The sequence below is a fragment of the Dromiciops gliroides genome, chromosome 3, assembly GCF_019393635.1.
Source record: "Dromiciops gliroides isolate mDroGli1 chromosome 3, mDroGli1.pri, whole genome shotgun sequence".
NCBI lineage: Eukaryota > Metazoa > Chordata > Mammalia > Microbiotheria > Microbiotheriidae > Dromiciops > Dromiciops gliroides.
Genome location: NC_057863.1, coordinates 650898003 through 650970091, shown reverse-complemented (window position 1 = coordinate 650970091; position 72089 = coordinate 650898003). Strand labels below are relative to the sequence as shown.

Genomic DNA, 72089 nt, shown 5'->3' with positions numbered 1-72089 from the left:
ACTCATTCATTGTTTTACTATAGAAAACTCATTCCATACAATCTAGAATAATCACAGACTTGGTTCCAATTGGAAGTATTTCTTAGCTAAATTCATTGGTGACCTACCTACAAAGAGTGCTGTGAGCTATGTGCTTCTGTTTAGGCTTCAATATCTAGAATCTCACCCCCCTAAGGAGAGAACGAGCAACTGAAAGTAAATAACTTGAGCAAATATCAAAGTATTAAACATATACAATTTTCTTCCTTGAATGACCAGCTATACTGTAATGAGTAAGCCATTTTTGTCCTATGTAATAGATAAATACTTCTAGTCCAATTATGAATGAAACTCGTTTTCATGGACTGCTTCTTTGTGTCACACTGATTATAATAAGCTGCAGTCAAACCTGTTTCTGAATCATTTTGGCTTATTGGCATTAACTAATGAAATGGCTATGATATTCTGTTCCCTGTGACTACCCAGCAGCAATGTTTTTAAAACTGCAAAATAAGAGGTGTGGGTTGTGGAAATTTATTTTGATTTGGGGACCCTACCTTTAGGCAGAGATTAGAAAGCCTTAGGCCCTCAGGGTCTCCCCCCTCCTCCTCAGCTTCAGCTGAGTGAAAAAGCCCCATGGGCTATACAAGACGCCAGGTCAGACAGCTGGGGGGGGGGAAGCCCCCAGCGCCCTCTGACCTGAGCGGATTCAGGATAGCCTGTGCTGAGGCACGTGAAACTTGGAGCGCACCCCCTCCCCACCAGCCGCAGCTCTGGCTGGCAGATTAGCTTGGTCTGTGGGGGCGAAGGAAACCCCGAGATTTGAGTGGAGAGAAGAAAAGGTGTATATATAGACCTAGGAGACGGACTAGGGGGAGTTGGGCTGACTAGAGGAGGAAGGAGACGGACTAGAAAAAGAAGGAGCGAGGACAGACTAGATAGAGAGACAAGATTAAGAGGAGTAAGGCTCACTAGAGCAAGGGAAGGTGACTAGGAGAGATGGACTAGAGGAAGGAGACTTGAGGAAGGACTAGGAGAGAGGCTGCCTAGAGGGGAGCCTGGCCAAGGATGGAGCAGAATTCGACTCCGAAAAAGGAGAGATGGGTCTGACAAGGTTACAGGCCTTAATACAAACCAGGGAAAGTGTAAGGTGCCCTGAGGCCGGAGGCGGCCAAGGCCCTTATTGTATTCAAGAAGTTCAAGGCCCAGCAGGTGCCAATGAAGGAAAGCAGTCAGGTTGTACACTTTATTTCCCTGTATTTCTAATTTGAAATAGTATCTCATAAATAAACTCTGCTTTGATTATTTAGTTAGAGGCTTCTTAATCTTTAGTCTATCAGTTTGGGAGCAGTGTGGTGGAACTTTATCAACGGCCTACATTAAATTAAACGCGGTCAGATAGCCAAATAGTCACAAGTCCCAGATTAGTCCTCCAGTCAGATTAGCCCCCCAAAAGTAAGCTAGTCAATTTTAAAATATTTCACAGGGTGGAGGTTGAGTTGTCCTTTAAGGCAAACTCCCTCCCTCCTTCTCTCCCTCCCTCCCTCTGGATTCAGGGCTGGTGCTCTATCCACTGTGCCACCTAGCTTCCCCAAAGGCACACTTTAATAAAGGTTTCTCCATAGTGGCCTTACATGCAGTCAGGCTAGAATTTTAGCAATTGGTATTTAGAAATGAATGTTACCCTTGTAAAATTATGTGTTTGAAGAATACTGTAATGAATTGAAATGGAGAACTTTCTGTTCTTTTTTCTTTTTAATGGAGGAATGAGGGTTATGTGACTTGCCCAGGGTCACACAGCTAGTAAGTGTCAAGTGTCTGAGTTCAGCTTTGAACTCGGGTCCTCTTGAATTCAGGGCCGGTGCTTTATTCACTGCACCACCTAACTGCTCCCAACTATTAAAGTTTAAACCGGCCAACTAGAAATCAGGAGGGACACACCTACGAAGTTAGAGATTCAATTCTATAGCAGGAAAGACAGTTAGCTGTGGCTACTACCTATGCTGTGAGGCAGATGTCACTCCAAAGGTCAGGACTATTGTTCCAAAAGAAAAATCCCCCTGATTCTCAGAAATCTTTTCCCATCCCACCCCAAAAAGGAACTTTCCATTGTCAGGTGGTCACCCCATTTATCCTCTATAAAAGCTTTCACCTTTCTTCCATTGGAGGAGATAGATGTCGCTAAGCAATTTCCTCCTCTGGAGATGAAGTCTTTGACTTCCCTCTTGGTTACCTTCTCTAGCAGCCAAATAAAAAAATCATTTTATTCTAATTATACTTTGTGTGAGAGTGTAGTTCTTCACAGAGGAACTCCTAAGGATCCCTATGACATGTTTCTGGCACCCAACATGGGGCAAGGGATCTTCCTCTTTTCTTCTCACCACAGCACCCGGAGGCAAGAACTTCTCATTTATTCTCTCCCTCATGCCCTGACTCTATACCTTGCCTATGTAAGGGCTAAAATTCTAGCTGTACTGTCTAAAATATCTAATGAGTGGTTGCCAATAAAGTATCAGTTTTAGCAAGAATTAGGCTTTTAAGCATTTATTAAGGAGCATAAGAATTTAGTAAGGAGAGAGAGAGGCATAGATTCATCTCTCTATTAAAGGGAGAGAGCATTCCTAGCTCCCTTCTCCACTAGAGTCCTCAGGAAAGAGAATGAGCCAGCGTGCCAGCCTCTTCCTTCTTCCTCCCACAAGCAAAGGTCACTTCCTGACTCTAAAGAAAAGACACCTGGTCCTGCCCTCAGAGGCCCTCTCCTCATGTTGGAGCTTTCCTACAGTAAGTCTCCAGCAGGTGGCATCATTCCAGTCTTTACAGGACTGAGATGTCCATGGCATCAGGAATATAGGAGGGGGCATAGAAGCCAGGTGTAGAATGAGATGGGTGGGATCAAAACTTCTCGCCATCTATACAATATTGTGGGGAAAAAGAAAAAAAAAATTAAACCAAGAGAATCCAACCTCAACATTTGTCAAAAGCCATTCCCTTGGCAATACCTTGACTTCATGTATGTCTCCACTCATGGGACAGTTCAATGTCTGCTGTTGCAGGTATTCCTTTTGTGATTGGATGGCATCTTGGCCAACTGGCATCTGATAACTCAGACTAAAGGTGATTAATGTCTTAAATGATAAATTCCCATAATCCAAGTCTCATATGGATTTAAAAATTGAGGATAATAAATGATCACAAAAAATGTGAATACATCTTGACTTAGAAAATAATATATAATATGCAACAATTTCAGATAATACCTTTTTTTCTACTAAGTATACAATTACTTTTGTGAAAAATCAGAACATATTTAAATAGAAGTTAAAGCACAACACAATCTCAAAGAAAACCTTTTTTTTTTGAAAAAAGAAAAATTTTCCAAATGTACCCCTCTTTTATTTTTTGGAATATGCTAAGCAAAAATAATACTTCTAGAATCAATTTACACTTGCCATGGCAACCACTTTGCCAGGGAAATGATTTATAGAAGTCAATCAAATAATCATTTGAGAGAAAAAAATAACAACAAAAAAAGAGGGGAGCATTTGTAAAATTTTTCTTTAAAACCGAATGTTCGTCTTCTGATCTTCCAGTTGGGTAAGATGTCCCCTCCCCTGTACCCTTAAATTGGAAAGTGCTGCCAAGTATCAGCTGTTTTAAATTTCAAATGGATCTTTTAAACATTCTAAATACCCCTTTTCTAGCTTTACCTTCACTAATCAGAGATGTTGGCCAGTTTAAATTTAATGAATACTTTTTTATTCCTCTTTTTGGTTTTGTGGGGTTTTATGGTGTGGTATGGAGAATTTGGCATGTCCTGGATGATATTAAGATAAAGATGATTCCCCGGGCTTCCCCATTAGGAAAGCTACTCCTGGATTGCAATAAGGGAAAACTTAGACTAGATACAACCATGACCAGAGGAGAGCTTATCAGACTGTGTTTTATGTGGCATGAGGAATTACAGGAAGAATGGCCCAAATATGAGTTATGTGATCCCCAAACATTGAGGCATTTGCAAAGAACCCTAAGTAGATGTCCACCTGAACATTCACTTTATTGGGAAATCTGGGCCAGAGCAAGCAAAAATTATCATACTAAGAATATAAGATGAAGAAAATCCAGGCCCCAGCTTACATCTGAGTCTGCCTCCCAAACTGAAATAATAAATGATCTGACTCAATCCAGACCCCAAATTGAAGACAAGGACTCTCAAACTGAAACAATAAACTGACAGAAATTTCCAAGTCTACTTCAGGAGGCTAACAAAAGACCAAATAGATTTTACAATAGACTTTGTGAGGCTGTGAGACAGTACACCAAATTGGATCCAGTAGACTTAAGGGATTCTCATATTGTTCTCAACACATTTGTCTATAATTCACTGCCAGAAATCCATAGATACTTTTTACAGTGCCCAGACTGGAGGACTCTCACAGTAGATAGGATTAAGGAACTTGCAAATGATGTCTTTGATTCACTTGAGGAAAGTCCAGATGGCCCTAAACAGAGTATCCTGGCGCCTGCACTTCCTGGTCATGATTTGAATCATTCCAAGCCTAAGCTTGAAGACATGGCCTCCCAAACCAAAACACCCAATAATACAACTCAGTCCAAACCCAAGATTGAATGCAAGGCCGTTCAGACTAAAATTCTTAATGACCCAACTCCTATTCCCTCTCCCTCTATTTCCTCCATGCCAAACAAACAAATAAAGAAAGAAAGAAATGATTCCCCTGTAGAGGAGACAGAGAAAGTAAAAATTTTTCCCCTTCAAGAGATCCTCGCCCATGGTCAAAAAGGTACTATACGTAAGCTCAGACAATACATACCTTTTACACCCAAGAATTTGGTTTTATGGGGACAAAGTACTCCTAAATCTGATGAGGATCACACAGCAGTTATCAGGCAGTTTAGGGCAATTTTTAGAGCATATCAGCCCACTTGGAATGATGTTATTGACCTCATGGAAACAATATTGTCCCCTGGGGAAAGAGCAGATATAGTAGCTGCAGCAAATGGCCTGGAAGCCACGGGAAAGGTTGATATTGGGTGGCCTATTCAAGACCCTGACTGGGACCCCAATAACCCTAGGCATTTTGATATGTTGAAAGAGGCAAGAGAAACAGTGCTGAAGGCAATGGAATCCTGTATTAGAAAGACTGATAACTGGCAAAAATTTATAGATACAGTTCAGGGACCTGATGAGAGACCTAATAGATTCTATGACAGGTTGTGTAAGCATACCAGGCAATATGCTGGACTAGACCCATTAGATGGTAGAGACGCCCGTATTATCTGCTCTCATTTTGCAAACCAGTCCTTACCAGAAATTCGGAAATATTTTAAAAAGCAATGTACTGGCTGGAATAGTTTCAGTCCTGACAGACTTAAAGAAAGAGCAACATAAATTTATGAAGGAAATGAGAGAGAAGAAAGGAACAGAAAGGACATTTTAGCTCCAGTAGAGGAAACAACAAGGCAGCAAGACCGGACAGTTGAAAATCATTATCAACCCCTTAAACTTTGCGAGTACTACAAAAAACAAGGACACTTCTTGAGGGAATGTAGGACTAGAAAACAAGAACTTAAGAGGGCAGTGACAGAGAGCCTTGAAGAATTCTTTGGGGGGAATCGAAATAATTTCGAAAGATTTTTCAGAAAGGAAACAACGGAGGTAATTATAGGCCTTATTACAGGCAGAATCAAAATAGATATAAATCTCTTCAGGGGGATACCGAAAGACAGTATCAGAATAACCGTAGACCCCATCAGGGAGGTACAGAAGGACAGAACCAGAATCAGGGTAACCGTGGACTCCCTCAAAGTGGGGCAGAGGATTGACGAGATGAAGGGGAGGGATGGAAAATAGATACTGAAAGCTACATATTCCCAGATCCAGATTTTTTGAATGCCCTTGCGCCAGTCCATTCACCTCCCCAGAGTAATGAACGTCATGTGACACTCAAAGTGGAAGACACTTTAGGTTTGGAGAGGCAGCCTCCCAAAATACAGCCTTCTAAGAGGCCTCAACCCACCTCTCCTTGTCCAGTGCAGGGTGAGAGGGGGGCTCAGCCATCACCAGGCCTGCTGGAGCTGGCAGGTCAAGATTCTGTCTCTAGAACTGCCAACAGCTGTGCCCAGGGGCCAGCCACTCTCTGTTCCCAAAGACCCCATAGTGTTGTCCAGAAACCCATGCAGATGTTTGCATTGGACAAGGATACGTGTGCAAGCAATTGGGCCAAGTCAACAGCCCAGGTAAGCAGCAGAGATTCTCTGATTCCAGGCTAGCTTAAGTGAGCTCTGTGGGTGAGGGGGAGCGGAGGGGAAGCAGAGGGGAAGCGGAGAGGGGAAGCGGGGATGGGGGGAATTGGAGGAGAACTCAGCCCAGCTCAGCTCCTGTGGGAAAGACCTTGTATGCCCATCTCTGGACTGAGGAGAACATGGAGTCACTGGGGGAGGAAGGACCAATCCCTGACCTTCTGGCCCCTTCTCCTGCTCCCTACAGACAGTCCCCACTGGAGAGGAAGAGGAGAAGGGGTATAGAACTTCCCATGCTAGATGCTCTTCTCCTCACCTCATTCACAGGTTTCAGTCAATCAGCTTTTATCTAGAACCTACTAAGTGTCAGGCATCGTGTTGAGTTCCAGGGATGCCAAAAGAGGCAAAAGACACCCTGAGAATCTAGAGAGATGGGAGCATGTGCAAAGACTGGGGCGGGGATGACATTGGGTGCGGTGTAAGGGTATCCCACATCCACTTGGGAGATCTGGAAGCCACTTTGGAGAGGACTCTCCTTTCCCTGCAATAGCCACAGAGGACCCCAGGGGCCCGAGTGAAGTTACTAACAGTGTTTCCCTCTCTGATCCTCATGCAGGTGCTCCTGGATGCTGCCCAGCCCACAGTGCCTGCAAGGCTCAGTGTCCTGCATGAAGACCTCTTTGTTTCCAGTTCAGATGAAGAGGAGGAAGAAGAGAACGAGTAAAAGCAGATCACGAATGTGTGTCAGTCCTTATGGATAAGGGGGTTTAAGGTTCTTGAGCAGACACAAAGAGAAAGGACAAGAAAGAACTCTGGAGACTCAACATGATCAGGGATTTGCCATTCATAAATGTTGTATTTAGAATCCAAAGACCTGGCATTCGATTCTCCATCTTTCGATTATTAGAACATTGATATGGTGTTTACTATGGGTCAGGGATTTTACAGTGACTATGTCTTTTATCCTCACCACAACCGGGGATAGGGGGTGGGTGGGTGGGGTGCTGTTATTATCCCCATTTCACAGATGAGGAAACTGAGGGAAACAGAGCTATACTCCACAGTTCTTTTTTTTTTTCTTGGATTTGGCGATCCTCTTCCATCACGAGTTCCCTGGAACTCTTCTGTACCATTGCATTGGTGAGAAGAATCTGGTCCATCACAGTAGATCAACACTCAATGTTGATGATACTGTGTACAATGTTCTTCTGGTTCTGCTCATCTCACTCATCATCAGCTCATGCAAGACCCTCCAGGTTTCTCTGAACTCCTCCTGCTCATCATTTCTTACAGCACAATAGTATTCCATTATATTCATATACCAGAACTTGTCCAGCCATTCCCCAATTGATGGTCACCCCCTCAACTTCCAATTCCTTGCCACCATGTAAAGAGCAGCTATAAATATTTTTGTACATGTGGGTCCCTTTCCCCTTTCCATGCTTTCTTTGGGAAAAAGACCTAAAAGTGGTATTGCTGGGTCAAAGTGTATGCACAGCTTTATCGCCCTTTGGACATAATTCCAAATTGCTCTCCAGAATGGTTGTATCAGTTCACAGCTCCACCAACAATGGATTAGTGTTCCAATTTTCCCACAGCTTCTCCAACATTTATTATTTTCCTTTTTTGTCATTTTAGCCAATCTGATAGGTGTCAGGTGGTACCTCAGAGTTGTTTTAATTTGCATCTCTCTAATCATTAGAGATTTAGAGCATTTTTTCATATGGGAATAGATAGCTTTGGTTTCTTCATCAAAAAACTGCCTGTTCATATCCTTTGACCATTTCTCAATTGGGGGATGACTTGTATTCTTATAAATTTGATCTAGTTCCCTATATATTTTAGAGATGAGGCCTTTATCAGAAGTACTGGCCTCAAAAATTGTTTCCCAGCTTTCTGCCTCCCTTCTAATTTTGGATGCATTTCTTCTGTTTGTACAAAAAATTTTTAATTTAATGTAATCAAAATCATCCGTTTTGCATTTTATAATTTACTCTATCTCTTGTTTGGTCATAAACTGTTTTCCTTTCCAAAGATCTGATAGGTAGACTATTCCTTTCTCTCCTAATTTACCTATGGTATCACCTCTTATGTCTAAATCTTGTATCCATTTTGACCTTATTTTAGTATAAGGTGTAAGAAGTTGATCTATGCGTAATTTCTGCCATACTGTCTTCCAGTTTTCCCAGCAGTTTTTGTCAAATACTGAGTTCCTATCCCAGAAGCTGGAGTCTTTGAGTTTATCAAAAACTACATTACTAGTGTCATTTACTACTGCATTTCCTGAGCCTAGCCTATTCCATTGATCTACCACTCTATTTTTTAGCCAGTACCAGATAGTTTTGATGACTGCTGCTTTATAGTAAAGCTCCATGTTTGGTACTGCTAACCCACCTTCCTGTGAATTTTTTTTAATTATTTCCCTGGATATGCTTGATTTTTTGTTTTTCCAGATGAATTTTGTTATTATTTTTTTCTAGCTCTATAAAATAATTTTTAGGTAGTCTGATTGGTATGGCACTGAATAAGTAAATTAATTTAGGCAGTATTGTCATTTTTACTATTTTAGCTCTGCATATCCATGAGCAATTGATATCTTTCCAATTATTTAGATCTGATTTGATTTGTGTGAAGAGTGTTTGGTAGTTGTGTTCATAGAGTTCCTGGGTTTTTCTTGGCAAGTAGACTCCCAAGTATTTTATATTATCTACTGTTACTTTAAATGGAATTTCTCTTTCTATCTCTTGCTGCTGGACTTTGTTGGTCATGTATAGAAATGCAGAGCCAAGATGGCAAAGAGGAAGCAGCAAGCTGCCTGAGCTCTCCTTCTGTTCCCTCAAAAAGAACATTAAATCAAGCCTCTGGACAGATTCTGAAACTACAGAACCTGCAAAGGGAGAGAGAGACACAGTCTTCCAACCAAAGATAATTTAGAAGACTTCAGGAAAAGGTCGGTCTGACTCGGGCAAAAGGGAGGCACAGCACAGGGCAGCAGCCCAGCGCCGAGGGGGTCGGGGCAAGTCAGAAGGACAGTGGAAAAACCTACCTGCACCAGCCGAGAGGGCAAGTTTCCAGCGGTAGGGCCATGAACAAGATAGGCTCGACAAGGCACAGAGATTCAGCGCGCTTAGACAGGAAGTGCAGGGGGTGAACTGCACACACTATAAAGGCCTCAGAGTAAAAAGCCAGTCACATAGCACCTATACCCCCGCACAAGAACCCCAAAACAGGGACCCTGGTGGCCCCAGAGCAGACCTCAACTCAACTTAAAAAATAAATAAATAAGCTGCAATAATGAGTAAGAAGCAAAAAAGAGCCCTCACCATTGAGAGCTTCTGTATCAATAGGGAAGAAGCCAATGCAAACTCAGATGAGGACAATACCCTCAAATTGCCTACATGTGAAGCCTCCCGAGGGAAGGTGAATTGGTCTCAAGAACAAAAAGCCTTCCTGGAAGAGCTCAAAAAGGGTTTCAAAAATCAATTGAGAGAGGTAGAAGAAAAAATGGGGAGAGAAATGAAAGCAAAACAAGAAAACTATGAAAAAAGAATCAGCAGCTTGGAAAAGGGAGCACAAAGATTGACTGGCCAAATGGGAAAAAAAAGTGCATAATTTCACTGAAGAAAACAATGCCTTAAAAAATTCATTTGGCCAAATGGAAAAAAAGGTGCATAATCTTACTGAAGAAAACAATGCCTTAAAAATTAAAATTAGACACTTGGAAGATAAGGAATCCATGAGACACCAGGAATCAGTCATGCAGAATCAAAAGAATGAAAAAATAGAAGAAAATGTGAAATACCTCATTGGAAAGACAACTGATCTGGAAAACAGATCCAGGAGAGACAATTTGAGAATCATTGGACTGCCTGAAAGCCATGACCAGAAAAAGAATCTAGACACCATATTCCAGGAAATTATTAAGGAGAACTGCCCTGATATCATAGAATCAGAGGATAAAATCATCATTGAAAGAATCCACCCATCACCTCCTGAACGAGACCCCAAAAGGAAAACTGCAAGGAATATTGTAGCCAAATTCCAGAATTATCAGGTGAAGGAGAAAATACTCCAAGCAGCCAGAAAGAAGCAATTTAAAGATCATGGAGCCACAGTCAGGATTGCTCAGGACCTGGCAGCTTCAACATTAAAGGACCGCAAGGCTTGGAATATGATATTCCGGAAGGCAAAGGAGCTTGGATTGCAGCCAAGAATCTATTACCCAGCAAAAATTTGCATTTTCTTTCAGGGGAAAAGATGGACATTTAATGACATTGGGGACTTTCAATCTTTCCTGGTGAAAAGACCAGAACTGAATAGACAATTCAATCTCAACATACAAGACTCAAGAGAAGTTTAAAAAGGTAAACAGAGGGGGAAAAAAAAGGTTACCCTATTAGTTTAAACTGTTTATATCCCTACATGGGAAGATAATACTCATAACTCTTAAGAACTGTAAATGTATTTGGGCAGAGAGAAGGAGTGTACACAGAGGGTATAAATATAAATTGTCTTTGATGTGATGATACAAAAACAAATTAAGGGGTTAAAAAGGGAGTCTTTGGGGAGGAGAGGAAAGGGGAGGTGGAATGGGATGAATTATATCATATGAAGAAGTGAAAAAAAAACCTTTTACAATAGAGCTAAAGAAAGGAGGGGTGAACATTGTTTCAACCCTATTCTCATTATATTTGATTCAAAGAGGGAATAACATATCCGTTCATTGGGATAAAGAAACTTAACTCATTCTTTAGGGAAGCAAAAGGGGAAGGGAAAGGTGGGACTGATAGAAGGGAGGACAAAAGCAAGGGAGACAATGATAAAGAAAAGAGAGGGGGTGATAAAAAGGGAGGGCAGATAGGGGGAGGCAGGAGTAAGAACGTTGGTGAGTAGGAATAGGGTGAAAGAAGGGGGGAAAGTACAAAGGGGGTAAATAGAATGGAGGGGAATAGACAGTCAGTAATAATAACTGTGAATGTGAATGGGATGAACTCTGCTATAAAACAGAAGGGAATTGCAGAGTGGATTAAAAACCAGAATGCTACAATATGCTGTTTGCAAGAAACACATTTGAAGCAGAGAGATACACACAGAATAAAGGTAAAAGGCTGTAGCAGAATATATTATGCTTCAGCTAAAGTAAAAAAAGCAGGAGTAGCAACCCTTATCTCAGACAAAGTGCAAGCAAAAATAGATCTCATTAAAAGAGATAAGGAAGGAAATTACATCTTGCTTAAAGGTACTATAGATAATCAATATTAAATATGTATGTGCCAAGTGGTATAGCATCCAAGTTCTTAGAGGAGAAGTTAAATGAGTTACAAGAGGAATTAGACAGTAATACTATACTAGTGGGGGATCTGAATATCCCCCTCTCAGAATTAGATAAATCTATCCAAAAAATAAATAATAAAGAAGTGAAAGAGGTGAATAGATTACTAGAAAAGTTAGACATGATAGATGTCTGGAGAAAATTGAATGGGGGTAGAAAGGAATATACCTTTTTCTCAGCAGTACATGGCACATTTCCAAAAATTGACCATGTATTAGGGCACAAAAACATCATAGTTAAATGTAGAAAGGCAGAAATAGTAAATGCATCCTTTTCAGATCATGATGCAATAAAAATTACATGTAAGAAAGAGCCAGGGAAAAGTAGAATGAAAATCATTTGGAAACTAAATAATTTCATTCTAAAGAATGAATGGGCCAAACAACAAATCATAGAAACAATCAATGACTATATCCAAGAGAATGAAAATAATGAGACAACATACCAAAATCTATGGGATGCAGCCAAAGCAGTGCTTAGGGGAAAATTTATAGCTCTAAATGCTTACGTGAATAAAAAAGAGAAAGAGGAGATCAATGACTTGGGCATGCAACTTAAAATGCTAGAAAAAGAAAAAATTAGAAATCCCCAATTAGATACTAAACTAGAGATCCTGAAAATCAAAGGAGAAATTAATAAGATTGAAAGCAAAAAAACTATAGAATTAATCAATAAAACTAAGAGCTGGTTTTATGAAAAAACCAATAAAATAGATAAAATATTGGTTAATTTGATTTAAAAAAAAGAAAGAAGAAAACCAAGTTACCAGTATCAAAAATGAAAAAGGTGATGTTACCACCAATAAAGTGGAAATTGAATCAATAATTAGGAATTATTTGGCCCAACTTTATGCCAATAAATTTGACAATCTAAATGAAATGGATGAATATTTACAAAAATACAAACTGCTCCGGTTAGCTGAAGAGGAAATGAAATCCTTAAATATACCCATATTAGAAAAAGAAATTGAACAAGCCATTAATGAACTCCCTAAGAAAAAATCCCCAGGGCCAGATGGGTTTACAGGTGAATTTTACCAAACATTTAAAGAACAATGAATTCCAATATTATACAAATTATTTGGAAAAATAGGTGAAGAAGGAGTTCTACCGAATTCGTTTTATGACACAATTATGGTGGTGATAGCAAAACCAGGCAAAGCAAAAACAGAGAAAGAAAATTATAGACCAATTTCCCTAATGAATATTGATGCTAAAATCTTAAATAAGATATTACCAAGGAGATTACAGCAAGTGATCACCAGGATAATACACTATGACCAGGTGGGATTTATACCAGGAATGCAGGGCTGGTTCAACATTAGGAAAACTATTAACATAATCAATCACCTCAATAAGAAAATAACCAAAATCATATGATTATCTCAATAGATGCAGAGAAAGCTTTTGACAAAATACAACACCCATTCCTAATAAAAACACTGGAGAGTTTAGGAATAGGGGGAGCTTTCCTTAGAATAATAAACAGTATCTACCTAAAGCCATCAGCAAGTATTATATGCAATGGAGATAAATTAGAGGCCTTCCCAATAAGATCAGGGGTGAAACAGGGATGTCCATTATCACCCCTATTATTTAATATTGTACTAGAAATGTTAGCTTTAGCAATCAGAGAAGAGAAAGGAATTAGAATAGGCAAGGAGGAAATAAAACTATCACTCTTGCAAATGATATGATGGTATAATTAAGGAATCCTTGAGAATCAACTCAAAAATTTCTTAAAACAATCAACAACTTTAGCAAAGTAGCAGGATATAAAATATGTCCTGAGGCTATTAATCATATCAATGTTTTTGCTGTTTCTCTAAAGTTTTCTAAGGAATGTATCATGTCACTCGCAGATAGGAATTATTCCATGTCTTACTTTCTGAAGTATATGCCTTGAGTTTCTCTCTCCTATAGCTAGTCATTTTTAGAATTATGTCTAGTAAAAGTCAACATTTACAGTTTATTATAATTCTGTTTTGAATATTAGTAGAGTCCCTGGAACACCTGAGAATAGTATCTGTTTTGAGAAACATGGACAAATTTCCAGGAGCTGTCAGTTACCCCTTTGCCATGCTTGTTGGCTAAACCTGAATTTGCTTTCCCTGGGATTCTGTATGTATTGGGGAGAGAGTGTGTTTAATGTTAGAAAGCAGTTTTTTTCATCAAGTGTACCTACCCTATAAGCTCAATAAATATCCCTTTCTAAAAGCTAATTACCTCTGGCTGATTAATTGATAATCAACCTATAATCATGGAAGGGAAGCATACCAGTGTGGGCCCCTAGGTTATATAAAGCTAGAAAAATATCCCTAAGCCCTAAGAATTATCCCTGAAACTTTTAGGAGGGTTACAGAAACCTTGCTCTTGAGACTCAGCTTGTCAGTGTGAGGGGGAATCAGCATAACCATCTCAGAGTGTGAGCTTTGTCTATAATGAACACTGCAAGAGTCATAGCTAAATGCTTAGTCTCCAAATATCTAGTGTTTTCTCCACTACAAAAGGCAGCTGAAAAGTGGGTAGGGGTCAGCTAAGTGACACAGTGGATAAAACACCAGCCCTAGAGTCAGGAGGACCTGAGTTCAAATCTGGCCTCAGACACTTAACACTTACTAGCTGTGTGACCCTGGGCAAGTCACTTACCCTAAATTGCCTCACTAAAAAAAAGGATGGAATCCTTAAAGATTACCAACTGTGACTGAGCAATAAGTCCTGCCAGTGTGGGGTTAAATGGATGGTGGTTACTGTTGGGAAGATTATGAGTTAAGTGGATTGTTGGAACCATCAGGGGCCAGAAACTGACACATATCTTTTTTTTATTTTTATTTTTGTGAGGCAATTGGGGTTAAGTGACTTGCCCAGGGTCACACAGCTAGTAAGTGTTAAGTGTCTGAGGCCGGATTTGAACTCAGGTCCTCATGACTCCAGGGCTAGTGCTATATCCACTGCACCACCTAGCTGCCCCACACATATCTTTATTAGGTTGTGGCAAGCCAGAAACCAATTCTGTCTTGCTACTTTGACCATATCCTGCATATTTCTGTCTACTCCCCCTAGAAAACTTGTAGAAAAACCTATGATGAAAGCTATGTAGCGAACAAATCTCCTGCTGCTCAGTGCCTTCCTCTTACCTTACAACACCTGCACCAGAATCAGATACAATTCCAGGCTTTGGTGTCCCGTCACAGTCAGCAAGATTCCCAGGAAATGGACTGGGGAAGGAAGAAATGTTCCAAGTTGATGCCCAATGTTCAACATGGGCACCAGTCACATGAATGATAGATTAGGGTGGGCTACTTAGGGGGTGATGGGGAGAGAGAATGCTCCCAAGAAGAAATGGCCACAGGCTGGGAAAGAGGCTAGGCCAGCAATTACAAAGAAGCATGTTCATCGCTAATTGCTTTACATTGTATCACCAAGTGACAGCTGCTGAGGCACAGCAGAATGAGAGCAAGATTTACAATTAGAAAAAGACATGCAGAATACAACCTCCCAATAAAGAGTGGAAGAGGAGAAAAATACGTCTACTTTAGCATGTCAGTTTGCCAGGGTTAGAGGGTGTCAATTACCAAGAGTTAATAGTAGAGTTCTCTTAATAGCTATGTTTTGGGATCCTGGGACATGAACCCCCCCTGAGAAAATGTATTCAGATGAGGGTGGGCAGTAGAAAATACAGATAGATAATCTTAACTCTAAGGTTACCGTATGCAATCCCAGAGCCTTCCCAATTAAGCTAGTTCAAAGGAATTTAGGATTTTCCTTCATAAAACTCAGCAAACCCAGTCAGATAACAAGTGCCTGCACCAGGTGCAAGATCATGTTGCCTCAACCTAACCATGCCCACTTAGGGAGTTCATTTTCTGTGGTCTGAGAGCCCACCTCTGGGACTCAGGGTCTTCTGCTGGACAGGGAAAGTTAAGCATGGGCTCTAAGCAGAGGGGAGAAGACAGGTCAATTCTCCCACCATTGGTTGAAATATCTGTCATCTCTGAGAAGTCGTGTCTAAGGATAAAGAGGAAGCTGAAACACTCTTTCCATTCTACTAGATGGTTGGGGGTGGGAAAGGAATGCCAATAAGTTTTTCTCCTGGTAAAGGCTGGAACAGGGTAGAGGCCAGGAAACCCCTGCCTAAGATCTTTCTTTAATGCAGGATCCCAGATGGAGTGAAAAGACCCAGCCCTACCTTCCAGAAACACTGAAATCTCTTCCCCTGAGGACTCACCTGTGGATTCCAGATAAGGAGGATGAACAGCATCATGGGGATCCCTGAGGTGTCAGCCTGAGAGGCAGCAGCATGCCTACAGTCACACAGCTCTGGCCACCATTTAGGCATGGAAAGGTAGGTTGGGCCAAAGGCAAGGAATGGCAGGGGAACAGAAGGGAAGGGGGGCCGACATGCAAGCAGAAACCAACACACCCACATTGAGATGGACACAGACAGGAAGCCAGGGAAGCAGATGCCCCAGATAAGACAGACAGAAAATCTAATGTTGAGTGAGGACCTGAAATGGAGGCAGAGATAGGGGCAGAGATGCACTGACCTGAAGAGAGGATCAGCCTTCTGGAGGGACCACAGAAGGGCTTTGATGTCTTGGTGAACTTCTGCAGCAACAGGAGACACGGAGCATCTGAGCTGCCTTGCCTCTCCCCAGAGAACAGGCAGAATTTTACCTGATGAATGAACCAATAGGAAAGTGTAATTCTTGGGTTGTCCACCGGGGACAAGCTGTATTCAAAGAACTTGCTAATCTGCAGGTGAGATGCAGGGGAAGCTTGCAGACACAGCACCACTGAGTCCCTTGGAAAGTTTAAACCCATTCTGGCTGAGTTCTGAATTGAGAATAGACTTTCTTATTTTCAAAAAACATTTTTTATTTTATTCATGACACATATTAAAAAACAATAACCAAAAAACTCCTCCCACCCTTGGAAATACGTAAAAAACAAAGAAAATCCCCAAACCCTCCCTCCATTCCGTGTTCCCACTTCCTCCCGCTCCCTCCAAAACCAAATTAAAAGAAAAAAAAAAGAAAAAAAACACCTACCCCTATGCCCCCCAAACAAGATGGTGCATTTCCTCAGGGAGGAGGGGAGTTTACACTGCAGCCTCTGGGAGAGGGTCAGAGATCTTCCCGCTACAGATACCTGCAAAGAAAGACACTCAAAACAGAAACAGAAACACAAATGTAAACAAAATAGATCTCCAGGGAATCTCTGGAGGATCAGGAGAAGTTGTCCCAGGGATGAAGGACAGGGAGCCAGAGGGGAGGTGGGAGGGGGATAATTGGCAGGATAAGAGGCAGGCAGGAATGAGAACAAGGAAGAGATGGAGGGAGGGTAACAAGCAGAACAGCTTTGTGTCCTTACATACCCTTATGTAAAACCTTTCCCACCATCCTGCCCCCACCCCTGAACAGCCCCAGTGGGTGAAATGAGGAGAGGAGGCAGGGGGAGAGGGGTAGGGAACTGCTTGCAGAAGTCGAAGCTTGTCCATGTCGAACCCCCAGAGTGAATGTGCAGCCAGTCCCCTGTCCCATTCCCTAGGGAGCCCTTCCTCCTGACCAGACCCTCAGAAGCAGATTCCTCCTCAGCAGTTAGTTATGGGATTCTCCCCCCTTCCACAGTATATCTTTTTTTTTTAAGTTTTTTTTATTCCATCAATGTGATATTCTGGGGGATTTTTAAAATTCTTTTTTTTCTTCTTTCCTTTTCCCCCTCTCTCTCCTCCTATTACACACTTTTTTGTTTTGTTTTGTTTTGTTTTTTTAGTAAGGGGAATACCATGACGTCGCTCTAGCCCGGGCCCTGTAGACTCTTCCCCGGGGTCTGCTGTTGAAGCCACTATAGAATCCAGATCGTGAACTACTGTAGTTAGTAGCTCTAGCATGATGATAGCGAGCAGGCGGAAAACCCCGACCTGTGGTGCTGATCCCCGGCCGATTGGTCCGTTTTGGTGTCACTTTGATCTGTCGTCCTCTGAAAAGAGAATCGTCCAAGGCCATTGACGTCCTCACCGAAGCTTTATCTGAAAATTCTATATATGCAAACCCTTTAGGATGGCCACTGAACTTGTCCCAAAGGATGGTAACTCGATGAACTGAACCACAACCATGGAAGTGTGCCTCCAGCTCTTCTGCTGTGGCACCATAGTTAACACTGCCCACATAGATGGACCGGACATCAGGCTCCATCTTCTCCTCAATGGACATGATCCCGGGGCCAGCATTGCCTGGCGGTGGGCTCCTGTTCATCTGTTTCTCCACCTCCTTCTGAAGCTCCTTCAATTTCTCTGCCTCTTCCTCCATCTCCCTTACTCGGGCTTTGATGGCCTCCAGCTCCGGGTCCTCTATAGCGCCGTGCCCCGGGTCGCCCTGAAGCAGGCCTGGCTCTTCCTCCTCCTCTTGAATGCCGGGAACTCCTGGGGGAGCACGGGGCCGGGGCCGGGGCAGCGGCTCCGGCTCCGGCTCCGGCTCCGGCTCCGGCTCCGGCTCCGGCTCCGGCTCCGGCTCCGGCTCCGGCTCCGGGGCAGCGGCTCCGGCTCCGGCTCCGGCTCCGGCTCCGGCTCCGGCTCCGGCAGCCAGTCCTCGGGCTCCGGCAGCCAGTCCTCGGGCTCCGGCAGCCAGTCCTCGGGCTCCGGCAGCCAGTCCTCGGGCTCCGGCAGCCAGTCCTCGGGCTCCAGCTCCTCCGTCTCCAGCCCGTTCCCATAGTCCCCTGCGTCGGCCGGGGCCCCCTCCCCGGCTCCCCCCAGGTCCCGGGCACAACATGGGGCCAGCACCCTGGCCCGGAGCCTCGACCGCCCGCTGCGCCCGCTGCCATAGCCGCCTAGAATAGACTTTTAAAAATACATATGGGGGCTTGGGGCACCTAGGTAGCGCAGTGGATAAACCACTGGCCCTGGATTCAGGGGGACCTGAGCTCAAATTCGGCCTCAAACACTTGGCAACTACTACCTGTGTGACCCTGGGCAAGTCACTTAACACTCATTGCCCTGCAAAAAGAAAAAAAAATTACCGATGGTTTCAGGGAGTCAGAAACCATGTCTGTTGCTAAACAGTCAGAGAATATATACCTTTCAAACCCAGGGTTGACACCTCTTCCCAAAGGACATTCACACCTCAAGAAGGGTGTGAACTCCACACTTGATGGTTAGCTGACCTCTTTGAGACTGAGGCTTGTCCTAGGTCACTCAGACAATGATCGCAAGAGCAGAGTCTTCATCACATTTCTGAAGACTGCGACTTTTTCCAGGTTTTATCTGCATCTTTATCACAAAACCTTGCTAAGGTATTGAGAAAAAGGGATGCTGAATTCCTCAACTCATCTATCCCTCTGCTCTGAGTCTTGACTCTATGACTTCCAAATACTGCCTCCATACCAAGACCAAACAGTCAAAACCCTGAGAGAAAGCATACTATGTGACTATCTCCTTAAGGGACATTTTGGTGAAATTTTAAAATAAAATATAATCAAGCAAGCAATAGCAGCATGTAAAACATCATTTTCCTTTAGTTGGAGTACTTACTAGCTGTGTGGCCCTGGGCAAGTCACTTAACCCCCAATGACCCGAAAAACAACAACAACAAAAATGCACGACCTTCTCTTGGGGGCATGGGGGTTAGTGTTTTTTCCTTTTTCTTCTTTTAATTTGACTTTGGAGGGAGCAGGAGGAAGTGGGAACAGGGAATGGAGGGAGGGCTTTGGGATTTTGTTTATTTTTTTAATTTATTTGTGTGTGTGGGGGGGGGGTGAGGCAATTGGGGTTAAGTGACTTGCCCAGGGTCACACAGCTAGTAAGTGTTAAGTGCCTGAGGTTGGATTTGAACTCAGGTCCTCCTGAATCCAGGTCTGGTGCTCTATCCACTGTGCCACCTAGCTCCCCGATTTTGTTTATTTTTTTAGGTATTTCCAAGGGTGGGAGGAGTTTTTTGTTTTTTAATATGTGTCATGAATAAAATAAAAAAAAATGTTTTTTGAAAATAAAAAAGTCTATTCTAAATTCAGAACTCAGCCAGAATGGGTTTAAACTTTCCAAGGGACTCAGTGGTGCTGTGTCTGGGAGCTTCCCCTGCATCTCACCTGCAGATTAGCATGTTCTTTGAATACAGTTTGCACCTGGTGGACAACCCATGAACTACACTTTCATATTGGTTCATCCATCAGGTAAAGTTCTGCCTGTTGCCTGGGGAGAAGCAAGGCAGCTCAGATGCTCCCGTGTCTCCTGTTGCTGCAGAAGTTCACCAAGACATCAAAGCCCTTCTGTGGTCCCTCCAGAAGGCTGATCCTCAGCTTCAATTAGTCAGTTAGCATTTGTTTTGTTTCTACTGGATACCTTCACGATAGAAAAAATAGTTATTCAGCTTCCAAAATTTATAGGGGAAAGAGGGTGAAGGGAACACCTGTAGAAATGTTAGAGCTGGGATGGGAGCTCAGTTGAATGAATCAATCCAATCACCTGACTCTTTTAAAGGATGCCTTAGTGAGAAGAGAAGTCATTTCATACAACAAGAGATCAATCAAGTTTTCCTTCCCCAAAAAAGGGAGGTCCTTCAAAAGTTGCTCAGTAGCATGCACAATCTCAGGGTGGGCCATGTGTGGCCCTCCCAAATGATTCAGCTAAAACTTTCAATATTAATCTCTACCACAAATAATTTTAACCACAAATGTATATCATTTAATGTGCGGTTAACACTTGTATATAGAGCATGCTCTGGATTGCAGGCAAATTACATAAGGATCTGAAGAGAATTTGAGAGTAGTGGTGGTCTATGTAGATACAATAATTAGTTCATTTGAACAGGATTACTCATTCATTGTTTTACTATAGAAAACTCATTCCATACAATCTAGAATAATCACAGACTTGGTTCCAATTGGAAGTATTTCTTAGCTAAATTCATTGGTGACCTACCTACAAAGAGTGCTGTGAGCTATGTGCTTCTGTATAGGCTTCAATATCTAGAATCTCACCCCCCTAAGGAGAGAAGGAGCAACTGAAAGTAAATAACTTGAGCAAATATCAAAGTATTAAACATATACAATTTTCTTCCTTGAATGACCAGCTATACTGTAATGAGCAAGCCATTTTTGTCCTATGTAACAGATAAATACTTCTAGTCAAATTATGAATGAAACTCATTTTCATGGACTGCTTCTTTTTGTCACACTGATTATAATAAGCTGCAGTCAAACCTGTTTCTGAATCATTTTGGCTTATTGGCATTAACTAATGAAATTTATATGAAAAAATTCACACAAATTCCCTTGATCAACACTTGGACACACAAAGCTTCAGAAATAAAACAACTTTATTTAAACTTTAAAATATTTTATAGATACTAAGCCATCATACCTTTAGAGCCATTGTTGTTGTTTCACCTCCATTCTCAAAGAGGGCCAACTAGGGTGGTGTATTGACTTGTGAGTGAATTGGATTTAAGTGTGGCAGAGATGTGCAAAGTCACCAGCCCCACTCTCTCCTTCAGAGTCATTGGAGTCTAGTGACAAGACAGAGGTCGGGATGACTGGAGATGGCCCTAGATGCAGTGGGAGTCTTTCCCAGGTCTTAGTTTGTATGAGGCCATGCTCACTAAGTGATTAAGGTTAGATGAGAACTGAGGCAATAGATGGCCTACTTTGACTTCCCAGCAGAATCAACCTGGGAAAGAAGATCCCCAGAGTTTCTGGCCAGAACAAAAACAATTGCTATTTACACTCACTCTGAACCATCAAAACCAAATCAGCAAATAAAGTTTGGGTTGAGATCCATTATTGGCCAATTAATGAGAGCCAAAGTGATCTGGATTTAAAGACATAGTCAAGTAGCTTCATTTGGATCTCAGTGGGTGTTTTTCCCTTTTTTCGTTTGTTTGTTTGTTTTTTGTGAGGAGATTGGGGTTAAGTGACTTGCCCAGGGTCACACAGCTAGTAAGTGTCCAGTGTCTGAGACTGGATTTGAACTCAGATCCTCCTGACTCCAGGTGTGAGATTTAAAATTGGATTCTAGAGCATTAACCTCCCCTTTTTAACCTTTCCCTTATTTATCTCCCAGAATAGTAAATGGAAGAAGCCTCTGGTCTCTAGTTAGAGTTTTTATTGTTTGGAAATTACAAAGTGATATTGATTAGAGAGACAGGAAAGTAGAAATGCAAAACAAATAGTCTTAAGTCTAAGCTTAGTCTATATTACATATAAAACTCACCAAAAACCCAAGGCCACCTTTGAGGGGGAGAGCCGCGTCAAGCACATGATGTTACGGTGAGCCTGGCCGAGTCCAACCTCCATCAGCGTCTCTGTGTGCAGCGCCAGTCATCAGACAAGGAGAGCCGACCCAAAGACCTCACTTCCATTCTCTCCTTGCCTTTTAGGCTTGCACCCCGGAAGCGGAGTGCCTAACAGACGGACCTGGCTGTTTGTCATGGTCTCCTCCCTGAAAGGGTGGTCCTTCAAAAAAACTGGCGTCTTTCTGTTATCGCTAACTGACTGTTAAAAACTTACATTTTTTTACCACACAGGGCTGGTGCTCTATCCACTGCACCACCTAGCTGCACCCCCCCAGTGGGTTTTGTAAAAGCCTAGTGTCCCAGAGTTACATTTCAATAAATTATTAATAAAAACTACATGATACAAAAGATTTAATCATCTCACTTTGGGAGAAGAAAACGATCAAAGCCATGAAGCCATGAAGTAAGAAGGTGATACCTCCTCCCTGCTGCATGAACTCTTCCAGGAGAATATATGGGACTAAAGGCTGCTTCTGGTGCAGGTTCATATTCCATATAAATATTTTATTGTTTTCCAGTTACAATTATAGTTTTCAACACTTGTTTTCATAAGATTTGTAGTTTCAATTTTTTCTACCTTCTTCCCCTCCCTCTCCCTTCCCCAAGACAGCAAGTAATCTGATAAAAGTTATATATGTACAATCACATTAAACATATTTCTGCATTAGTCATGTTATGAGAGAAGAATCAGAGCAAAAAGGAAAAACCTCAAAATACAATAGAACAACAACAAAAAAATAGAAATAGTATGGTTCAATCTGCATCTAGATTCCACAGTTCTTTTTTTTTTTTTATTTGAAGAACATTTTCCATCATGAGTCCTTTGGAACTATCTTGGACCATTGCCTTGCTGAGAAGAATCGAGTCTATCACAGTTGATCAACACATAACATTGTTGATACTGTGTACAATGTTCTCCTGGTTCTGCTCATCTCACTCATCATCAGTTCATGAAAGTCTGTCCAGGATTCTCTGAAATCTGCCCGCTCATCTTTTCTTATAGCACAATAGTATTCCATTACATTCATATACCACAACTTGTTCAGACATTCCCCAATTTCCAATTCCTTGCCACCACAAAAAGAGCAGCTATAAATATTTTTGTACATGTGGGTCCTTTTCCCTTTTTATGATCTCTTTGGAAAAAAGACCTAATAGTGGTATTGCTGGGTCAAAGGGTATATACAGCTTTATAGCCCTTTGTGCATAGTTCCAGACTGCTCTCCATAATGACAGGTTCATCCTCTACATTAATTTCCCCTAAGCCCCAAGAAAAAGGTGACTGCTAACCAGAATTTGTATACAATTTAATTGAGTAGTGTTAAGAGCTGTTAAGGGGTTTCCTGAATTTAGCTGCCATATTTTTAAGAAGCACTGGCCCCAGAGCATACAGGAGGCCTTGAATGTGTCAAGGATGAAATTCTTCCTGAGCTGATGTGAAAATTTCTAGGTCCGATGAAGGAAAGAAACAACAAAATCTCTAAGATGAAGAAAATAGGTTTATTGAGAGAAGGCCGATCTCACAATAAAGCCGGTCTCAAGCAGGGATAGGTCCTGAGAGACCCAGAGCTTGGGGCTCACCAGGGTTTTATCATGGAATAACACGATCTGCAAACTGTGATATAATAGATGTTAGCTAGAAGCTACTTAGGATGGCTAATCAGAATCCCAATTTACCCACTAGAGTTACTGGACATCAAATGCTGAGGTGGAGAAGGTGATGTCTAGAAGCGACAGGTGATGGCTAGGGATAGTTTGTAGTGTGTTGTTTAAAGTCTAAATGTGGCTTCTAATCTGCCCCCCAGTTTTTTTGGGGGGAAGTTGGCTAAAATCACTTATAAATTCAGCAAGAGTATAGGCTTTTAAGGATTTATTAAAATATATTATAAGTAAGTGAAGAGAGAGAGATTGAGAACAGATTCCTTATAGCATGGAAAATCCTAGCTTGGATCTATTCGGTATAGCTAGAGAGAAAAAGCAAACTTCCTTTCCTAGCAGCCCACAAGAAATCTCTCACCATGCCAAAAGTCCTGGACAACCAGGGGGACCCTACTTTTTCTCCCATCTGCCACCACACTGGTTCCTCCACAAACAGAGACCACTTCAGAAAGCGAGCCTCCACTTCCTAGTTCCTGTCTCCCTCCCCAAAAGGGGAAGTCCTTCAAGCTGATTGGTTGAGAGTGGTCTCTTGCTGATGTCAGTAGTATGACACCTCTGAGAACAACATGTCACTCAGGGTCAACCAGGTGTAGTCTCTATCCAATCACCCTTAAGTAGGTACTTAGTTTCTCAGTCTCACCCAATTCAAACACTTCTAAATCAATCTTCAGGTGGGGCCCCTGGGCATCTGCCAAATCCCATTATTTTATCACACTAGCAAGACTTGATGATCATATGGCATTGCTAATCATCCAGCATTGAGATTAGCTCTATTATTCACTTAATCTACAAATAAAATAGAATAAAATATCTAGATATAGTAAATAACAATTTTTAGTTGATATACTAATTATTATCATAATTAAATCTCTTTAAATCTCTTATAACTAAGGGGTGGGGAAAATCTCACTCACACTGACATAATTTGTTGTTGCATCCCAAGCTGGATCTCTTGTGGGAGGAGGGACCCTAAGTCCCAAGGAATCCTTAACCTTTCCCAAGAGAAAAACAGCTCTGCCTCCCATCTTAGGAATGCAGTGTGGCCAAGCACAAAGACCCTAGTCTGCAAGGAACAAAGATGATATATTGACATATGGCTGCTATTCATACCCAGGCACTCCTAACCAGTTGTTTCCCTTCCAATTGCTTTGCCCCTCCCAGCTACTTTGCATACAGCTTTGTTTGTAAACATACAAAAGACCAGGTCTTCTCTAACCCACTGGGACAGTCTCCATAATGATTCTGTCCCCTACCCATATATTTGTCTCCCAATCTTTTTTTTTTTTATCTTACAAGATTCATGATGAGCCTCCAATTCTTTGGGTTAGCTATCCCCCCTGATCCAAGTCTCAAATCCCCCCTCCCAACAGACCCCTGTGTTACTCTGGGAGGCAAGACAGGTGCCAACCAGTCTGTACCAGTCTGGGATAATGCTTATGTAGTTGGGGTCCTTTGCAAATAAGCAAACCCTCCTATCTTCACAGTCTAGCAGGTCCCAAGGGAAAAGAATGAGGCTTTTGCTATCATCCTACTCCCCCCTGTGGGGAGTGGTCTTGTCCTTTGTCCCACCTTTGCTGCATCATTCCCCTTCCCATATTTTATCCCTTTGTGGTATTCCCTCCTCTCTTTGTCCTGCTTTTATAAAACTAAACATATGTAAAAATGGATTCCACATGCATGTTCATTTCCCTTGTAATAAACCTGGCTTTCATATAAGTTTCATGACATTGTGATTGCCAATTGACATTTTGGTGGCAGCAAGGGGGTTATGAAGAGAAAAGTGACTCAGACTGGCCCCAGGGTTCAGATACAGGGCTTCATGCCAGCATGGGTTTTCCTTCCCTATGTGAGATTTAAAGTTGGATATGCGGAGCATTAATCTCCCCCTTTAAACTTTCCCTTTTATATATATATATATATATATATATATATATATATATATATATATATATATATATATATAAATCTCCCAGACCAATGAGAAAAAGGAGCCTCTGAGCTTTAATCTGTGAGGGATTAGTTTTTATTGCTTGGGAATTAATTAGACAACAAAAGGTGAAACCAATTAGGGAAATAAAGAAGTAGAGATACAGATGAATGGTCTTAGATCTAAGCTTAGTCTATTCGATCCCAGAGATTAAGCTGGTTTAAAGGAATTTAGTATTTTCCTTTATAAAACTCACCAAATCTCAAACTGCCTGCCAGGCCGAGAACTAGCACACCCAAGGCCGAACACCAACCATTTGCTTCCAAACTCCCCTCACCTGAGCACCACCACTGCTAAATCAGCAGCCAGAGAGAGCAAACTTCCATTCCAGTCCTCACTTTCAAGTTGGCGTTCCAGAAGTTCCTCTAGTGTTCCTCCCCAAAAGGGGAGGTCCTTCAAAATTCGCTTCAGTAGCATGTGCAATCTCTCAAATGATTCAGCTAAAACTTCCAATATTAATCTTTACCACAAATAATTTTTACCACACCTATAAGATCTCAATTTGGGGGATTTTCACTTCTCCACTTATATTTCAGAATCCCCTCTCTTGTGACTGAGTTACTCATTGCAAGAGAAAGCAGGTTGTCCATGGTACAGGGCACAGAGGTAAGGCATTGTTTTGTTAAGGGTATCCCAGCCTGATGCAGGTTTTAGACTACCATTTGGATAAGTGGGCTGGATGTTTGGATGAAGGTTTTTCCTAGCTAAGGCAGAATTGAGTTTAGTTTTTCCTAGCTAGAAGACTCCACCAAAGAGAGCTTTGGGAGAAGTTCTGTCAGAGGTTATCCAGAATTTGAGGTGGCTGAAATAGTCTGGGTTTTTGGTCCCATTTACAGGGTGCTGACTGAGAGGTGTTGCAGTTGAAGAGGGTATATGAAAAGTGAGTGCCCTAGTTTTCCTAGTGGTCTACTGCCTGGCATAAATAAAGAAAATAAAATGTCTGTACCACATTAGAAATACAAAAGTTTAGGGTTATTTTGTTATTGTTGTTATTGTCTTTGTTTCTGTGTGTGTGTGTGTGTGTGTGTGTGTGTGTGTGTGTGTGTGAGAGAGAGAGAGAGAGAGAGAGAGAGAGGGAGAGAGTGAGAGTGAGAGTGAGAGTGAGAGTGAGAGTGAGAGTGAGAGTGAGAGTGAGACAGAGAGAGAGAGAGAGAGAGAGAGAGAGAGAGAGAGAGAGAGAGAGAGAGAGAGAGAGAGAGAGAGAGAGAATACTGGAATTTGGCAGATGACTAGGGGTCCCACCTGATTGATCTAGTATTGTTTGAGAAATCAACTAAGTACCTACTTGAGATGATTAGATATAGACCACACCTGGCCTGCCCTGAGTGATGTATACTACTGACATCACTATGGGGACCACTCTTGACCAAGCAACTTGAAGGACCTCCCTTTTTGGGGGAGGGAGAGATAAAGGAGAAAAGGGAACACTCACTCAGAGGAGCTCTCTTTTCCTGTTGGTGAGCTTCCGAGAGCAGACTGGAGAGGGACTGCACAGCGGAAACTATGGAGCCCAGGTGGTGAGTTAATAGAAATGAGGCAAGCTCTTCAAATTAGCTGAGCTGGAAGCAAGTTTGGGGATTGAGTCAGTCTTTGCTAGGGCCAGGGAGCTTACACATTTTTCTCTTCCCCTAGTCCCTTGTCACTGGCTTTATTAACTTCACCTTTGTTATATATTTTATTCCCATTAATAAAAACTGATTTGTTTGTGGAAAAGATGCTGTTAATCTCCTTTCTTATTGGCCTGGGAGAAATAACTAAAAAGGCAGTTTGGAAGGGAGGAAACTTTGGACCTAGAGGGTCCTCATTATTTTCTGAACCCCAATATTATGGTGAGCCACCCAATTAATTTTCCCCATATTAAATTTGGTCCCTACACCATGAATACTAATGTATCCAAAGATGGTTTTGGTTCCTGTAAGGGGACAGCCAAGGGTCAAATTTTATAGGCCATGAAATGTGAACATATTTATGTGATTGACAAAGATGGGCATTTTAACTTGATTTGTGGACCTAAAGCCTAGGTTAGCAAGGAATTTTCAGCACTTATAAGTTGCTGGTCTGGGGGCAGCTAGGTGGCGCAGTGGATAGAGCACCGCCCCTGGAGTCAGGAGTACCTGAGTTCAAATCCAGCCTCAGACACTTAACACTTAGTAGCTGTGTGACCCTGGGCAAGTCACTTAAACCCAATTGCCTCACTAAAAAAAACTTTAAAAAAAAGAAAAAAAGTTGCTGGTCTGTTTCTGTTTCTTTTATTTGTTCTTATATGTCTCTCCATGTCTTTGTAGCCATTTTATTTTTAGAAAGATTTGGTTCTCTTCTTTTGCATTTCTGAACTGTGGGAAAGTTCTTTCTATCACCTCTCTCTCTCTCTCTCTCTCTCTCTCTCTCTCTCTCTCTCTCTCTCTCTCTCTCTCTCTCATACACACACACACACACACACACACACACACAATCCTGGAATGAATGTTTTTTGTGTTACAGATAAAGTCGTTTCACTGATTATAGAAAGACAGGTTTGGGGGGCTGTTTCTGTGAAAGTTTCAAGGCTTGCACTTCAGAACTGGACTAACATTTAACCTTTTCCTGGCTCATGAAAGGGGGGAAAGTCTTTTTTGAACCAAGACATAACCAGAATGTAATTGAATTTGATTGGAGAGTCTAGTTTGGTATTTAGGGATCATACATCACTTCTCATTTCCACTCACTCCCTACCTCATTCACCAAACAAATGGGTATACTCATGTGAGAAAATAATGGGGTTTGGAATGCCCAAAGGCTCCAGCTTGAGGAAATTGATTGGATTCACTGACATCACTGATTACCAGTACCCACACTTGATGAGTAATGTATTCATAGAAATTATGTAATAATGAATAATGTCAGTCATTTACATTTATCATCTATTTTCTATGTGATGGTAATTATATATTTGTAGTTATTTGGAATGATTGCATATTGTATATTATATCCTGAGTCAAAGCAAATTCACATTTTTTGCTGTCATCATTATCCTCAGTTGTTAAATCCATATGAGCCTTGGATTATGGGAACTTACCATTTGAGACATTAATAATTGCCTTTATTCTGAGTTATCAGATTCAGAGCAACCAAGATACCAGCCATCCATGAGAGAAATACATACAAGAGCAAGCATTGAACTGTCACAGAAGGGGAGACGTGCACGAAGTCCAAATACTACACTGAATTGGGAAAGGCTGAGAGAACAGCCATTGGCAGGAGCTGAGGTTGGATTCTCTTGGTTTAATTTTCCCCCCACATAGCACCGGATGGCTGGGCTATGCCATCTCATTCTTTTGGTTTTTGTTTTTTTAATCAAAGCAATTAGATTTTTTTTGTCTGTGCCTTTAATGTAATTTTATTTTCCAAAATATATGTAAAAACAAATTTTAACATCAATATTTAAAACTTTGTGTTCCTGCCAGAAGCACAGGGAAGGGGAGTCACAGCTGTTTCCTGCTTCAACAGTTCTTGAAAAGAACCCGCTGCTCGATTCGCTGATGGAGCTGCCCTTAGCCACCTCTCCACCTTCACCTCCATTAACCAACACTTCTCCGTCCTACCATTCAAGCAGTAGCTGTCCGCCTCAGCCACCCTGGCTGTTGCTGCCGCCACTGCCCCAGCTTCAGCTGAAGCTGCCTCCTCCCTCCACCTCCTCTTCTAAGCCGCCTCCACCATCTCTGCCACCATGACTACCTCATCTCCCTCTCAGGTGTGACAGAACTACCACCAGGACTCTGAGGCCACCATCAACCAGAAGATCAGCCTGGAGCTCTATGCCTCCTACGTCTACCTGTCTATGTCTTACTACTTCGACTGAGATGACATGGCACTGAAGGACTTTGTCAAGTATTTCCTGCACCAGTCCCACAAAGAGTGGGAGCATGCTGAGAAGCTGATGAAACTGCAGAACCAATGCGGTGGCCACATCTTCCTGCAGGACATCAAGAAACCAGACTGCGATGACTGGGAGAGCAGACTGAATGCAATGGAGTGTGCTCTGCACTTGGAAAAAAATGTCAATCAGTTGTTACTGGAACTGTACAATCTGGCAGCTGACAAAAACGACCCCCATTTATGTGATTTCATCAAAACCCACTACCTCGAAGAACAGGTAAAATCCATCAAACAACTGGGTGATCGCGTAACCAACCTGGGCAAAATGGGGGCCTCGATTCTGGCATGGTGGAATATCTTTTTGACAAGTGCACCCTTGGAGACAGTGACAACAAGAGCTAAGCCACAAACCTGGCTTTCCCCACACCTGGGAACTGTGGGGTCCACTCCTCCTGTCTTTCTGTGCATGCATTTTTTGGTTATCTGACCTTTTCATAATCTGTACCAAAAAAGTGACTTGGTACTGATGAAAAAAAAAAAACTTTGTGTTCCAACATCTCTTCCTCATGCCATTCCCACCCCCACCCACAAGAACTCAAGCAATTCAAAATAAGTTATACATGAGTACTCATGGAAAACATCCCCACATTAGCTAGGTTGTGAGAGAAAACAGTCAAAAACACCCCAAAACTTCAGATTAAGGAATTGTCAAAGAGGAAAAAACAATTTTTTAAAATGTGTTTCCATCTGTTTTCAGATACTATCAGTTCTTTCTCTGTAGATAGGTTGCAATTTTCATAAATCCCTCAGGGTTATATTGGATCATTACCTTGCTGAAAATAACAACATGCTTCTCAGCAGATCATGTTACACTATTGCTGTTATTTTGTATACAATTCATTTCACTCTACTTCAGTTCATGTAGGTTTTTCCATGTTTTTCTGATAGTATCTTGTTCATCATAACCTGTATATAGTACCTTAAACGTGACAGAGAATTTTCTTCATAATAGCCCAGTAAAGTAGGTACCATATATTTTGCCATTATAATCAATCATCATAACTATTTCCCTCCATCCTATTCCCTTCCCATGATATTTACTCTATTTTCTATCTTTTTACCTATTCCTCCTCAAAAGTGTTTTACTTCTGACTATCGCCTCCCAGGCTCTGCACTCCCTTTTTTCACCCTTCCTTCCTTATCCTCTTCCCCTCCTATTTTCCTGTAGGGTTAAATAGATTACTCCTCCCAATTGGGTATGAATGTTATTCCCTCCATGAGCCCACTCTGATGAGATTAATGTCTTTGAGCTAATTATATGTTCTAAATTTTCTTCCTCCCTCCCTCCTCAACCCTCCCTATTAGATCAAGCAATTGAATATGTCATACTTGTACAATAATGCAGAACATCTTCACCTTCCTCAAAAGTGTTTTGTTTTTTACTGCTCTCTCCCCCAATCTGCCTTTCCCTCCTTCCCTTCTCCCTCCCCTTATGTCCATCCCCTCCCTCAGGGCAAAAATATATTACTATACCTATTCGAGTATGTATGTTAGTCCTTCTTTGAGCCAATTCTGATGATATTAAGGTTCACTCACCCCCCAACTCCTCCCCCCTCTTCCCCTCCCCTCCATAAGTTTTTTTCTTGTTTCTTTCATGTGAGCTACCTCTCCCCATTCCACCTCTCCCCTTTCCCCTCCCTAGTCTATTCCTCCTACACCTCAACCCTATTTTAAAGATGTCATCATGGGTTAATTAAGTTGCTCAGTGAAAAAATCATCAGCCCTGGACCCAGGAGGCCCCAAGCCCAAATCCAGCCCCAAACATAAGACACCCCACCCTGTCTGCCCCACAAAGAACAACACATAAATGCTTTACAGATATCATCCCTTCATATTCAGTTCAGACCTGTGTCTTCTGTGATTTCCTTACTGAGATAGTTCATATGAGTTTGAAGTATTATCTTCCCATGTAGGAATGTAAACAGTTTGATCTTTTAAAATACCTCATGAAATCTTTTTCCTGTTTACCTTTTTATGCTTCTCCAGGGTCTTGTATTTGAAAGTCAAATTTTCTATTTAGTTCAGGTCTTTTCATCACAAATGCCTGAAAAGTCCTCTTTTTCATTGAAGCCCCATTTTTTCCTCTGAAAGATTATACGCAATTTTGCTGAGTATGTGATTTTTGGCTATAGTCCCAGTTCCTTTGCCCTCTGGAATATTATATTCCATTCCTTCTGGTCCTTTAATGTAGAAGCTACTAGATCTTACTTTATCCTTGTTGGAGCTCCACAGTATTTGAATACCATTTTTAAGCTGCTTGGAATACTTTCTCCTTGACCTGGGAGTTCTGGAATTTGGCTATAATATTCCTGGAGGTTTTCCTTTTGGGATCTCTTTCAGGATGTTATTGGTAGATTCTTTCAATTTCTATTTTAGCTTCTGCTTCTAAAATATCAGGGCAATTTTCCCTCATAATCTCTTCGAAGATGGTGTCTAAGTTCTTGTTTTGGTCATGGTTTTCAGGTAGTCCAGTGATTTTAAAATTATCTCTCCTGGATATATTTTTCAGGTCAGCTGTTTTTCCAAGGAGATATTTCACATTGCCCTCTATTTTTTCATTCAATTGGATTTGCTTTACTGTGTCTTGGTTTCTCATAAGGTCACTAGCTTCCATTTGTTCAATCCTAATTCTTAGGCAGTTATTTTCATCAGATAGTTTTTTAATCTCCTTTTCCATTTGGCTTTCCAAACCATTGACTTTTTTCTCATGACTCTCCTGCATTGCTCTAATTTCTCTTTCCATTCTTTCCTCCCTCTCTCTACATCTTCCTTCTGTCTCTCCTACTTTCTCTTCAAAGTCCCTTTTGAGAGCTTCCAAGGCCTGAGATCAGTTTATATTTTTCTTGGAAGCTTTGGATGTTGGAGCTTTGACCCTGTTGTTATCTTCTTCTTCTGAGGTTGCATTTTGGTCTACCTTTCCCCCAAAGAAGTTTTTGATGGTCTTCTGATTTCTCTGCCTACTTATCCTGGCTTACTGTTTCTTGTCTTTTAACTCCTTCTTAAAGTGTAGCCCTGCTTCCAGAACACACTGTTCGAGCTACAGCATGGCTGGGGGGGGGGGGGTGATTGGGCTTCTTCTCAGCCTGCCTGGCCTCGATTTTATTTGATTTTAAACTCTCCACTTGGGGGGGGGGTGCTTCTCAGCTCCGCTCCTGTTCCCAGCTTCAGAGGGTCCTAGGCATTTTGGTTTGAAGGGGAGCAGGTTTTAATCTCACCTGGCCTGTTCTCTGGTCCAGAGATAACCTCAAGCCTACTTACTAAACAACCAATCAGCAAAGCTTTCTGTGGTGTGGTTCTTAGCTTCAACTAGCCTGCACCCCTCCCCTACCTGGGCCTCCTGTGGCTCAGGATTTCTTCCTGGTTCCCTGTTGGGGTGGGACAGTTGAATTCTTCCTCCCAGTCAACTGGTGCCCCTGCACTTACCACCCCTCACCCCGACCAGCCATTTAACCTGACCACGCACTCAGTTCCAGAATATGCTGGTTCATCAGCCCAATTGTGGGGTTAGGCTTTACTCATGACCCAGCACAGCACCCTGAAATGTATTTATAGCTGGAGAAGACCCTCAGCCCATATTTTTGTGTGGTTTTTGCTATTTTGGGGGTGATTGTATCAGGAGCTCTGTGTGTTTAATGTCTTTCCCCTGCCATCTTGACTCCACCTCCTAGTGACCTTATGAGAAACCAAGACACAGTAAAGCAAATCCAACTGAATGAAAAAATAGAGGGCAATGTGAAATATCTCCTTGGAAAAACAGCTGACCTGGAAAATAAATTCAGGAGAGATAATTTGAAAATCATTGGACTACCTGAAAACCATGACCAAAACAAGAGCTTAGACACCGTCCTCCAAGAGAGTGTGAGGGAAAATTGCCCTGATATTCTAGAAGTAGAAGCTAAAATAGAAATTGAAAGAATCTATCAATCACTTTCTGAAAGAGATCCCAAAAGGAAAACCTCCAGGAATATTATAGCCAAATTCCAGAACTCCCAGGTCAAGGATAAAGTATTGCAAGCAGCTAGAAAAATGGTGTTCAAATACCATGGAGCTCCAACAAGAATAAATCAAGATCTAGCATCTTCTACATTAAAGGACCAGAGGGCACAGGATATGATATTCCAGAGGGCAAAGGAACTGGGACTACAGCCAAAAATCACATACCCAGCAAAACTGTGTATAATCTTTCAAAGGAAAAATGGGACTTCAATGAAAAAGAGGACTTTTCAGGCATTTGTGATGAAAAGACCTGAACTGAATAGAAAATTTGACTTTCAAATACAAGATCCTGGAGAATGATAGAAAGGTACACAGGGAAAAGAAATCATGAGGGACATTAAAAGGTTAAATTGTTTATAGTCATACATGAGAAAATAATACTTGCAACTCATAAGAACTTTTTTTTAGTAAGGAATACACAGAGGACACAGGTCTGAACTGAATATAAAGGGATGATATCTATAAAGCATTTATTTTTTGTTTATCCTTGTTCTTTGTGGGGCAAACAGGGTGGGGTGTCCTTTGTCTATGGCCTGATTTGGGCTCAGGGCCTCCTGGGTCCAGGGCTGGTGCTTTGTTCACTGTGCCACCTAGCTAACCTATGATGACATCTTTAAAATAGGGTTGAGGGGTAGGAGGAATAGACTGGGGAAGGGGGAGAGGAGAGGTGGAATGGAGAGAGGTAGTTCACATGATGGAAACAAGAAAAAAGCCTATGGAGAGGAGGGGAAGAAGGGGAAGGAGAGGGAGAGGGGGAGTGAACCTTACTATTATCAGAATTGGCTCAAAGAGGGAATGACATATATACTCAAGTGGATATAGTAATATATTTTTGCCCTGAGGAAAAGTGGGAGGAGAAGGAAATGGGGTGGGGAGAAGAGGGGAAGGAGGGAAGGGAAGTTTGGGGGAGGGAGCTGTAAAAAGCAAAACACTTTCAAGGAAGGTGAAGATGTTCTGCATAATACCACATATATGACATATATTCAATTGCTTGATTTCATAGAGAGAGTTGAGGAGGGAGGGAGGAAGAACAATTTAGAAAACAGAATTAGCTCAAAGGCCTTAACCTCATCAGAGTGGGCTCAAGGAGGGAATAACACACACACAATTGGGAAGAGTAATCTATTTAACCCTACAAGGAAGTAGGAGGGGAAGAGGATAAGGAGGGAAGGGTGAATGAAGGGAGGGTAGAATGGGGAAGGGGGCAGTCAGTAGCAAAACACTATTGAGGAGGATTAGGGCAAAATAAAATAAACAGAGTAAATATCATTGGAAGGGAATGGGATGGAGGGAAATAGTTAAGATGATTGACTACAATGTCAAAACATATGGTACCTACTCTGCTGGGCTATTGTGAAGAAAATTCTCTGTCAAGTTCAAGGTACTATATAAAAATTATAATTTTCTGATGCTATCAGAAAAACCTGGAAAGACCCACATGAACTGAAGCAGACAGAAATGTACTGTATACAAAATAACAGCATTAGTGTAAGATGATCTTCTGGGAAGCACGTGGTTATTTTCAACAAGGCAATGATCCAATATATCTCTGAAGAACTTGTGAAAATTACACTCCATCTACAGAGAAAGAACTGATGGTATCTGAAAACAAACACATTTTTTGACAATTCCTTAATCTGAAGTTTTGTTTTTAACCTGTTTTCTCTTACAACCTAGATAATGTAGAATTGTTTTCCACGACTACTCATATATAATTTATGTTGAATTGTTTGAGTTCTCAGGGTGGGAGGGGATGGAGGAAGAGAAGTTGGAACTCAAAGCTTGTTTAAAAATTGATGTCAAAATTTGCTTTTACACGTAATTTGGAAAATAAAAGTCTAAAAAACATAAAGAAAACAAAAAAGAAAAGACTAAACAACAAACAACATTTCAGTTTCCATACTCCATCAACTGTGGCATCCAGTTGCCTATGTATGTGAAACTTCTAAAAAAACAGACTTTATGATTCCCTTTGTATATCCCAGCCATTCAGTGCTAGAAGAAAACATTTTCCAACTATAATGTCTTATGTAATGTTAAATTGAGTGGTATTTAATTTCCAACATCCTTTCTGTTATTTTTTTCCTTATCATCCTTGCTGAAAATCTAATCATAAAAATGTTAAAAATTCTATAATTTACAAAACTTTTCATTTAACTCAAATTGTTCTTGTTAGAAATAAAATTCTATATACTCAAAAAAGTGATGAAATCACTTGTCTACACCCCCTCTCTATTCCTCTGATTTAGAACTAGAAGACCATTAGAGATCATGTTGCCTAATACCCTTCTCTTGGAGATGGATAGGGAAACTAAAGATTAGAGCAATGAAAAGGCTGAAGACCACATGTGTGGAAGGTCAAGAACTTAAGTCAGGTCCTATGATCTCAAATAAAATGCTTTTTCAAGTACATCATCAGGGCCACAAGGTCTCTTCAGAATGGCATCTTGCCTGGCATCTACTTGCCAACATCTTTACACCTGTCTATCACAAAAGAGAAACCCTTACACTCTTTTTGTGTTTTATTCATCCATTCTATACTTCCACATCCACCTCCTCTTCACTCTCTTCTTCATCACTGTCAGAAACTTGAAGATCCTCATACAGAACACTGACTTGACCCTTCTGAGCCAGGCCCTTTGGAGTTCTATCCTGAGAAGGATCCTGGAGTACCTGAGTTGTTGGGAGGGGAAACAAAGGCTACTATTATTTAGGGACATGGTTTTGATTTCCACAACACCCCCTTTCCAGTTGTGTCCCACTATCTCCATTTCACACTGGAGACAAAACTAGGTCTTCCCTCTTCACCTCCTATCCCTTGGGGATTTTCCCCTTTAAGCCCATGACTCCCAGTCTCCATTTCCCTGACCCATGCTACTTACTCCTGCACCCGATTTCCATAGGAGGGCTGGCTGTGTGTCTTTGTCCAATGGGGGTCTCAGGAGTGACCTGTCTGGTACTCGTTTGGAAACATCCTTGGACTCCCAGGTTAATTCCTGGCCAGGTTGTTGGTGCACATTGTTGTGGGGTTCCTTGTACCAAAGGCCAGATGAATCATGCAAAAATGGCTTTGAACAAGTTGGGGGATCTTGAGGCCCTCTAGGAGGATGGGACCGGAGGCATGGAGGAATGGGGCCTGCCTTTGGTGGAGGGATCTTCGGTTTCTGAGTCTGGTTCTTGAAATCTGACCCTTTTTGGCAGGGATGAGTTAAACTTCTATCTTTCTGCTGGAGCCAATTTTGGAGACTCCAATCTTTACGCTGAGGATGTGAGGGTGCTTCAGGCTCAGCTTGAGCTAACTGGACTGGAGGGGGCAGAATCTTCTTGGGGGGGTTATCTCTGAACTTCACAGGGAGAGTATTCCCAGTCTTTTCCAAAGGAGCCTGAGGAGATGGCATTAGATTGGGAAGAAATTTTGCCTGTCTTCTGGAGGAAGAGTAAGGAAGAGCAGGTTGGCATGGATGCTGCACAGAAAAGAAAAAAAAAACATTGCTTGATTATTATATCTATGAGAGATGATCTGTGCTCTATTGGCCTCTCTCTTTCCTGGAGCATTTGACAGTTTAGGGGTGGGGAGAAAAGGTTCAGAGTTTGAAGCTTTGTACCAGGTCAGGAATGCAGGAAAGACTTTCTCACCCACCCCATGGAGTCGTAGAATCATTCAATATATTGAGCCACCCAGTACAATTACAAACTTTAACCTGGTTCAGCTTAATCTGGAACATCTGTTTTCAGCCCTGGGTAGGAGAACAGAGAAGAACCCTACACACACAAACACACACACACACACTTCCCAATGCTACTATTTTGTACATGAAGCAAATAAGATTCTGAGAGGGAGCAGCCGATGAATTAAAACATCTCTACAGAAACTTGTAAATCTCACATTTTGGATGTAAGACTTATTCCTAAACATGGGTTGGAAAGTGACAATCCAAAGTTTCCTATAACCAGCTGACATATGCATCTTAATGTTTATGCTGACATTTGTTCTGACGTGCCAAATATTTGACCACACTCAAGAGCTGAGGGCACTGCCGATGATGCCCCACGAGGGTGAAGGACCCAACCAGATGAAGGTGGCAGGTGGGTCAAAAAAGCTGGGATCCCAACAATGAGGAAGACCACACACCAGGAGAATTGCCCCACAATTCTCACTTAATTCTCAGGAATTCAATGAGTTTCCCAAGGAAACAGTGACAAGGAGCACAGGGGTAATAGGCAGTGTTTACATTTCTGTAGTTAGACTCAGGAATCTGAACCAGCATCCTGATTCTACCCCCTTGCACTTTTGGGGACGTTGGGTAAATCCCTTCCTTAGTTCTTCATCTGATAAGTCTTTTCAAGGCATTCCACACACAGCTGGCTTATGTTCAAAGGATCCTCCCAGTTCTCCAGCCACCCATTCGATGATCAGTCTTACCCGGATACAGTTTAAACCTTCAGAAGGGTCCACATGCACAGTTTGTCTCTTTCGGGCAGGGTTGGACTGGCTCTTCTGGGGCAAGTGCCATTTATCAACTGTCACCTTCAGCATCTCCCTTTTGACCTCATTCGTGCTGCAGAAAGGATAATGATCAGACAACCAGACAACCTTGAGCTCCTCTCTCGTTCCAACTTTTCCCACACCCCAATCTCGTTCCAAATCATCCCTCACTAAGTCACTTCTCCAAACTAATTCTGGGGCACTGAAGTTCTCCATTATGAACAGTCTGTCATTAAGTCTCTGGTGTGAAGGAGACTTACCTTCATATCCACATCCCACGTAACCCTACCCCTTCTCTCCCCTTCCAGGATCCTCTTCCCTATCATCTGCTGGCCCCTATTACCAAATGATTGGAGAGTTACTTAGAGTAGCCCTATTTCTTTCACAAAGACTCATGTCCCAGAATCCCATTTCCTTTGTTTGTATCCACACCCTCTTCTTGTGCCCCACGTTCTACCATGAGGTAACCATTAAGGAAGCCCATAAAAGGATTCTAGCCATTTCTCCCCTTCCCTCTCCCTTGTCCTCCTTACGTTTCCACTAGCTTTCTCTTCATGAAAATTTTGGTGTCTTGGACTTTGATAAGTGATTCCTGAGGAAGTCGTCTGGCCAGCTCCTTCTCCTCTTGCTCCTGGGTCATGAACTTGAGCCTGGGGGGCAGGTCCTTGGGCAGACAGTACATTGGACATGTCTTGTTTGTCTTAATGTGTCCATAGGATCCACAGGAACCACACATGAGCTGAAGAAGGAAGGTATCAAAGATTGAGCTACCTCACTCTTAGAGGTCACAGGTCAGATTAAAGTGTTTCTTCATCAGCATCTTCAATCACAGACATGAAATTTGAGCCAGTAGAAGTCAGGGTGCTACAGAGGAGAGCAAAGTTTAGGCTTGGGAAATGTGGGTCATACCAAAATGACAACTCCCAGGGTAAATCAGATTTTCTGGTACATGGCCAAGAGGAATGAGTATAGTCCAAGAGTTAGGAGACAGGCCTAGCTGCAGCTGGTCACATCAATCAGAGATGACATTCGTACTGCAATAGGGAGGTCCCATCCTTCCTCACAGCCCTTGGGACACCCTGGGGGGACCTCTTGAACCTTGGCCCCGATATCTGATTCTCACCCTTTCCAAGACGTCAGAATCTTCCCCAATCCCCACTTTCTTTACTTACATTCAATTTAGGGACTCCTGGCTTGGGAAGTTTCTTTGGGGAAAGGTGTCTCTTAAGGTCTTTCTTTTCCTTTGCTATGCGCATTCGGCGAAGCCTGTCTTGAAGTCTTTTCTTCTCCCTCCGCAATTCCTGCTTCTTCTGCTCATCTATCTGAAGGAACTGCCGGCTGTGCCAGCAAAGAGCCCAGGGAAGGCCCTTCAGAATCTACCTTCCAGGCTTAGCCTAGAGGCTTCTTTCTAGGACAAAGTACCCACCCATACCCATCTTCAGAATCCAGGGGGCATTCCATTGGGTATCCCAATCTCCATCAGGCCCATGTGCCTCACAGCCAGATATCTGCATGGAACCATAGCCCTCTTGGTCTCCCACCTATTTCCAAGACTGTCCCTTGCCTCAAGGCTCTGAACCTCCCCAGGATGAGTCTAGGGAGGCAGAGACTCTCATCCCCGCCCTTTTTTTTTTCTGGCCAGGCAATGAGGGTTAAGTGATTTGCCCAGGGTCACACAGCTAGTAAGTGTCAAGTATCTGAGGCAAGATTTGAACTCGGGGCCTTCTGAATCCAGGGCTGATGCTTTATCCACTGTGCCACCTAGCTGCCCCCTCTCATCCCCTTTTAAATATGAGAAATATAGGCACAAAGAATTGATGTGACTTGTACAATTGTGGTCACACTCCTAGCAAGTGAGTAGGACAGGGATGATTTTTTTGTGTGAGGCGATTGGGGTTAAGTGACATGGCCAGGGTCACACAGCTAGTAAGTGTTAAGTGTCTGAGGCTGGATTTGAACTCAGGTCCTCCTGAATCCAGGGCCAGTGCTTTATTCACTACACCACCTAGCTGCCTGACAGGGATGATTATTACCCCCAATAACGCCCCCCCCCAACATTTTTATTCAGTCATTTCAGTTATTTTCTACTCTTTGTGACCCCACTTGGGAACTTTCTTGGCCAAGAGTGATTTGCTATTTCCTTCTCCAGCTCATTTTACAGATGAAGAAGCTGAGTCAAACAGGGTGAAGTAACATATCCATGGTTACATAGCCAGTGTCTGAGGCTGGATTAGAACTCAGGTCTTCCTGACTCCAGACCCTGAGCTCTATCCACTGTGCCCCCTAGCTGCCCCGAATTTTACAGAGGCAGAAATTAAACATACAGAAGACCCTGGACTCAAAGTTAGCCCAGAAGTCCTTTCCCCTAGGGCTCTTTAGTAACTGAGGCTCTAACTCTCCTGGGTTAACCTGTTGGTCCCTTCCTCTTGATAAATCTTTTGCCCAACAAGATTCTTCTCCTGACCTCTCCCTCAACATTAGTCCAGTGCCCTCTCCCCACACAGACCCAGCCTACCAACACTCCCACCTCCACCATCCTCACCCCCCTCACTTACTCCCTTCATCTTACATGGCATTCTCATCTTTGGTGGTTCTCACATGGAGGTACGCTTTGATTACTGCTGGGTCCTGGACTATCTCAGTCCGCACATATTCCTTGCCATTCTCATCAACATATGTTCGATGGATAAGCAGATGTCCAGGAGGTGAGGTGCTTGAGCCTCCATCTGTGAATAAGATAGAAGAGAGAAGGAAAGTGGGGTGTGGGAATGTGTAGGAGATGAGGGACAATGAAGGAGAACAAGACAAAGAAGGTAGAGAAAAGAAAAGACTGAAAGGAATGACCTTTCAGAGGCACTTGGAAAATTGTGGAATGCTGAACTTTCTGTGTCCAAAGCTGGTCCTGCTGCAACTAAGGGCATTAGCCATCCCACTTCCCACTTACCCCATGGATATGACTTGCCAGACATCCTACTTCCCACCTCCCCTGTGGACATAATTTGTTAGCCATCCCACTTCCCACTTCTTCCATAGACATGATTTGCCAGCCCTCCCACTTCCTACTTTCCCCATGAACATGATTTGCCAGCCCTCCCACTTCCTGCTTCCCCAATGAACATGATTTGCCAGCCCTCCCACTTCCCACTTTCCCCATGAACATGATTTGCCAGCCCTCCCACTTCCTGTTTTCCCAATGAACATGATTTGCCAGCCATCCCATTTCCTGCTTCCCCAATGGACATGATTTGCCAGCCATCCCACTTCCTATTTCCCACATGGACATGATTTGTTAGTTATCCCACTTCCCACTTCCCCCATGTATATGCCCCCCCCCCCGAGATCCCAATTTTTCCTCTGTCACATACCCTGCTTCTTTGTCTTGCCTTCTTCTTGGAGACAAGCACCCCCAACTCCTCCAAGAATCATTTGCTGCAGCTCCTGATACTCTTGTTTTTCCTTCTCTCTCTGTAACTTCTGAGGATTGGTCTTACCCTCCAGGAGGTTCTCAACTTCATGGCACATTTTGTCTATCATGTCATCATTTTCTTCACCTGAAGTGCTACTATCTGTATCTGTGGAGAGCACATCAGTAGAAGCTAGGACCCTAAGAGGGAGAGAAGATGATCAGGTGGGCTTCAGAAAGTAGCTTGGGACTCATACCTTAAATCTGTCCTCTACCCAGAAGCCTTACACCTTCAGGCCAGATATTCTGAAAGTTTTTCACCCAGAGGGGAAGATGGAGCAGGCTACAACATTAGCCAGCAAATCATGGACACACCACAATAGCATTACAGACTCCATTTGGGTCCTGTGAGGGGCAAAGCCTAACTTCAAGTTAACTTGGTTCTAGGTGGCCTTGGGCCCCAGGACCAATCTCTCCCAGCAGGAACCAAAGGTACCTTAGGGCATGAAAGATCCAATAATACAGAGGGGGTATGAGAACACATAATAGAGAGGGAGAGACATGCTATCCACAGGGAAGCACATGTGCAGATGGGAGGGAGGAGAAGCTTTGTCACACACAGGCCTATCCAGAATCTCTGGAGACACTCAGAGAAACATGGTGATATCCAGAGAGACATTCAGATTCACAGACACACTCCAGGAGCCCCAGAGACCCAAGAACCCTCCCAAAAGGAAACAGAGTCACACTCAGTTATCCTCAGAGAGACAGAGAGACACACAGGAAGACACTGATGCATGGAGAGACAGCGAAGCCCTCTGAGACCCTCCTAGAGAGACAATGAGGTTTTTGGTGAGACGGACACACCCAGAGTCCTGAACACTCACAGACATTGAAAAACAGACTGGAAAACACACACCAGCATGGAGAGATACTTAGAAAGACACACAGAGACACACCCAGAGACCCTCCCAGATAATCACTGAGATATAACCACCTCCTCAAATGACTGAAACCAAAAGGTTTTTGTGTTTTTTGTGTTTTTGTTTTGTTCAATTCAAATTGAATTATTCACACCAAGGGAGCAGGGACATCTTGCTGTTCCCCAACTTCAGCCAGAACATAGAGAAATTCCATTAGGTCAAAGACCATGGACAGAAAGCTTACTGCAGTTCTTGGCAGCTTGGGTCATATTCAACCATAATTGCATAGAGGCAGGGCCCAGTAAGGGCTGCAAAGGAAACTCTCATCCAATCGCCTCTTTAATTAACACCGGATTGACATAAGGACAGAGCAGCTCCCAGAAATTCCAAGCTGCTCTGCACTGATACCCCTTGGGGAGGTGGACGCACCATGGAAAAGTTCTTTTTACTATCACCCAGCTTTTCTAATCGTTGAAGGACAAAGGATAAAATGGTATAATCCAAGCCCAAAACAATAGGTTAGAAAATTGCTATTCTAATGCTCCTCCCCTCCCCATCGCTGGACCCCACAATTTCTCCCCTTACAACCAATCCCCCATACCTGTTCTGGAGGTCAAAAATATTTTGGACTTCTTGTTGGAAGTGTCTCTGCTGCTCTGCTGCTGAGGACTGGGACACTCGTGCAAATTTGGTAAGGTCTCTGGGCTTGGCCCCTGAATGTAGTTCCTTGGTAGACAGGGCTCGGACAGCTGCAATCACCTCCCAGCGAGACAGCTTCTTGATCTAATGCAGACACATGGGAGGAGGCACTCAGTCTGAGGTTGTCCTGGGAGGGAACCAGCTTGGGGGGTTCCCAACCTTCCCTGAATGTCTCTAGAACTCTTTTATCTCCTTAACTTCATTAAGGATGCCTGCCCCTGCCCCTCTCATGACTGAAATGGAATCTGGGCACATCTCCACAAATGGGAACAATTCTCTTCCTTCCAGCAAGGCATCACCTCTCTAAAGTCTTCCTTCATCTCCTCACCATCTCCCACCTACCTCGCTTCCCCCAGCTAGTGGCAAGTCATCCCTGGGTCCCAAAATTCAACCATAGCACTTCCTTCTCACTCTCAATCTTTCTTAGAACCGATATTGATGAATGTCCTCTCTGCTATTAGAATGTCAGACACTGGACCTATAGGATGTGGTCATGCCCAAGCTGAGCTAGGAAGGCAGCTCCCTATGATAGCACAAGGGTTAGACAAGGCAGAAGGGCATTGCAGACCCTGGACAGTATTTGTTCCAAGGCACAGGGGAGGATCCTCTGGGGAAGGCTCTTTTGACAGGGATGGAGAGCAGAGGAAGGGCGAGTTAGGACATCAGCCCTGAAAGGTGGCTGGGGGCCTGATTGTGGAGACCTTTAAGTACATTATCTGAAACCCTTCAGTGTGGAGGAGTCTTTTCCTGGATTTGTGACCCAATTGTAAACACTACATGGCCTGGGTCAGTGGCCAGAGGAAAGGACTCCTTGCTACTTACCTCCCTAAGGAAGATCCATATCCCCCATGCCAATGCCTACCTGCCACCAGAAATACCCACTCACCTCCTCGTCTGAGATCCCAAATTTCCTTAGTAACTTCTGGGCTTTCTTCATGGTGAGACGTCGAAGGTCCGAGTCAGTACCCATAAGCCTCCCACTTTCCATGCGGGTTTTGTTCTCCTGCTGCAATATCATATCAAACAGTGAGATCCAGACATTATGGCTATGTCTCAAGCACCTGAGGTACCTAGACATCCCCACCAAGTCTCCTTGCATCCTCCTCCAACTTACACTCTGCCACACTCACCAGCACAATATCCCTCTTTTCCATAACCCTACGTAGGCACCATATCCCCATGTCTCTCTATTATTTATTTATATGTTTGTTTGTTTTTGGTGAGGCAACTGGGGTTAAGTGACTTGCCCAGGGTCATACAGCTAGTAAGTTGTCAAGTGTCTGAGGCCACATTTGAACTCAGGTCCTCCTGACTCCAGGGCCAGTGCTCTATCCACTGAACCACCTAGCTGCTCCTCTCTCTATTATTTATGCTTCAGTTGTACATTTCTGCATCCCTCACCCCCAAATCCCTTCATCCTTCACCCTCTAGGATTTCCTGTCTTTTATTTTCATTCCTCCACCACCTGCCCTCAATCAGTCCATCCTTGATCCCTAATACCTACCAGTAGACCAAGTGTCTTCATTGCATCTTCTCTACATACCATCCTTCCACATCTTCCTCAGCCCACCATCCCTCTATTCCAAGACATCTCCATCCACTGTGTCCCTTGCCCCCAATCCTATCACCTTTATTCTTCCTTCCCTCCACATCCTTTCGATCCCTTCTAATTTAGAATTCCCCCAGGGCCCATCCTTCCCGTCTAAGGCCCAGTCAGCTCACCTTGAGTTTGACATAGGAAATGCCCTCCCCACAGCCTGTGGGGTCAGCTGCTCCTCTCACCTCCAGCAGACACTGCCCCTTACTGGCTGCTAGGAAGGCCCGAGTTGTGTTCCATGGGGCAGCCTGGACCTAGTGTTCAAGGCAATTTAGCCATATTAGTCTGGGGGGAAGGCTCAGGATTGAGAGTCCCCCTTCCCCACCCTTCCCAATTCTCTGCTTCCTCCAAAATGGTGACTTTTCCCTACGTAAAGTCAGGGTGGCACCTGGCTTAATGCACACCAGACTCATTGAAAGTAGGGAGCAATATTTGATATGAAAGGAAACTTGGGAATCTAGTCTTTATCTTTTCATAGATTGAGCCTTCCCTTGGGAATCTCCTAGGCTAGAACCTGCTCTTTCCCTCTCAGACCAGAGACTCCAGACTTGGTGACCCATAGTTACCTCATCTTCTAGACACATGTCCTCATTGCTGGTCTCCTCTGCATCCAAGAGAGATGTCTCCCCATAGCCAGCATCCTGGAGAAGAAAATCTTGTCACAATTCAGTAATTCAATCATTCCAGCAGAATTTATTAAGCATCTATTATTAGTCAGGCAGCGTTTTTAGCACTGGCTCACAAGCACAAGATGGGGATGGCACACAGATGGTCCCAAAAGAAATGGGGGCTCTCCTCGGGGCAGGGCCATCTTCCTTCCTGCCCAAGATCATGGGCAACTCAGAGAATCTAAAATGATAGTCTCTCAGATTCAGGAAATGTCCCCAGAGGCCAACTAGTCCAACTTCTTTATAGATATGGGGAAACTGAGGCCTAGAGTGACCAAGTGATTTTCCCAAGATCCCAGAGTTATTAAGCAGTAGAATCGACCTTCAAACTTAGGGGCCCCAATGCCCTGATCAGCATTCATTCCATGACCCTACATCACTTCTCTTTTCATTTCCCCTCACTCCCCACCTCATTCACCAAACAAATGGGCATACTCACCTTGAGACGCTGCTGGGCAGCCAGCATGCTATATAAAGCACAACATTTCTCTGGGGTCATCATGACCCTCAGCTCCTCTTCACTTGGCAGGCGGAATCCAGTCTTCAGCACCCACCAATTAAAACACATCCCTTGAAAACACAACCAATTACCCTGGTGAGAGAGCAAGAACTGGGCCAAGCTTCCATCCTACCTTGATGCTTCATGCCCCCTTCTTCATCATGGCATCTGGGACCCATCAACATTTCCTCCCTTATCTTCCCATCTTACTTGACAGGCCATTTCTGAAGGCTGCCATCTTCACCTATCAGCCCTTCTTCCCTTTACCATTCTTGGCCCCTCCGTGTTTGGCCCCTCACCTGTCCGATGGAAATCTGAACACCTGGCAAGCCTCCTTCGAATGCTGCTCTCAGCAAGTCTGGGGAAGGCTCTGCGGATATCCTCCATGCGAATCCTCCGAGGCCTGTGAGGACTGTTCAAGAACTGTCTGTATATAAATACCTGGAGGAGAAAAGAGGAGGTGAAAGGTAAAAAGGGAGTGAGGGAAGGCTAGGGAACAAGATACCTGAGACCTCTAATTCTCTCTTGCCATATCCTGGAGCCCATCCCAAGGATTCTTAACCCCTTCCTTGCCTTCCCAGACTCTCTAATTTTTCCCCATTCACAGGAGCCCACCTCACACCCTGGCCTCAGTAGCCCAGTCCTGCACTTGTGTTCCCATGTCTTCCAGGCAAACCCCAAATCTTACAGCCTTTCCAATGTTGAACCCCGGATACTTCTTTGGGGTAACAGAACTACATCACACAAACCCCAGGGCCCTTGGCCTTCTTGACCCCAGCCCTGTAACTGAGACCTCCTTCCTTCTCCAGCTCCACAACACCTTTCCCCCCCCCAACCCACACCCACACCCATCTACACACATATTACCTGGAGGAAACCATGCATGTAATCCTTCGCCATTTTTGAGTTGGGGGCAGGAACTTCATGCAGTGGGCACTGCTGCCCAACAGTGAATATATCCTTCACTTCCCTCAGAAAGAAGCCTTCTTTGGTCCTCATGACCAGGAAGTCTGTGTCTGCCATCTGATGTGGGTAGATGGGAGCCCGAAAAAGTTTGTTTTCCAAAGCCTACTGAGAGAAGAGAAAGTGTCTTCCACCTACTTTTGAAGGTTGACTAAATGATACTCCCATTCACACACTCGACTTTGCTGCTGAACTGGTTACTTTACAAAAGTTACTTTCTCCCACTTCCATGTACTTGTGTTGTCTGTTGAAGATAGACACAAAGATAAATAGGGGCAAAGAAAGGGGAAAAGAATCAGAGGCAGCAGGGGAGAGAGAGAGAGAGAATAAAGAATAAAACAAAGGAAGAAGGAAGGAAAGGAAAGAGAAGGAAAGAGAAGGGAAGGAAAGGGAAGGAAAGGAAAGGAAAGGAAAGGAAAGGAAAGGAAAGGAAAGGAAAGGAAAGGAAAGGAAAGGAAAGGAAAGGAAAGGAAAGGAAAGGAAAGGAAAGGAAAGGAAAGGAAAGGAAAGGAAAGGAAAGGAAAGGAAAGGAAAGGAAAGGAAAGGAAAGGAAAGGAAAGGAAAGGAAAGGAAAGGAAAGGAAAGGAAAGGAAAGGAAAGGAAAGGAAAGGAAAGGAAAGGAAAGGAAAGGAAAGGAAAGGGAGGGGAGGGGAGGGGAGGGGAGGAGAGTGGAGGGGAGGGGAGGGGAGGGGAGGAGAGGAGAGGAGAGGAGAGGAGAGGAGAGGAAAGGAAGAAAAGGATAGAGAGATACTTTGAGAAATATATAATGAGGGGGGATAAGGAGAGAGGGGAGAGAAGTGAGGAAGGGAGAGGGAGAGAAAGGGAAAGAGGTAAAGATGATGATAGAATTACCAGGAGACAGAAAAGAGACAGGAGGATGGAGAATATGAGAGTTGTAATGCTCAGCTCATCTGGCTCCTGGAGCCCTGACTCAGATAGGTCTAGGATCAAAAGGAGAGAACATTTTACCTGCAAGAACTGTCCAGCATGGAGTTTCCCCAGGAAGGGTGAAGATGAACAGAACACAACATTCCCATATTTGTGGGCAGGAGGCCCAGTGTCCTTCCCAACTTTCTGCAAAAATCAAAGGAAAGAGCTTCAGCAGGGAACTATCTCCAGACACCAAGGTGGTGGATGTCCAACTTCCAGGATCTTCAGGCAGTCTCCTCAAGTATGCTCTATCCATGCTCCCCTCAACTCACGTGCCCATTTCTTGTTGTTCTTCAGTCACTTCAGTCATGTCCAACTCTTTGTGACCCTATTTGGGTTTTTCTTGCAAAGATACTGGAGTAGTTTTCCATTTCCTTCTCCAGCCCACTTTACAGATGAGAAAACCAAGGTAAAAAGGGTTAAGTGACTTACCCAGGGTCACACAGCTAGTAAGCTTCTAAGGCAAGATTTGAACTCAGAAAAATGAGTCTGACTTCAGTCTGACTTCTGGTACCACCTAACTGTCCCATGTGCATATTACTGGTTATAAAGATATCAGGAAGTGTATCCAGGAGGGGTGATCCTTGAAGAATGGAAAGGGAAATAAGAGATACTTGGGGCAGGGGCAGCTAGGTGGCACAGTGGATAGAGCACTGGCCCTGGATTCAGGAGGACCTGAGTTCAAATCTGGCCTCAGACACTTAACACTTACTAGCTGTGTGACCCTGGGGAAGTCACTTAACCCCAATTGCCTCACACACAAAAAAGAGATACTAGGGAAAAAGAGAAACCTGCTCAAGAAGCATTAGAGAAGATAATGATGTTGAGATGATGATGTTGGTCTGACTGACCCCATTGGACTCTTCTAGGAAGGTATGGTTAGGTACCTTGAAAGGAAAGTCAATGCTGATCTATGCAGTCCTTGAAGTCCAAGGTTGAATAATTGCTTTGTAATTCAGAGGAGAAGTAGTAAACCTTTCCTCAACAAAGGACCAGTGAGACACTGGGAAGAAATGCCTTGACAGTCACTACCAGGTTAAAAAAAAATAATAGAATAGGGGCAGCTAGGTGGTACAGTGGATAGAGCACCAACCCTTGATTCAGGAGGACCTGAGTTCAAATCCTGCCTCAGACACTTGACACTGACTAACTGTGTGACCCATGGCAAGTCACTTAATCCCAATTGCTTCACCAAAAAAATATATATATATATAATCAGTTTGGACATGGTTGCTGAAGAGGAAATTTCATCTACCTCCAACATTCAGAGCAGAAGAAATCCAGCTCCATTCAAGACTAAAGGTTTGGGATGAAAATTATGATAAAATTGTGACCAGTCATGGGAGAGAGGGACAAGGGAGGAAGGTGAGCTAAAGAAGATGAAGAAGAGTGAAAGAGACAGAGAAAAAGAGACACAGGGAGAGGAAGAAAGAGAGAGACAGAGAGACAGAAAGAGAGGGAAAGAGATGCAAAAAAGCAAAAAAAAAAAAGAGAGAGAGAGAGAGAGAGAAAAGGAGGCAGCTAGGTGGAGCAGTGCTTAAAGCATTGGTCCTGGATTCAGGAGGACCTGAGTTCAAATCCAGCCTCAGACACTAAACACTTACTAGCTGTGTGACCCTGGGCAAGTAACTTAACCTTCATTGCTCAGCAAAAAGAGAGAGTGAGAGAGGGAGGGAGGGAGACGGAGGGAGAGAGGGAGAAAGGGAGGGAGGTAGAGAAAGGGAAGAATGGGAGTAGACAGGGAGAGGACTTCAGATAGAGAAGAGTGAGTGGTTAAAGAGTTAACCAAGAAAAATAGAGGGAAAGAAAAGAAGAAACAGAAAAAGAATGGGAGAAATAACAAGAGGACACAAGGAAGAGAAAAAGCAGAGAAATTAGAGGTGGGTAGAGTCAAGACAGAGGGACAGAGGAAGGGACAAAGAGTAAAGGATTGAAATGCACACTGGGAGACCAATAAAAAAATGGGAGCAGATGAAGAGAAAGCCATATTTCCAGAGATGGCTAGATACACTCCCAGAAACACACACAGAGACAGAGAAACCTTTCGGGAATATCTACTGAATGTGGCTGCTGAAGTTGTCTGAAATCCGAAGCCATTTTTGCATCCCTGGGCAAAGAAGGGGCATCTCCTCCTCCTCTGCGCCTTGGGGGTAGTTGTGTGTGTTTTCTTCATGACCCAGCAGGAGGCAGACCCATCTTCCTAGCCCACCACCCTGGTTGGAAGCTTGGACTTACCCGTTTGTAATAGTTTTGGATCTGGGAGGCCATTCCAACCTGGTTCAAGAGTGGTGGATTCTCCTCACTCCACTCGACCAGAATAAGATCTCCATCTTTCCCACTCAGGTCTTTGATTGTCTTCATGAAAAACATGTGACCTCCCCCTGAAGCCTTCAGCTCCTGCTGCCGTTTCTGGTAGAAGAGGCAGGAACACATCAGTGTCAAGCAGGTGGCCCCACCTCAGGGTCCTTTCCATCTCTTAAATCTCAAAGCATGGAACCATACAAATTTATCTCTAAAACATTGCTTTGAGCCCATCGAGTCTCTGTCCTCCCCAACTTAATAAATGCTATTTTACATATGAGGGCCAGGGTGGCCCAGGGGAGTGGTCCCAAGTCCCATGACAAAGCAGGGACAGAGCTAAGTACCCTGACTCCCACCCCCCCGATTCCAGAGCATCTCCTCCACCTTTCTCCATAGCATTTCCGATCCCAAAATGAAGGGCACATCAGAGGACTAACAGAGCTTACCTGGGCTTTCTTTTGGATGTGATCAGTCAAGCTGTGGACAGGGTGGGGCCCTCTGCCCAGCCACCTTACTTGGGGTCGGTGAAACAAGCGGAGTTGCTCAACTCCCAGGTGGGTAGGAAAGAGGCTGGAGTGTAGCATCAGTGCTGGTATTGAATGCTGAGAAAGGAAATAACATAAGGGCTGTTCAGTCTGACAGAGAGTTTAGGGGGACTTCTCCATGACCACCAGGGTCACTTCCTCCTCAGAATGTCCAGCCTTGGGCTTGGAATCCAAGAATCCTGGCCACCACCCTCTATTTCTATTTCTCTATCTCCCTCCCCCTTCCCCTCTCCCTTTTCTTCTCCCTTTCTCTCCATTTCCCTCTCTCTCTCCCCCCTCTTCATCTCTTCCTCCCCTGCTCTCTTTCTCTCCCTCCCTTCCCTTTTTTCTCTATCTCTCTCCCTGTCTATATCTCTCTCCTTGTTCCTCCATCTCTCTCTCTCTCTCTCTCTCTCTCTCTCTCTCTCTCTCTCTCTCTCTCTCTCTCTCTCTCGGCGCGCGCGCGTGCGCGCTCACTCTCTGATTCTGGCTCTCTGATTTTGTCTTGTGTGTCTCCGTTTTTCCTCTGTCTACCTCTCAATCAGCCTAGCTGAGTCTGTTCTCTGTTTTGCCTCTGCTTCTATATTCCTGTCTTTATCAGTCCATTTTCTTTTGTTTCTGTTCCCATCCCTCTGTCTCTGGCTTTGTGTATTTCCCTCTCACTTCACTTATGTTTCTATCTTTGCCTTTCTCTCTATCATGCTCTGCCTTCCTTGTTTCTCTGACAATATATCTCCCTCTTTGTGTGTATATGTGAGAGGAATTCTTATATTCTTTCTCTCTTTTTTGGTCTTCAGGGAATCTGGGATTGGCCCTCGGATTCCCAGGTCTGTCTGCCTCACACCTGGGGACATAACTTGATGCAGCCCACCACACTCTGATAGTCTTCACTAGAAGTTCTTGGACCAATATAGGGAGGGAAATGGAAATCTCACCTGGATTATAGGCACTCTGAAGGAAACCTGGAGGCCATGCTGCTGGGGGAAATAAAATTCATCATTGGACAGGTTCCAGGGGTCCTTGGCTTTCAACTTGACTGGAGTCTGGGGAGAGAGAATGGCATGACAATAAAATAAGCAAGGGGGCAGCTAGGTGGCAGAGTGGATAAAGAACCAGCCCTGCATTCAGGAGGACCTGAGTCCAAATCTGGCCTCAGACACTTGACACTTACTAGCTATGGGACTCTGGGCAAGTCACTTAAACCTTGTTGCCCCACCAAAAAATTTTTTGAATTAAATTAAAAAAAAATAGAATAAGCAAAAAGGGCTTTGAGATGAATATGAACCCTTAGCATTGCAATGGTCAGTCTTGGCCTAGGATGAGAGAGGTAGAAATGCACTTCCTTCCTTCTTTGGAGAAGCAGGGTTCTATGGGCCCCTAAAGATGCATACACTGATGGATATAGTAGCTTTGCCACAGTATATCAGAGCTGCAAGAGACCTCAGACACCTTCAAGTCACAGAAACCCTTGAACAACGATCCCCTTTCCAAAATGCTCAACAAGAAGTCATCTGGCTTCTGCTGGAAAATTCTGCAATGATGATTAACCCATTCCACTTTGGGGTACAAAATTGCTAGGACACTTATTATTCCAAATCTTTCAAACCCTACATTTGTGTCTTTATACCTTATATCAATGGCTCCTATATCTGCCCTTTGTAGCAAAGCACAATGCTATTTTTAAAAATCATAAACATATCCTATTATTTTCTAGTTACATGTAAAGATAGTTTTCAACATTTGTTTTCATAAGATTTTAAGTTCCAAATTTTTCTCTCACCCTCCCTTCCCTCCCTCGTTCCCAAGATGGAAAACAATTTGATATAGATTTAATCTGCATTCAGAATCCACAATTCTTTTTTCTGGATGTGGAGAACATTTTCCATCATGAGTCCTTTGGAATAGTCTTGGATCATTGTATTGCTAAGAAGAGGAAGTCTATTACAATTGATCATCACACAATGTTGCTGTTACTATGTAGAATGTTCTCCTGGTTCTGCTCACTTTACTCAACCTCAATCCACATAAGTCTTTCCAGGTTTTTCTGAAATCTGCCTGCTCATCATTTCTTACAGCACAATAGTATTCCATTACATTCATATACCACAACTTATTCAGCCATTCCCCAATTAATGGGCATTGCCTCAATTTCCAATTCTTTACCACCACAAAGAGAGTTGCTATAAATATTTTTGCACTTGTGGGTCCCTTTAACTTTTTTATGATCTCTTTGGAATATAGACCTAGTAGTGGTATTACTGGATCAAAGGGTATGCACAGATTTATAGCCCTTTAGGTATAGTTCCAAATTGCTCTCCAGAATGGTTGGATCAATTCACAGCTCCACCAATGATGCATTAGTGTTCCAATTTTTCCACAGCTTCTCCAACATTTATTATTTTCCCTTTTTGTCATATTAGCCAATCTGATAGGTGTCAGATGGTACTTCAGAGTTGTTTAAATTTGCATCTCTCTAATCAATAGTTATTTAGAGCATTTTTTTCATATGACAATAGATAGCTTTGATTTCTTCATCAGAAAACTGCCTAAAACCTTTTTAATTTAATGTAATCAAAATCATCCATTTTGCATTTCATAATATTCTCTATCTCTTGTTTGGTCATAAATCCCTCTCCTCTCCATAGATCTGAGAGGTAAACTACTCCTTCATCTCCTAATTTACCTATGACATCACCCTTTATGTCTAAAACATGTACCCATTTTGACTTTATTTTGGTATATAGTATAAGATGTTGGTATATGCCTAATTTCTGCCACACTACTATCTTTCAGTTTTCTCAGTAGTTTTTGTCAAATACTGAGTTCCTATCTCAGAAAGCTGGAATCTTTGGGTATATCAAACAGTAAATTACTGTAGTCATTTACTACTGTCTCTCCTTTGACTAATCTATTACCCTGATCCACCACTCTATTTCTTAGCTAGTACCAAATAGTTTTGATGACTGCACTTTATAGTATAGCTTCAGATTTGGTACAGCTAGCCCACCTTCCTGTGCATATTTTTTCATTAGTTCCCTTGATATGCTTGACCTTTCATTCTTTCAGATGAATTTTGTTATTATTTTTCCTAGCTAAAATAATTTTAGATAATATGATTGGTATGGCACTGAATAAGTAAATTAATTTAGGTAGAATTGTCATTTTTATTATATTAGCTCAGCCTATCTATGAGCAATTGATATGTTTCCAATTATTTAGATCTGATTTGAAAAGTGTTTTGTGATTGTGTTCATAGAATTCCTGGGTTTGCCTTGGCAGGTAGACTCCCAAATATTTTATATCGTCTACAGTTATTTTAAATGGAATTTCTCTTTCTATCTCTTCCTGCTGAGCTTTGTTGGTCATGTATAGAAATGCTGATGATTTATGTGGATTTATTTTATATCTTGAAACTTGCTAAAGTTGTTGTTCAAGTAGTTTTTAGTTGATTCACTAGGATTCTCTAAGTATACCTTCACACCATCCGCAAAGAGTGACAGTTTTGTTTCCTCCTTGCCTATTCTAATTCCTTTAATTCCCTTTTCTTCTCTTATTGCTAAAGCTAACATTTCTAGTACAATATTAAATAACAGAGGTGATAATGGACATCCCTGTTTTACCCCTGATATTATTGGGAGTGCCTCTAACATCCCCATTACATATAATATATTTGCTGATGGTTTTAGGTAGATATTGCTTATCATTTTAAGGAAAGCTCCATTTATTCCTATGCTCTCTAGTGCGTGTTTTTCACTGATTTATTTATTTAGAATTCTTCCCCACCTTACATGGAAAAACAAATTGTAACATCAATTTTTAAAACTTTGTGTTCCAAATTCTCTTCCTCCCTCCATACCCCCCTTAAGAATTCAAGCAATTCAATATAAGTTATACATGTGCAGTCATGCAAAACATATCAGACAAAAAACCTTTAGAAAAAGGAACTAAGAACAACAAAAATTATACTTCCATCTATATTCAGGTACCATCAGTTCTTTCTCTGTAAATGGATTGCACTTTTCATAAGTCCTTCAGAGTTGTCTTGGATCATTACATTGCTGAAAATAAGTCATTCACAGCAGATTATCTTACAATATTGCTGTTATTTTGTATGTAGTAATTTAACGTTGCATCAGCTCATGTAAGTCTTTCCAGCTTTTTTCTGATAGCATCCTACTCACATTTTTTTAGTAGTAAACCACATTTATATACTACTTTAAAGGGAGATTTCCTTACAAAACACCCATGAGGTTGATTATTGCAACAACAATAATAGCTAACATTTATACGGTACCTTATACCTGACAAAGAATTTTCTTCACAATAACCCAGCAAAGTAAGTATCATCATCATCTTCATCCTCATCCTCCTCTGCCTCATCATTCTCATCTTACTTTGCCTGTGCTTCAAAGTTTTCCCGATTACTATTCCTAACTGTGTTTCCGTCCATCCTATTCCCTCCCCATGATATTTACTCTATTTTCTATCTTCTTTTACCCTATCCTTCCTCAAAAGTGTTTTGCTTCTGACTGCCCCTCCCTCAATCTGCCCTCCCTTCCTTCACCCCTCTCCCCTTGTCCCTTTCCCCTTCCACTTCTCCACAGGGCAAGATATATTACTATACCCACTTGAGTGTGTATGTTATTCCCTATTTGAGCCAATCCTGATGAGTGTAAGGATCGTTCACTCCCCTGCTCCTCCCCCATCTTTCCCTCCACTCCATAAGCTTTTGCTTGCTTCTTTTATGTGAGATATTTTACCCCCCTTTCAATCTCTCTTTCCCTTTCTCCCAGTGTAATCCTCTCACCCTTTAATTTTATTTCAAGGATATCATCATAGGGCAGCTAGGTGACACATTGGAAAAAGCATCCACCCTGGACCCAGGATGACCCAAGTCCAAATCTAGCCTCAGACACAAGACTCTCACCAGCTGCTTGAACCTAGGTATGCCACCCAACCCTGACTGCCCCACAAAAAAAAGATAAACAAAAAATAAATGCTTTACAGATATCATCCCTTCATAATCAATTCCCACCTGTGCCCGATGTCTAAATTTAATCCTATCATCTGCCCTAATACTGAGAAAGTTCTTATGAGTCAGAAGTATCATCTTCCCATGTAGGAATATAAACAATTTAACCTTTTAACATCCCTCATAATTTCTTTATCCTGTTTACCTTTTTATGCTTCTCTAGGGTCTTGTATTTGAAAGTCAAATTCTCTCTTCAGTTCAGGTATTTTCATCACAAATACCCAAAAGTCCTCTTTTTCATTGAAGTCCCATTTTTTGCCCTGAAAGATTATATTCTGTTTTGCTGGGTAGGTGATTCTTAGTTGTAATCCCAGTTCCTTTGCCATCCGGAATATAATATTCCATGCCCTCCAGTCCTTTAGTATAGAAGCTGCTAGATCTTGTGCTGTCCTGACTGTGGCTCCACAGTACTTGAATTGTTTCTTTCTGGCTGCTTGAAATATTTTCTCCTTGACTTGGGAGCTCTGGAATTTGGCTATAATATTCCTGGAGGTTTTCCTTTTGGGATCTCTTTCAGTAGGTGATTGGTAGATTCTTTCAATTTCTATTTTGCCTTCTGCTTCTAGAATATCAGGGCAATTTTCCCTGACAATCTCTTGGAAGATGATGTCTAAGCTCATTTTTTAATCATGGTTTTCAGGTAGTCTAATAATTTTCAGATTATCTCTCCCGGATCTACTTTCTAGGTCAGCTGTTTTTCCAAGGAGATATTTCACACTGCCCTCTATTTTTTCATTCATTTGGATTTGCTTTATTGTGTCTTGATTTCTCATAAAGTCAGCTTCTATTTGTTCATGCCTAATTCTTAAACAATTATTTTCTTCAGAGAACTTTTGTACCTCCTTTTCCATTTGACCAATTTAATTTTTTAAGCTGACTTTTTTTCATGATTTTCCTGCCTCACTCTCATTTCTCTTTCCATTTTTCCTCTACCTCTCTTACTTTATCTTCAAAGTCCTTTTTGAGTGCTTTTATGACCTGAAAACAATTCATTATTTTCTTGGAAGCTTTGGATGTAGGAGCCTTGACCTTGCTATCCTCTTCTGAGTGTGCACCTTGATCTTCCTTGTCACCAAAGAAACTTTCCATGGTCCACATATTTTTTGTCTGCTCATTTTGCCAGACTATTTCTTGACTTTTAACTCCTTGTTAAAGTGGGATACTGCTTCCAGGATTCACTGTTCCAAGCTTCAGGGGGTCCCAGGTGGTACGATTTAAGGAGAGGCAGGTTCTTCACTCACCTGGCCTGGTCTGTAAATAATCCCTAACCCTAAATAAACCCTAAGCCTCCTGAGCACAGGAGGGGCATGTGCTCTTTAAGCTGGAAATGAAATTCTGTTTCACTGTGGTTGCTAGCTCTGGTGAACCTATGCCCTTCCCCCACCTGGGCAGACACCATTCAAGACTGCTTTCTGGTTCCCAGCATAGGTAAAACAACCAAGTTCCACCTCAGCAATAGAAGAGACCTTTGTAATCTCCCCCAGCCAACTGCTCAGCCCTCTCACTAGACCATGAGCTTAGTTCCAGAAGACACTGGCACTACAGGTGATGGGGGTGGAGGGTGGGGTGGAGGGTAGGGTTCTCTTTCTCTGCTGCAGCCATCCTGGGGCTAGATCTGCACATGCAGCTGTGCTTCTCTCCCACCCAGTACAACAGACCTTTCCTGTCAACCTTCTAAGCTGTTTTTGGCTGGAAAATGATTTCGTTCCATCCTTTCGTGGGTTCTGCTGCTCCACAAATTGTCTTATAGCATTATTTGGTGGTTTTCAGGATGATCTTGTGGAGAGCTCCAAGAGGTTCTATTTATCTCGGTCCTTAAGTAGGTTAGTACATTGGTTGTCATCCACCATACAGTTGAGGGTCTTCTGCTCTGTGATGCTTGGAGAACAGATGGCCCTGCTTTGGAACTCCAGGTTCTGCCACAAGTTAGTTTTAACTTCTCTTTCTCCTTTAACTGGTAGCTCTAGGACTGCTAGTTCTTGGAATACCTTGGTTTAATCCCTCTTCTTTCTCTCTGTTCCTAGGTCTTTGGTATCTCTGTAGTGCTTTGGCTTTTTTGTTTGTTTGGTTTGGTTTGGTTTTGGGTTTTTTGTGAGGCAATTGGGGTTAAGTGACTTGCCCAGGGTCATACAGCTAGTAATTGTTAAGTGTCTGAGGCTGGATTTGAACTCAGGTCCTCCTGACTCCAGGGCCAGTGCTCTATCCACTGCGCCACCTAGCTGCCCCTGTAGTGTTTTTAATAGGCATGAATGCTGTATTTTGTCAAAAGCTTTCTCTGCATCTATTGAGATATTCATATGATTTGGGTTAGTTTTGTTATTGATGTGGTTGATTATGTTGATAGTTTTCCTAATGTTGAAACATCCCTCCATGCCTGGTATATAAATCTCACCTGACCATAGTGTATTATATTGGTGATGAATTGCTGAATTATCCTTACTAATATTTTAAGATTTTTGCCTCGATATTCATTAGGGAAATTGGTCTATAATTTCCTTTCTCTGTTTTGGCTCTGCCTGGTTTAGGTATCAACACCATATTTGTGTCATAAAAGGAATTTTGCAGAACTCCTTCACCTATTTTTTTTTTTACAAATAATTTGTATAGTATTGGAATTAATTGTTCTTTAGAAGATGGAGGAAAGGCAGTGAGCTCCCGAACTCATGACACGATCACTCCAAAAAACATCCAAATAAGGCCATAGGAAAATGCCTGGAGCAGCAAAACTCACAGAAGAATGTGCTGAAATCATCTTCTAACCAAGAACGGCTTGGAAGGTCAGAAGGAGGAAGCTGCTGTGCTGATACAGGAGTCAGGCCCAACCCCACAGTCACCCTGACACAGATCCAGTCCCAGGAAGGCCTCACCAGAGAAACAGACCCCCAGAGCCTCTGAATCAGCTGAAGCACCAGTGTCGTCTGGAACTAAGCTCACAGTCTGGTGAGAGGGCTGAGCCTTGGGCAGGGGGGAGACTACAGGGGTCTATGTGGGTGCTAAGGCAGAACTTGGATTTTACACCCCTGCTGAGAACCAGGAGGTAGGCTTGAGTAGCAGTGGCCCAGGTGGGGGAGGGGCACAGGCTCGTCGGAGCTAACAACCACAACACGCAAAGCTGGTTGATTAGCAAGTTGGTCTGGGGTCATCTAAGGACTAGAGAATAGGCCGGGTGAGTGAAGAACCTGATTCTCCTTAAATCATACCACCTGGGACTTCTTAAGCTTGGGATACTGCAGCCTGGAAACAGTGCCCCACTTTAAGGAGCTAAAAGTCAAGTAAAAGAAAGGCAAGATGAGCAGACAGAGAAAGGTGAGGACCATAGGAATTAATTGTTCTTTAAATGTTTGGTAGGATTTCTGGGGCAAGAGCCAAGATCATAGAGAAAAGGCAGTAAGCTCTCAGAATTCAAGACATGATCACTCCAAAAAACCTCCAAATAATGCCATAGGACAATTCCTGGAGCAGCAGAAACCATAAAAGAACAGGATGAGATTCTTTTCCAGCCAAAGATGGTTTAGAAGGTTGGAAGGAAAGGGCTACTGTGTAGAAGTAGAGCCCAACCCCATGGTCATGCTGACACAGATCTAGTTCCAGGCAGGCCTTGCCAGAAAAAGACACACACACACACACACACACACACACACACACACCCAGAGGATCTGAATCAGCTGCAGCACCTTTGTCATCTGGAATTAAGCTCACAGTCTGGTGAGAGGGATGAGCTGCTGGCACTGAGGTGCAACTTGGGAGTTTCATCCCTTCTAGGAACCACAAAGTAGGCTTGAGTGGTGGTGGCCCATGTGGGGAAGGGGCACAGGGTCATTGGAGGTAACCATAGCACACAAAGTTTTGCTGCCAGGTTAATTAACAAGTTTTTCTGGGGTTATCTATGGATCAGTGAAGAGGCCAGGCAAGTGAAGAACCTGCCCCTCCTTAAACACCACCTTAGACCCCCTGAAGCTTAGGACAGTACACCCTGAAGTAGTTCCCCACTTTAAGAAGGAGTTAAAAGTAAAGTAAAAGACTGTCAAGATAAACATTTGGTAGAATTCACTTGTGAATCCATCTGGCCCTGGAGATTTTTTCTTAGGGAGCTCATTGATAGCTGGTTTAATTTATTTTTCTAAAATGGGCTTATTTTTTGTGGGGCAATAAGGGTTAAGTGACTTGCCCAGAGTCACACAGCTATTAAGTGTCAAGTATCTGAGACCAGATTTGAACTCAGGTCCTCCCGAATCCCAAGCTGGTGCTTTATGCACTGCACTACCTAGCTGCCCCCTTAAAATGGGCTTATTTAAGAATTTTATTTCCTCTTCTGTTAAATATTTTTTGTAAATATTCATACATTTCATTTAGATTTTCAAATGTATTAGCATACAGTTGAGCAAAATAGTTTCTAATTATTGATTTAATTTCCAATTAAATTCATTGGTGATGAATTCACCCCTTTCGTTTTTGATACTGGTAATATGGTTTTCTTTCTTTTTTAATCAAATCAACTAAAGATTTATCTATTTTATTGATTTTTTTTCATAAAACCATCTCTTAGTTTTATTTATTAATTCTATAGTTTTCTTACTTTCAATTTTATTAATCTTTCCTTTGATTTTTAGCATTTCTAATTTAGTATTTAATTGGGAATTTTTAATTTGTTCTTTTTCTAGCTTTTTTAGTTGCATGCCCAATTCATTGATCTCCTCTTTCTCTATTTTATTCATGTAAGCATTTAGAGATATAAAATTTCCTCTAAGCACTGCTTTGGCTGCATCCCATAAGTTTTGGTATGTTGTCTCATTGTTTTCCTTCTCTTGGATGAGGCTATTGATTGTTTCTATAATTTGTTGTTTGACCCACTCATTCTTTAGGATGAGATTATTTAGTTTCCATTTAATTTTCAGTCTAGCAGAATGCTATTTTTCCCAATTATATGCCAATAAAATTGACAATATAAATGAAATGGATGAATATTTACAAAAATATAAATTACCAAGATTAACAAAAGAAGAAATAAAATATTTAAATAACCCAATTTTTGAAAAAGAAATTGAACAAGTCATCAATGAACTTCTTAAGAAAAAATTCCCAGGACCAGATGGATTCACAAGTGAATTATACCAAACATTTAAAGAACAATTAATCCCAATACTATATAAATCATTTGAAAAAATAAGTGAAGGAGTCCTATCAAATTCCTTTTATGAGATAAACATGGTGCTGATACCCAAACCAGGAAGAGCCACAACAGAGAAAGAAAATTATAGACTAATCTCACTAATGAATATTGATTCAAAACCTTTAAATAAAATACTAGCAAAAATATTACAGCAATACATCAGAAGGATCATACACTATGACCAGGCAGGATTTATACCAGAATGGAGGGCTGGTTCAATATTAGGAAAACTATGAGCATAATTGGCCATATCAATAACAAAAGCAACAGAAATAATGATTATCTCAATAAATGCAGAAAAGGCCGTTGACAAAATACAGCACCCATACCTATTAAAAAACACTAGAGGGGCAGCTAGGTGGCACAGTGGATAGAGCGCCAGCCCTGGATTCAGGAGTACCTGAGTTTAAATCTGGCCTCAGACACTTAACACTTACTAGCTGTGTGACCCTGGGCAAGTCACTTAATCCCAATTGCCTCACTAAAAAAAACAAAAAACAAAAACAAAACACAACACTGGAGAGCATAGGAATAAAAGAAGCTTACCTTAAAATGATAAGTACTATTTATCTAAAACCATTAACAAGCATTATCTCTAATGGGGATAAGCTAGAAGCCTTCCCAATACAATCAGGGGTGAAACAAGTATGCCCATTTTCACCTCTATTATTTACTAGACTGTACTAGAAATGTTAGCTATAGCAATAAGGGAAGAAAAAGAAAGTAAAGAAATTAGAATAGGTGATGAGGAAACAAAATTATCATTCTTTGCAGATGATATGGTGCTATACTTCAAAAATCCTAGAGAATCAACTAAAAAGTTACTTGAAATTAATAACAACTTTAGCAAAGCTGCAGGATATAAAATAAACCCCCGTAAATCATCAGCATTTCTATATATTACCAATAAAGTCCAGCAACAATAGATAGAAAGAGAAATTCTATTTAAAACAACTGTGGCCAATGTAAAATACTTGGGAATCCATCTGTCAAGACAAATGCAGGAACTATATGACCAGAACAAAAAACACTTTTCTAGAAAAAAATAATAACAAAATTCATCTAAAAACAAAAGTTCAAGGATACCATGGGAATCAATGTAAAGAAGAAGAGAAGAAGAAGAAGAGGAGGAGGAGAAGAAGGAGGAGGAGGAGGAGGAGGAGAAGAAGAAGGAGAAGAAGGAGAAGAAGGAGAAGAAGGAGAAGAAGGAGAAGAAGAAGAAGAAGAAGAAGAAGAAGAAGAAGAAGAAGAAGAAGAAGAAGAAGAAGAAGAAGGAGGAGGAGGAGGAGGAGGAGGAGGAGGAGGAGAAGAAGAAGAAGGAGAAGAAGGAGAAGAAGAAGAAGAAGAAGAAGAAGAAGAAGAAGAAGAAGAAGAAGAAGAAGATGGTCTAGCAGTACCAGATCTCAAACTGTATTATAAAGCAGTAATTATCAAAACAATCTGGTACTGGCTAAGAAATAGAGAGGTGAATCAGTGGAATAGAATAGGTACAGTATAATAAAGGACTGAAGTAATTTAGTATATGAAAAACACAAAGATCCAAGGTTTTGAAACAAAAACTTATTATTTCACAAAAACTCCTGGCAAAATTGGAAAATGGTATGTCAGAAATTACATCATATGATATAATAAGGTCAAAATAGGTACATGATGTACACATAAAGGATTATGCCATAAGCAGATTAAGAGAGTATGCTATCATTTGTCTGTCAGATTTATAAACAGAGGTAGGATTTAGGACAAAAGAATATATAGAGAAGGAGGGGCAGCTAGGTGGCGCAGTGGATGATAGAGCACCGGCCCTGGAGTCAGGAGTACCTGAGTTCAAATCCGGCCTCAGACACTTAACACTTACTAGCTGTGTGACCCTGGGCAAGTCACTTGACCCCAATTGCCTCACTAAAAAAAAAAGAATATATAGAGAAAAAATGTAAAATAGATAGTTTGAGTATATAAAATTTAAAAAGGTTTTGTACAAACAAAATTAAGGTGACCAAGATTACTTGGGAAGCAGAAAACGGAAAGAATTTTGGAAACAAATATCTCTAAAAGATCTATTTGTACAAAAATTTTATAGCAGTTCTTTCTGTGGTGGCTAAGAATTGGAAATCAAAGGAATGCCCATCAATAGAGGAATGGCTAAACAAGCTGTGGTATATGACGGTGATGGAATATTATTGTGCTATAAGAAATGACAAGCAGGATAATTTCAGAAAGGCCTGGAAAGACTTATATGAACTAATGTATAGTGAACTGAGCAGAACCAAGAGAACATTGTTCACAGAGACAGCAATATTGTTTGATGAAAAACTGTGAACGACTTAACTATTCTCAACAATACAATGATTCAAGAAAATCCCGAAGGACTATTGATGAAACATACTATCCACCTCCAAAGAAAAAGCTGTTATTGATGGAACACCCACAATCATGCTACTTTTCACTTTCTTTTCATTTTTTTTCTTTTAAGTTTTCTTGTAGAAAATTACTAATATGGTAATGTTTTACGTAATTGTACATGTATAACCTATATCTGATTGCTTACCACCTCAGGGAGGGGGGAGAGGAGGGAGGCAAGAAGGGATAAACATTGGAACACAAAACTGTAAATAAAAATGTTTATTACTTTAGAAAAGAAAAAAATCGAGGGCAGCTATGTGGTTCAGTGGATAAAGCACCGGCCCTGGATTCAGGAGTACCTGAGTTCAAATCCAGCCCCAGACACTTGACACATACTGGCTGTGTGACCCTGGGCAAGTCACTTAACCCCCATTGCCCCGCAAAAAAGATCTGATAAAGGCCTCATTTCTTAGATATATAGAGAACTGAGTCAAATTTATAAAAATACAAGTCATTTGCCAATTGATAAATGATCAAAAATATGAACAGTTTTCAAAGAAATCAAAGCTATCCATGATCAAATGAAAAAATGTTCTAGATCACTACTGATCAGAGAAATGCAAATTAAAACAACTCTGAGGTATCACCTCATACCTATCAGAGTGGCAAATATGACAAAAATGGAAAATATTAGATGTTGGAGGAGATGTGGGAAAGCTGGGAGGCTAATACACTGTTGGTGAAGTTGTAAAAAGATCCAATTATTCTGGAGAATAATTTGGACCTACTCTCAAAGGGCTATATAACTGTGCATACCCTCTGATCCAGCAATACCACTGCTAGGTTTATATCCCAAAGATATCCCCCAAAAGAGAAAAAGGCCTATTTTAAAATAAAAGTATTTTATTATTTTCCAGTTACATGTAAGGAGTTTTCAATGTGTGTTTTCATAGGATTTTTAGTTCTAAATTTTTCTCCCACCCTCCCTTCCCTCCCCCCTCCCCAAGAAGGAAAGCAATCTGATATAGGTTATTAGTCATAAAGAGAAAGAAGAATCAGAGCACAAGGGAAAAACCACCATAACAACAACAAAACAGACCGAAAATAGAAACAGTAAGGTTCAATCTGCATTCAGAATCCACAGTATTTTTCTGGATGTGGAGAACATTTTCTGTCATGAGTTCTTGGAATCATTTGCCTTGGATCATTGCACTGCTGAGAAGAGCCAAGTCTACCACAGTTGATCATCCCACAATGTTGTTACTGTGTACAATGTCCTCTTTGTTCTGTCCTCTAGCTCAGCATCAATTCAAGTCCTTCCAGGTTTCTCTGAAATCCTCCTGCTCATCGTTTCTTACAGCACAATAGTATTCCATTATATTCATATACCACAACTTGTTTAACCATTCCCCAATTGATGGGCATTCCCTCAATTTCCAATTCTTTGCCAACACAAAGAAAGCTGCTATAAATATTTTTGCACGTGTGGATCTTTTTTCGTCTTCTATGATCTCTTTGGTATACAGACATAGTAGTGGTATTACTGTGTCAAAGGGTATGGACAGTCCCATAGCCCTTTGGGTGTAATTCCAAATTGCTCTCCAGAATGGTTGGATCAGTTCACAGCTCCACCAACCATGCATTAGTGTTCCAATTTTTCCACAGCTTCTCCAACATTTATTATTTTCCTTTTTTGTCATATTAGTCAAACTGATAGGTGTCAGGTGGTACCTTAGAGTTGTTTTAATTTGCATTTCTCTAATCAATAATGATTTTGAGCATTTTTTCATATGGCAATAGGGAGCATTGATTTCTTCATCTGAAAACTGCCTGTTCATATTCTTTGACCATTTCTCAATTGGGGAATGACTTACATTCTTATAAATTTAATTTAGTGAAAAAGACTTATTTGTACAGAAATATTTGTAGCAGCTCTTTTTATGGTAGCTAAGAATTAGAAATCAAAGGAATGCCCATCAATTGGGGAATGGCTAAACAAGCTGTGGTATATGATAGTGATGGAATATTATTGTGCTATAAGAAATGACAAGCAGGATGATTTCAGAAAAGCCTGGAAAGACATGTATGAACTGATGTATAGTAAAGTGAACAGAACCAAGAGAACATTCTGCACAGAGGCAGCAATATTGCTTAATGAAGAACTGTGAAACATTTAACTATTCTCATCAATACAATGATCCAAGATAATCCCAAAGGACTATTCATGAAACATACTATCCACCTCCAAAGAAAGAATTGATATTGAACACAGACTGAAGCATACTATATTTCAATTTCTTTCATTTTTTCTTTTATTCAAGTTTTCTTGTACAAGATGACTAATATGGTGATGTTTTACATAATTGTACATGTATAACCTATATCTGGATTGCTTACCACCTCAGGGAGGGGGGAGAGGAGGGAGGAAAGGAGGGATAAAAATTGGAACCCCAAACTATAAATAAAAATGTTTATTACTTGTAAAATAGAACATAAAAAATAAAGGCATGGACATAGGAAAAAAGAAAAAGGATGAACAACAACAACAAAATCAGAATGATAGTTAATAAATTGTTCTAATGTTTCTGTGTGTATCTATGTGTATGTGTGAAAAAGAGAGGGGGAAGGGAGAGAAATGAATAATAACAACAACAACAACGAAAAGAAAAACAGAAGCAGCAGCAATGAAAAAAGAAGGAAAAAGAAAGGAGGAAGAGAAGAAAGAGAAGGAGGAAGACGAAGAAAAGGAGCAAAAGGAGAAGAGAAGGAGAAGGAAGAAAAAAGAAGAGAGAGGAAGAGTTAGACCAACTTTGGTCAGATTTGCCTTGGTAAGCTGGAAGCATCCAGGAGAGAATAACCATGATGGAAGGGGACTTCTGGAAAGCAGACCCTAAGAGAGTCAGTCAGTTGGGGCTTGAGGAGGATCTACTTATATTTATTTGGAGAAGACCTTTGAAGGGCTGGCCTGTGGATGAGGATCAGTCTTGCACTGCTTTACCACTGAGGGTAGAACTGCAACTGGTGTGTGCAAGTTACAGATAGGTGGGTTTAGACTTTATGAAGGAAAGAATCTCTAACAAGGGAGCTGTCCCTCAGGAGATGATGGGCTTTCATCTCTTTTTTTTTGTTGTTGTTTGTTTGTTTGTTTTTTAGTGAGGCAATTGGGGTTAAGTGACTTGCCCAAGGTCACACAGCTAGTAAGTGTTAAGTGTCTGAGGCCGGATTTGAACTCAGGTCCTCCTGACTTCAGGGCCGGTGCTTTATGTGCCACCTAGCCTCCTCGGTTTTCATCTCTTAGGAGGTCTTTCCAAAAAATGGTGGATGAGCAGGTTTCCTGTGTGTGGTAGAGATGGATTGGCTAGATAATCTCTTGGCTCTTCTAGCTTAGAGATACCCATCTTCAGCTATCACTCAGAGGTACTCCCTTGGAGCCCCACCACACCTACCTGCTCATCCTCATCCACTCCCACAATGCCACATTTTAGCATGATTTGTCTCTTCTTAGAAGACTCCTTCTGGGTCAGTGGTTCAGGGACTGGACTCTCTATTTCCATAGGCTCTTTGATATCAACTGTGAAAAAAGAGGGGGTGATACATTTATAGCTGTACAGGATTTGTGCAAGGCAACAGCCAGAATTTGGGTCAATGTCCTCTCAACTTCAGATGAAGAACTATTCCCACTGAGCCATTCTACCATCTGAGCTAGGTGACCCAATCATGGGAGCTCAGGGAGTTCTCCCTGGTACCCAAACACATAATTCCTTGATCTTATCCTCAGAACTAGAAGGAATTCCAAGAAGCATCTAGTCCAACCTGTAGCAATCTCCATGAACACAACTCAGGCAAATGGTCATCTAGCCTCTGCTTGAAAAGCAGAGTAACAGGGAGCTCACTATTACCAAAGAGAGCCCCAAGCTACTACTTCTGCATGATGCCTTCCTACCCACTACAGCAATTTCCCTGGGATCCAGAACCACTTAGCCAGTTTGGTTCTTTAGGGATTCCCACAACTTCCCCTTCCTGTTCTCACTTGCTGGTGCATACCCAGCAGGAGCATCTCATCATCTGCATCCATGGTTAAGACTGTAGGATACAGTGGTTTGGGCATGGCTTGTGCATCCCAAATAATGTTGTCTTCCCATCGGCCATAGATGAGTTCTTCACTCTCAGGGGTGAAAATTGACCCACCAGGCTGAGAAGGGTCATGGGCACCTACAGAGAGAGAAAAGAGTGGATAGCTATATTAAGGTCAGCCCCAACCAAAATTAGGATCTAATAATTTATCCCCATCACCAATATCATACCTACTACTATTTTGATTTCCATTCCCAATACATTCTCATCCCAGTTTCCTCTATTTTTATCCCTACCCCAACACTCTATTTCCATGCCTAACCCCACCCCCATCTCCACCCCATCCCCTTCTAGAGCCATATCCCTATCTCCATCTCCAACTCCATCCCCATGATCATCTCTAATTTTATCTCCTTCATATCCACTCCTACCCCATCCCCACCTGTAACTTCATTTCCATTTCTGTCTCCATCCCAATCACTATACCTCCATCCCCATCACCATGACTCAAATCCATTCCAACTCTCTCCCTACCCTAGTTTTTACCACTGTACCAGTTCTTTCAGGGCTCTCTGACCTGTTTTGAGAAATCTGATCTGTTCAGAAGGAATCCACCCTGCCTGAGATGCTTTCTGGACATTAGGGCAGGACTCTTGCATGTCTCTGTTATCCCAGATTATGTCACTTTCCCAAGATTTCTGAGTGACCATCAGGAAATTTTCATCTTTCAGCAAGGGGTGGTCTGTTTGGGTTGTGACCTCCTCTTCTGGTGACTTTTCTTTAAGTTGAAATCCATAATCAAAACCTCTCCCATGGGGAGGGACGCCCAGCATGTCATACCAAAGCTTGGCAGGGCCATACCGCCATGGAGCTACTTCCTCTAAGTGAGGTTCCTGGGAGCAGTCAGTTGATTGGGAATCAGTCTGTGGGGCCACTGGAGCCATCATTTTTTTCTAGGATGGAACAGATGGTGTGTATTAGATAGGACTGGGAATAAGAATGGGATTGTGAAGACAAAGATGGAACAGTTTGGAAAAGGAACTAAGGGTGGGAACTAAAATGGAAGAAGCAGGAGTGGCAATGATGATAATACCCTGAATGGAGGAAATTTGAGAGTAGTTACAGTGATGGGGTTATAGAGATACACGTGGGGTCTGGACTCAGAGATGTGATTAGAATGGACAACCCCCCCATCCAGACATTACCTCATCATCTGTTAGGCATTCCTCAGGGTCTGGTGGTCTTGCTATCTGGCCCCGCCCCTGGGTAGATGCTGAGGGATGCTGTTTCTTCTTTTTGTTCCTCTTTCTTATCCTCCTTCTGACCATCTCCCACATGGATGGTGTCTTCTGGGACTCAAAGAGTTGGAGGAAACGAAGCCTCTGGAACAGAAAATGGAAAGTTAGGAAAAGGACCTCCCCATCAGAGTGGCCTGGTGGGACTCAGATAAAAAGGAATCTGTTCTCCCCATCTCCCACCCACCTCCTTTTCAGAGCTTGGATCCTAAGGCTAAGTGGGTTATCTAAACATCCCCTTCATGTGAGCTATGTCAGAAAGACAGAGAGAGAGTGTCAGAGTAGTGGGTTTTTCTGGTTGACCTTGGAGAGTCATCCCCCAGGGGCCTCTGCTACTTAAAGTGATGAGAAGGAAGTAGTCCTCCCCAGCCCCAGCAACTCAGATGCTCCTGTGGCTCCTATTGCTTCAAAAATTCACCAGGACTTCAGACACCTTTAGTGACCATATCTGCAAGGTAGCTCAAGGAAGAAGATCCTCTCTGCCTGTCAGTGAGTCTCTGCACCTATCTCTGCCTCCATTTCAGATCCTCACTGTCTCTATTTTCCTAACTCAGGGTCCTTCTATTAACCCAACTTTAGATTTTCTGTCGATCTTTTCTGGGGTGTTTGCTTCTCTGTGTCCATGTCAATGTAGGGGTGTTGGCTTCTGCTCGCATGTCAGCCCCCTTCCCTTCACTTCCCTTGCCATTCCGTGTATTCCCAGTCTACCTTTTCATGCCTAAATTGTGGCCAGAGATCTGTGACTGTAGGCATCCTGGTGCCTCTCAGGCTGACTGCCCAGGGATCCTCATGATCCTGTCCATTCTCCTTATCTGCATCCTCCTCCTTCTCAGAGCAGCTGGAATCCACAGGTGAATCTTCAGGGGAAGAGGTATCAATGTCTCTGGAGGGTAGGGCTGAGTCTTCTTGCTCCATTTCGGATCCTACATTAAAGAAAGATCTTAGCCTGGGGTTCCCTGGCCCTACCCTGTTCCAGCCTTTACCAGGAGAACAGCTTAGGGGTGTTCCTTTTCCACCCCCAACCATCTAGTAGAATGGAAGGATTGTTTCAGCTTTCTCTATCCCCAGAGACAACTTCTTTGAGATGACAGTGATTTTAACCAAATAGGTGTGCTTGATGAATGGTGGGAGAATTGAACTGTCTTCCCACCTCTCCTTAGAGACCATGCTCACCCATCCCTTTCCAGCAGAAGACCCTGAATCCTGGAGGTGGGCTTTCAGACCACAGAAAGTGAACTCCCTCAGTGGGCATGGGACAGCCCCAAAGACGGAGTCCTGGAAACAGGCCTTCACTTTTAGTCAGTCTACAAATATTGATCACACCCCCTTTCCAAATGTTCTGGGATCTGTTCCCCTGGAATCCAGGAATCCCATTTTCCTTATGAATGTCTGCCTTTCAACAAGGTGGATTTTAAAGCACATGTGCCTGGATTTGATCATGGGATCATAGATTAGAACTGAAAAGGCTTTTAAAGTGATCTGGCCCCATCCTTTTACAGAGCGAGGAAACTCAGATGGAGGAATAGACAATGTCCTGCCCAGGGGTTGCTGAAGACTTGGGAAGACAAGAATTCAGGGAGCAGGCCCCTGGTGGGATGGATAAACAGGGATAGGGATAGGGAGCTTGCTCCCTGTCCTGCCCACCAGGGCCCAGCAGGTCCCTCCTCCTATGGGAAGCTCCCTCTACCTTCCCTAGTCCCCAAGGCTTTCTCCTCACTGGAAACATTTTCCCTCCACAGCCTCAGCACCAGATCCTCTGAAGGGCTTCATTCACTAGACTCTTGCTTCTTGTGGCCTTGAACTCCCGAGTGTAGTGTCCAGCTCCCATCCCTGAGAAGCTGAGGCCAGATCTAGGCTCCTACTGAGGGGTCTCCAAAGACCTGACTTGGTAGCAAGGACTCAGGCTGGGAGAACAGAACAGTTCCCATTGTCACTCTGCCCCTTTCTCAGGTCTCTTCCATTCCCCAGGCCTCAGTTTCCTCAATTGTAACATTTGCAATAAGGGACAAAGTGGTTAAGTGATTTGGGGGGGGTCTTGAAATTCTTTCCCACCTCCCTCCACAATGAGCATTTTCTTGGAGGGAACCTTGCAGAACTCACCTGCAACCCTGTCCATGTGTAGTGGAGGAAGAGATGGGAAGCCTTCTGTTCTGTAATACTCTGCAGACAAAACGATTGGGATCAGCTGTTACATTTGTACCTTCTTCTCAAACAGGATTCACACCTCTGGGAAGGGCAGAGCTCCAAATCTGGAGCTAAGACAAGGGTGTGCTCCTTCATTCTCAGAGGTGAGAACTCACTCAGAATCCATGCAAGGCCCTCAGGGACCTTTCCTTCCAACCCTTTCTTTCAAAAATCTTATAGGATAAGGGCTAAGGCAAAAGCAGATGGCAAAACACATGAGGGTCTTCACAGACCATTCCAGAGCATCATCAGAATTTTTTAAAATAAATTTTCATTCCTGTGTTTTGGGGGTTTAGGTGGTACAATGGTAGGGCCCAGAGTCTGGAAGACCTAAACCCATTTCCAGCTTCAGACATTTATTAGCTAGACAAGTCACTTAACTGCTGGTTGCCTCTTTTCCTCATCTGTAAAATGGGGATAATTATAATGCCCAAAGGATTGTCACTCAAAGGATTGTTATGAGGATTAACTGAAATAATATTATAAAGCATTTAGCATAGTGCCTACCATGTAATAAAAACTACTTACACACTTATTTCTTTTCCCTTCCCCTTCCATTCCCCATCACTGTTTACCTCACCACTCTCCAACTAGAGAACCACCATAAAAACAAAAAAATTGAAAGACGGAAAAATTATTATTGTTATTATTTTTACAGACCAGCTATTATGGGCAAAGGGGAAAATTCAATTTGTTAACTTTAAGTGTATTTTTTTCTTAACCTTCCTCCACTCTGATATATTTTCACTTTCTAGCATCCTTTTAAAAGACATTTTATCTGTCTTAGGTAAGACTCACATCTCCTCTAGCAAATAAGAGTTACAGGCCTCAAACTATAATACACAGCAACAGCCATCAAAACCATTGGTTTTGTTTTTAAAATAGAGCAGATCTATGGAATAGACTAGACAGAGATAATATGGTGTTCAATAAAGCAAAAACACTAAATTACTGAGGACAAAAACTCCCTCTGTGTCAAAAAGTCCTGGGAGTCCTGAAAAGCAGTGTGGCAGAAAATCGGTTTGGACCAGCATTCACACCATATCCAACTATACATTCAAAAAGTCCACATCACCAGAATATTAAACATCATACCATTAAAATTAGGAGAAAAGCAGGTGATAGGCCCCTTCATAGCTATGAGTAGGAAAAATGTTCTTATCTAAACAAGGCAACCATAAAAGATAAAATATGACTTTGAGCATCTCAGGGTATGGACCTAGTAGCAGTATTGTTGGGCCAAAGGGTCAAGGACAGTTTTATAACCTTTGGGGCATATTTTCAAATTGTTATCTAGAATTGTTTAACTACTTTATAGTTCGATCAAAAGCATATTAGTGTGGGGGCAGCTAGGTGGTGCAGTGGATAAAGCACCAACCCTGGATTCACGAGGAACCAAATCTGAATCTGGCCTCAGATACTTGATACTTACTAGCTATGACCCTGAGCAAGGCCCTTAACCCTCACTGCCTCACAAAAAAACAATTATAAAAGCCTATTAGTGGGGTGGCTAGGTGGCCCAGTGGATAAAGCACCGGCCCTGGATTCAGGAGTACCTGAGTTCAAGTCCGGCCTCAGACACTTAACACT

At 42.4% G+C, this 72089-nt stretch overlaps 2 protein-coding genes and 1 pseudogene across 2 annotated transcripts; 1 reads left to right on the top strand and 2 right to left on the bottom strand.

Moving 5' to 3' along the window:
• Positions 1 to 17339: 17339 nt before the first annotated feature.
• LOC122748265 (polyadenylate-binding protein 2-like) lies at positions 17340 to 18612 on the bottom strand. The gene is given in 4 exon segments (XM_043993931.1): positions 17340 to 18063; positions 18234 to 18306; positions 18309 to 18396; positions 18586 to 18612. Coding segments are annotated over 4 exon segments (912 nt in total).
• A 10594-nt stretch (positions 18613 to 29206) lies between these two features.
• Positions 29207 to 29757, top strand: LOC122745419 (annotated as a pseudogene).
• A 7996-nt stretch (positions 29758 to 37753) lies between these two features.
• Positions 37754 to 69230, bottom strand: LOC122748264 (transcription initiation factor TFIID subunit 1-like). The gene is made up of 19 exons (XM_043993930.1): positions 69077 to 69230; positions 66991 to 67158; positions 66393 to 66517; positions 51340 to 51447; positions 50327 to 50482; positions 49815 to 49988; positions 47619 to 47723; positions 46554 to 46754; positions 45986 to 46127; positions 45627 to 45757; positions 45086 to 45160; positions 44645 to 44773; positions 43809 to 43922; positions 42825 to 43006; positions 41263 to 41501; positions 40467 to 40623; positions 39070 to 39235; positions 38431 to 38636; positions 37754 to 37970 (listed from the first exon to the last, which is right to left on the bottom strand). Exons 1-19 carry the CDS (start codon positions 69228 to 69230, stop codon positions 37754 to 37756), a joined length of 2949 nt encoding a protein of 982 aa, XP_043849865.1.
• Between the last annotated feature and the right edge of the window lie 2859 nt (positions 69231 to 72089).

Coding starts and splice junctions, on each gene's coding strand:
- LOC122748264 (XM_043993930.1), bottom strand. CDS start 69,230: ATGGAGCAAGAAGACTCAGCCCTACCCTCCAGAGACATTGATACCTCT. Junction 50,483..51,339: donor TCAGAGTGCCTATAATCCAG/GTGAGATTTCCA, acceptor TTCCTTTCTCAG/CATTCAATACCAGCACTGAT. Junction 37,971..38,430: donor AAGAGAAAGCTAGTGGAAAC/GTAAGGAGGACA, acceptor TCCTTTCTGCAG/CACGAATGAGGTCAAAAGGG.